The 72089-nt window shown below is 44.8% G+C and overlaps 2 long non-coding RNA genes across 2 annotated transcripts; one reads left to right on the plus strand and one right to left on the minus strand.

The window, feature by feature from the left end:
* Positions 1-15252: 15252 nt before the first annotated feature.
* On the plus strand, positions 15253-18395 carry LOC144770861 (uncharacterized). Its single transcript, XR_013599057.1, has 2 exons — positions 15253-15442; positions 15917-18395. It is a non-coding gene; the product is annotated as an uncharacterized LOC144770861 (long non-coding RNA).
* LOC144770860 (uncharacterized) lies at positions 16268-40498 on the minus strand. The gene is made up of 2 exons (XR_013599056.1): positions 40350-40498; positions 16268-18393 (listed from the first exon to the last, which is right to left on the minus strand). It is a non-coding gene; the product is annotated as an uncharacterized LOC144770860 (long non-coding RNA).
* Positions 40499-72089: the final 31591 nt, after the last annotated feature.

The raw sequence follows: 72089 nt of genomic DNA on the forward strand, positions 1-72089 counted from the left end.
CTCCGCAAAAATTACGTTACGACCCTTACGTACCTTAGAAACGTACATAATGATACTGATAGGCTAAAAAAACAATTGTCCAAACTGCAGAACAAAGCAAAAGATCGATGTTTATAACAAACAAATACAACAGATTACCTTACATTTTAACTTTCTTTTAATTTACAATGCGCTTAATTTTTATTTTTTTAAGTATAAACATTGGATTCTTATCTCACCGCTCCACGGCTTTCACCAGCAGCCCTTCACGGAAACGAGCGTCAAAACACGTCTTGAAAAATAGAGAAAGGACTTCTATAATGACGTACACGCCACGTCGTTGGGGAGGCTCTTTCCTTGATCGACAGAGGCACTGAATATCGTTTTTTTCTAAGTTTTCTTCTTTATTTTGTACAATCCGCTTGTTTCTTTTGGGGGGGGAGACCCCCCCAGGCCCCCCAAGCCCCCTTTTTTCATTTTTTCATTTTTCTTAATGATGAACACGCAGGATGAATGAACGAAGACTTGAAGGAATGAAACTTGCGTTGCGTGGTAAAGACGGTTGTGGAATACACCCGCGTTGAAAAGATGTTTGTGTGGTAAGTGAACCGTAGTAAATGTTACGTGTGGTAATGCCTTCGTAGTAAATGATGTTTCCCCTTTGCGACATGCCCTCAGTTTGTCTACTAGGGATTAGCCTTCCTTTGGCAAGGATGTGTCGTACTGTTGCTTTTACAAGCATTCGGATTTGCCGCTTACTTACTGTTTTAAAGTTCATTTGCCTTGACAGCTGGGCGCAGTTATAAGAAGCATGGGAGATTTATACTTCGATGTGTGTTTTACGTATAATAACAAGCTTGTTTTCTACAGTTCAAATGTTTATTTTATCTTGCTAAAAGGAAATGTACTACTATTTTAGGGGAGGTGAGATTTGTTTCTACCAATTTGTTTCAGTAGGGGAATTTTCATTAAATGAGGTATGAGTTCGATAGCCTGTGACCTTCCACTTATGCATGGATACGTCACCTACAATATTACTGTATGTTACTTTACTAAATGCTAATGTTGTTCACACTGCTTTGTTTATGAGTTTCAGTAAGGGAACTTTCATTAATCTGCGTTGTAGTAGCCTCCCGGCTATGTTAGTTCTGCCTTTATTCAAATTTTTGACCGTGGATTCGGCACCTACATTTTTAGTGCATGATTTTTTATTTTAATTAACAGTGCTATGTGATAGCATTTGACTATGTGACCTTCCACCACTTTTCAAATTAATGCCCGTGGACTTCTCACCTACATGGTTGCTACATGTTATTTAATCTACAGTACTTTGTTCACAAGTTTCTGTATGGGAATTGTTATTTATTTAGGTATGTGTTGTCACTTTTTCACATGGTACCTGTGAGTAATTTTACACCTACTTAATGTCATGTTGGAGTTAGGTTAATCCAACCTACACTCCTTGAGTGCAGGTGCCTCCCTTCTTTTTCTTCTGTGGGAGTACGAATATCCTTCTTGGTGTCACTTGTTGGGAGCACATTGTTGTTCTTTTAGTTCTTGTGCTATTCTTTTTAAATGGTTGACGTTTTCTGCTTATCATCCCCATGCTAGTCTGGCCAACTGGTGTGTTCAGTTGGGAGTAATGGGCTGAACAGCAAGGGAGCTGCTCCTGGTGGGGCTCTGTGATTCTGTGCTTCATTAATACACCTTCTTAATTATTATACACCTCTGCTACATGGACTTATTACAGAATGTTTTGATTTGTTCTGCATTCCGTCCATCAATTGTGTGTCTTTAGCTTTCTCGCCCTAAGTACACCGGGTATGCCCAGACGTGGGTCCTAGCTCACTGTGCCACTGAATTCAAGCTATCCTGGCTGATGAGGGGTGAAACCCCGAAACCGGTATTAGGATGCTTGTTTCCAGTACAGGGAGGACCTGACTTCGCAGTTCGGGCTGGACTGTTCCCTTGATGCACAGAGTGAAGACTGATTTGCATATGGCCAGGTCTAAACTGGGGTGGCATGGTGAGCAAAAACATGATGGATTTAACACAGATCTTTTAATTGGGGGTTAAGGTTTTGATTTGTACTGCATTCTGTCCATCAATTGTGTGTCTTTTGCATCAATATGTACATGAGTGCTCAGTGGAATGCATGCATTTTGGACATGCCAGACGACCACACCTGATTTCAATAACCACCACTGGAGCACCAGAGACACTGAAGCTTTGCCTTGCAGGCCGTGGACATAGGCCTATCGTTAGAGAGCCAGAGGTGGTCATCTTTAGTCAGAATATTGGGAACCCCCATGCACTGCCGAAGCTGGCAATCACTGTATACTGTGCGAAGCCTTTACTACTGCCAATATTGATTGCATCAAGATTAACTCAGACCATTACCACACAGTCATTTGATTTATAAAGGAGATAGCATGCCTCAGCTCAGTGGAACTGGAATGGGAACTATTTTAACTGAAGATGCAACAACATTATTGAATAAGGGCAACATGAATTCCTCCTTCTCCACAGAATATGGCAACCATAGATTGGAGCAAGAGGTTTCTACTACCCCTTTAACTGAAAGATTGCTGGATTGTTACAGAACTATTGCTGGGCGTTTCTCTCTTTTTGGGGAGAAACCCACTGAACTACCTTGTATGTCATAGGAAATATAGCAAGAGACGGGTCCCTGACTCTTTGCTGCTTTGGCATCAGACTCTGAACACCTGCTAGGCATCCTGGGGGCATCATCCATAGCAAGGGCCCTCCTTTTAGGACTTCTCATACCCCTTTCTCTAGTCGGTGGAGTGGGATGCAAGTGAGAGGTACCCTCCAAGATTGCTTGTCTGATTGATCTAAGTGGGGCTATCTTCGACCTCCCCAGCCAATCCAGCTTCTTCCAAAATACCAGGAGAGTACTCATGTTCAAGTGAAAGACCATGTATTAACTGTTTGTTTCAGGGGATGTGTCCAACACAAAGACATCTACAAGAGACCCAACAACCAACCTGCACAGGGCTCATCGTCCATGATTCCAACCGGCGATGGACGTGTTACTTCAAGATATTTCAGACATCAAGACTTCCATATGCTCAATCAATGACGTGGTCTCTAAAACGGCTACAGAAGTCAAATAGCGCCAAATGGATATTGACTCCTTTCATCATCTGTTAGAGGCTGTATGCACACAAGTAAAGGTGGTGTAGGCATGTATCAATGGCATCATAATATCCCTGGAGGTCTGGGCACTGAAAAGGAAAGTGACTGACTTGGAAGACAGGAGCAGATGAGATAATATTTGCACGATGGAACTACCGGAAAAAATGGAACTTGCTTCGTTCCTCTGCAGTTTTCTGCCAAACTTCTTGAACTGCCATTTGTACCACAGTTGGAGATACAGTGGGTCCACAAAGTCAGACTTTGCAACTCCTCTTCCACACAGAGAACCCAAACTATTCTGTAATGCGTTCTGAATCATCAACAACCACAGCAGACCATTTCAGCTGTGAGGAAACATGCCCATTATCAATGTGAGAATGTAGTAATTGAGGCGGAGGCGAGACATATTCACATGAAGTTTATAGAATTAGACGGTTGTGGAGCAGAGGAGAACAGCTCCAGCAGGTTCAGCAGTTAGGACCAACAGTGTAAGTACATTCCATGTGGCTAGGCAATAGCACCTACCTAGCAATGAGCTAAAAAACGGTGTTGGATCTAGCCCTGATCTTTTGACTGGGTGAGAGTACTCTGCTTAATTCAGAGACTCTGTCCATCACCACCCCTTGTTGTAAATAATTTTGTCCACCCTAAGCGTGGAAGGGTGTACTCAGATGTGAGTCCCTTGCTCATTGCACCATCAGGATTCAAGCAAGCCGGGCCGAAGACGGCTGAAATGCCAGAAACCGGTCCCCGGAAGCTTGTTTCCTTCCCAGTGTAAGAATTGGCTTTTGTAGTCTGGTCTGCCCTGTTCCCATGATGCACTGGGCCAGGGACAGACTAATTTGCATACAGCCAGGTTCTGAAACTGGGATGGTGCAATGAGCAAAAAAACGGTGTTGGATCTAGCCCTGATCTTTTGACTGGGTGAGAGTACTCTGCTTAATTCAGAGACTCTGTCCATCACCACCCCTTGTTGTAAATAATTTTGTCCACCCTAAGCGTGGAAGGGTATACTCAGATGTGAGTCCCTTGCTCATTGCACCATCAGGATTCAAGCAAGCCGGGCCGAAGACGGCTGAAATGCCAGAAACCGGTCCCCGGAAGCTTGTTTCCTTCCCAGTGTAAGAATTGGCTTTTGTAGTCTGGTCTGCCCTGTTCCCATGATGCACTGGGCCAGGGACAGACTAATTTTCATACAGCCAGGTTCTGAAACTGGGATGGTGCAATGAGCTAAAAAACGGTGTTGGATCTAGCCCTGATCTTTTGACTGGGTGAGAGTACTCTGCTTAATTCAGAGACTCTGTCCATCACCACCCCTTGTTGTAAATAATTTTGTCCACCCTAAGCGTGGAAGAGTATACTCAGATGTGAGTCCCTTGCTCATTGCACCATCAGGATTCAAGCAAACCGGGCCGAAGACGGCTGAAATGCCAGAAACCGGTCCCCGGAAGCTTGTTTCCTTCCCAGTGTAAGAATTGGCTTTTGTAGTCTGGTCTGCCCTGTTCCCATGATGCACTGGGCCAGGGACAGACTAATTTGCATACAGCCAGGTTCTGAAACTGGGATGGTGCAATGAGCTAAAAAACGGTGTTGGATCTAGCCCTGATCTTTTGACTGGGTGAGAGTACTCTGCTTAATTCAGAGACTCTTTCCATCACCACCCCTTGTTGTAAATAATTTTGTCCACCCTAAGCGTGGAAGGGTATACTCAGATGTGAGTCCCTTGCTCATTGCACCATCAGGATTCAAGCAAGCCGGGCCGAAGACGGCTGAAATGCCAGAAACCGGTCCCCGGAAGCTTGTTTCCTTCCCAGTGTAAGAATTGGCTTTTGTAGTCTGGTCTGCCCTGTTCCCATGATGCACTGGGCCAGGGACAGACTAATTTGCATACAGCCAGGTTCTGAAACTGGGATGGTGCAATGAGCTAAAAAACGGTGTTGGATCTAGCCCTGATCTTTTGACTGGGTGAGAGTACTCTGCTTAATTCAGAGACTCTGTCTATCACCACCCCTTGTTGTAAATAATTTTGTCCACCCTAAGCGTGGAAGGGTATACTCAGATGTGAGTCCCTTGCTCATTGCACCATCAGGATTCAAGCAAGCCGGGCCGAAGACGGCTGAAATGCCAGAAACCGGTCCCCGGAAGCTTGTTTCCTTCCCAGTGTAAGAATTGGCTTTTGTAGTCTGGTCTGCCCTGTTCCCATGATGCACTGGGCAAGGGACAGACTAATTTGCATACAGCCAGGTTCTGAAACTGGGATGGTGCAATGAGCTAAAAAACGGTGTTGGATCTAGCCCTGATCTTTTGACTGGGTGAGAGTACTCTGCTTAATTCAGAGACTCTGTCCATCACCACCCCTTGTTGTAAATAATTTTGTCCACCCTAAGCGTGGAAGGGTATACTCAGATGTGAGTCCCTTGCTCATTGCACCATCAGGATTCAAGCAAGCCGGGCCGAAGACGGCTGAAATGCCAGAAACCGGTCCCCGGAAGCTTGTTTCCTTCCCAGTGTAAGAATTGGCTTTTGTAGTCTGGTCTGCCCTGTTCCCATGATGCACTGGGCCAGGGACAGACTAATTTGCATACAGCCAGGTTCTGAAACTGGGATGGTGCAATGAGCAAAAAACGGTGTTGGATCTAGCCCTGATCTTTTGACTGGGTGAGAGTACTCTGCTTAATTCAGAGACTCTGTCCATCACCACCCCTTGTTGTAAATAATTTTGTCCACCCTAAGCGTGGAAGGGTATACTCAGATGTGAGTCCCTTGCTCATTGCACCATCAGGATTCAAGCAAGCCGGGCCGAAGACGGCTGAAATGCCAGAAACCGGTCCCCGGAAGCTTGTTTCCTTCCCAGTGTAAGAATTGGCTTTTGTAGTCTGGTCTGCCCTGTTCCCATGATGCACTGGGCCAGGGACAGACTAATTTGCATACAGCCAGGTTCTGAAACTGGGATGGTGCAATGAGCTAAAAAACGGTGTTGGATCTAGCCTTGATCTTTTGACTGGGTGAGAGTACTCTGCTTAATTCAGAGACTCTGTCCATCACCACCCCTTGTTGTAAATAATTTTGTCCACCCTAAGCGTGGAAGGGTATACTCAGATGTGAGTCCCTTGCTCATTGCACCATCAGGATTCAAGCAAGCCGGGCCGAAGACGGCTGAAATGGCAGAAACCGGTCCCCGGAAGCTTGTTTCCTTCCCAGTGTAAGAATTGGCTTTTGTAGTCTGGTCTGCCCTGTTCCCATGATGCACTGGGCCAGGGACAGACTAATTTGCATACAGCCAGGTTCTGAAACTGGGATGGTGCAATGAGCTAAAAAACGGTGTTGGATCTAGCCCTGATCTTTTGACTGGGTGAGAGTACTCTGCTTAATTCAGAGACTCTGTCCATCACCACCCCTTGTTGTAAATAATTTTGTCCACCCTAAGCGTGGAAGGGTATACTCAGATGTGAGTCCCTTGCTCATTGCACCATCAGGATTCAAGCAAGCCGGGTCGAAGACGGCTGAAATGCCAGAAACCGGTCCCCGGAAGCTTGTTTCTTTCCCAGTGTAAGAATTGGCTTTTGTAGTCTGGTCTGCCCTGTTCCCATGATGCACTGGGCCAGGGACAGACTAATTTGCATACAGCCAGGTTCTGAAACTGGGATGGTGCAATAAGCTAAAAAACGGTGTTGGATCTAGCCCTGATCTTTTGACTGGGTGAGAGTACTCTGCTTAATTCAGAGACTCTGTCCATCACCACCCCTTGTTGTAAATAATTTTGTCCACCCTAAGCGTGGAAGGGTATACTCAGATGTGAGTCCCTTGCTCATTGCACCATCGGGATTCAAGCAAGCCGGGCCGAAGACGGCTGAAATGCCAGAAACCGGTCCCCGGAAGCTTGTTTCCTTCCCAGTGTAACAATTGGCTTTTGTAGTCTGGTCTGCCCTGTTCCCATGATGCACTGGGCCAGGGACAGACTAATTTGCATACAGCCAGGTTCTGAAACTGGGATGGTGCAATGAGCTAAAAAACGGTGTTGGATCTAGCCCTGATCTTTTGACTGAGTGAGAGTACTCTGCTTAATTCAGAGACTCTGTCCATCACCACCCCTTGTTGTAAATAACCTAGCAACCCCAGCATTCTGAGGCAGGCAGAAACCATGTAAACAATACTACATACCTACCCTTGTTCCTGAATAAACAAAAAAAAACTAATAAAGAAATATAAAAGCAATTTATCTGAAGCGAATACAAAGAATACAAAATAACTCATCTGAAGGGAACAGGCAAAGAACATTTCCTCAAGTTCTTCCTAACACCCTCATTATTTAGAGGATCATGACCGACCCGAGCTTCTGACAAATTAGATGTTGCCTTAGGCACACCATTATTCCCACAAGAATTGCTCAGGTCAGAGGTATGCATAACCTTAGAGACTTTTTTAAGATTCCACAATTACCCTCCTTCAATTTGCTTAGCATTATCATAAACCTTTACAACACGCTGCGGTTTACCAAATTTATACAGAGGAGACTTGATTTTAACAAAATCCCTAACATTGACAAAAGACATCTTGACACCCCTTTTTGCATGAAACAAAGTTTTTTGCTTAGTTTGTGAAATGGTTACATTCTCTTTGACTAGATCCATGAGATCATCAATGTTTGTGGCAGACAGCAGCAATTTAGACATCCACCCAGGCTTGAAGGATGTCTTGGCATTTCTTCCCCTCATGAGGACAAACGGAGCAACCTTGATGATAGAGTGTAGTGTAGTTCTGTAAACTGACATCATATCATCAAGGGCCTATCTAACATAATAATGGCCCATCTTGGCCCACTTCACACAGTCCCCAACTACTCGGTTAATCCTCTCCACAAGGCCATTCATCTGGGGATGGTATAATGAGCTCTAAAGATGTTTGACACAGACAGAATGGAGAAATTATTCGAACTCGCTGCTGACAAATTGTTTGACATTATCAGAGAATATAACCTCTGGAAAACACTCTCTCAAAAACACTTCGGTGAGAAAGTCAACAATAGTTTGGGTATTAGCCTCTCTCACTAACTTTATCTCAGGCCATTTGGATGCATAATCAACTAAAACCAGGATATTCTTGTAGGATCCACAAAGAACATCATAGGGTCCTCGTACATCAATCCATACCTTTGTCCAGGGTCTGTCCGGACACTCAGTGGGATTTAAAGGAGGTGTGGACACTTTAAGGGACTTATTGGAGGAACTGCAAACGCAACACTCTTTAACCATGTTTTCAACGTCAACATCCATGGATGGCCATCAGAAAGCATCGCGATGGTGGTGCTTTGTGAGTGTGGCTCCAATGTATCCTTCATGCACACGTCTCAAAATTCCTGACCTGAGGGAAGAAGGGGGAACACGTTTTTCACCCTTTCGTAATAGACCATCCTCCAGAGACAACTCTTGACCAATTTTACAAAAGGGTTGAAGCAAAGGAGAAAAGACCTTTTCTCATGGTCAGCCTTTCATAACTGAAGCACTGACATCCTGAAGGATGGATTCAGAAAGGAAGGCTGATCTTCACTCCTCCTCAGAGCCCACTTTGTGTTCAGGAATATCTAAGGCAGTAACAAAACAATCCTCGCAATCCTCATCAACAAGATCATCAAATTTCATGTTCTCCTGTTTGTTTTCGCTAACTGGAAACCTTGAAAGGAAATCGGCTCTGACGTTTTTCCCACCATAGATATGTTTGACCTCAAAATGGAACTACAACAATCTGGTGACCATCTTGAGTATCCTAGGAGTAGAGCACTTACTCATACCATCCCCTAAAATGCTTACCAGGGGCTTGTGATCAGTGAGAAGAGTGAAATGTTTACCCCACATATACAGGAAAAACTTTTCTATATCCTAACAACATGCCAGTAACTTCATTTCCATGACTGAATATTGGTGTTCTGCACCTTTCAGTACAACGAGAGGCAAATCCAATGGTATGTTCAATGCCGTCAACTTTCGGAGTTAACATGCCCCCTAATCCCACTTGACTGGCATCCACTGTGATAAAGCATTCGTGAGATGGGTGAAAAGGCTTGAGTGCCATGCAACAGCTCAAAGAGGACTTTACATGATCCAAAGTATTCACACACTCCTTGTCCCAGTCCAACACAACACCTTTCTTTAACAGTGCACTTATGGGGCGAACAATTGGTGCAAAATTGGGAGCAAACTTAGAATAATATTCACATAGCCCCAGTAAGGATTTAACACTGGACTTATCAGTAGGGGCAGGAGCATTAGTGATGCCTTCCAATAGCCCTGGCTTGGGACTTACACCTCCTTGAGACACCACGTGACCCAGGTATTCAAGCTTATTGCAGTAAAACTCACATTTTTCAGGTTTGAGCACGATGCCGTGTTCCTTGAACAAGAACAAAACTTTATCTAAGGTGACGTAGTTAGTGGCACTGTCCTTACCAAATACAAGAACATCGTCTTGGAACACCAAGACTGAGCTCAAATCCCAAAGAATGTTGTTCATAATTCTTTGGAAAACAGATGCTGCTGAGGCTAAACCAAAGGGCATCCTGCAATATTGGAAGGTGCCTAGAGGGGAAACAATAGCTGTGAGATGCGTGGATTCCGGAGGGAGTTCAATCTGATGGTAAGCACTTGCTAAATCGAGCTTGGAGAAACATTTGGTTCCCTTGGTGGCTGCAACAGATGGGAATCTACCCAAATCTCTTTATTAAGGGACTTTAAGTTAACACAGACCCTTAGTTGCCCATTTTTTTTTGCGGGCAACCACCAAGGGAGAAAGCCACAAGGATGACTTGGCAGGCTCAAAGACTCCCTTGGCGCACAATTCTTTTAGTTCTTTCTCCAAATCCGTCACTCCCCACCTCAGTTGCTTCAGGCCTAGGTCGCAGGGCCTGCCTGACCACGTACATCTAACTCAGGGTTGAGGGGAATGTTACATTAGGTAAATTCAATAATGGTGATGCAAGTTAATTTTTATACGTACATATATCATAGTGTAAATTGACATCGTATTTTCCCATATTAACACCACCAAACCATCATCTCTGCTGATTTCTCCCATGAAGCAATATCATGTGAGGATTCGGTTCCTGGCTCTTCGACCCCCTATCTAAAAATTTGAAATATGTTAGGCCGTTTGGAACCGGCCTTGATGTTGATTAGTACAGATGGTGGAACCCGAGAGCATTAGTGATATGGATACTTGAGAACACCCTGAGGGTAACTTGATACATAAATTTATGGCGGCCAGCACAATTCAGATGTGGCAGACCTTTGGGGAGATACATTTTTGCAACATTAAAGATGAGACACTGATAATTGGCTCCATATTTGCTCTTGAAGAAGACACACAGATCACTTCACAATGTTGACCAAGCTTCTCCATTCCTTTGCATAGATCAAACTACTGATGGGGGGTGACTGAAACTTGCTTCTAGACCCGTACATCTAAGAATCTGGGAACCACACAGTTAGACAACCCTGGGGCAGGTTTATCCTATCTGATATTATTAGCGTCCCTCTTTACTAGAATGAGAGATAGGGACTACACTTTCACCTCCTGCCTCCATGGTATCAGGTCGCACATAGTTTTCTTTTGTACTGATGGGAACTGTGGCCCACACTCTGGTGACGCCCACCATTTTCCCAAACAGTACCTCTGACCATTAACTACTTACGCTTGACTTACATTCCAACTTTTGCAACTTCCTCAGGCCAGATGGTGCATGAACACCACATGCTATAAGGACCCTGACAACAAATACCGACTGTCGGTATTTGAACCAATGCTTGAAAGACAAACACTGACACAGTGACCTCCGCTCAAATGTTATTAGTGGCCGAAAAGGCCATAAAGGCCTGCCTCAGGGGACCCATGAAGGAAGACTCCACTGGCTTTAAGAGATGTTGTGAGCCTGACCAATGCAGGCTTACTGCTCTCACACACCAGCTGTATACCAGCATATAATTTGGCACCGACACTCACTCTCTGTGAAGAATTGCTTAAGGTCAAATATGGCTTGAATACTCAATACACAAAAGAATCAGAATCAGCATTCTTTATACTGTTACAGAGGCACTATGAGAGAGGGGGAAAAGCTAGCCTGCTGCTGATGGCACAACTGAAACGTGCAATCTTGCAGCATGATACTGGGAATCAGGACAGCTCCTACTATATTACTGACTGACCCACATGAAATCGTCTGGGAATTCACCATATTCTATGAATACTTATACTGCTTGGAAACGTAGTACACCATACACAAAGAGTAGGAGTTCATGGGAAGACTCACTCTCCCGATACTCATACACAACCAGACAACATTACTGGGGGACAACATACATGACAAAGTAACTGCTCAGGCAATATATGATATTGCAATGTTGAAGGCGCCGGGAGACAATGGATGTCCAAGAGAATTCTATAAAATAAGCAACCATCTGATGGTGCTTCTGCTGGTCAGAGTGTTCAGAGAAATCTCAAATGCTAATGTTTCCCTACCAGAATTCAACAGTGTGTCGGATAATTCTGATACCCAAGACAGGCAAGGGCCTACTTCAGTGCTTCAATTACCGACCAATATCCCTTATCAATGCTGATACGAAGTTCTTAGTAAAGACTTTGGCCACTTAAGACTAACTTTCCACTCTTAATCCATCCATCTCAAGTTGGGTTCCTACCAGGTCGTTCTTCGCTGAACCTCTTGAGAATGCTTTACCATCTACTGTGGAAAGTAGGACAAGATGATGATGAGTAAAAGATTTTTATCTCACTCAAAGCTGAGAAGGTATTTGGTCATTTAGAGTTGCTGTATCTTTATAGAGAATATCGAACTGGGGAAAGCATTAATAGACAAAGTCCCCTGGAGTATTGTCTCTCCCACTGCCTCAGTGTCAATCAGGGATTTTTCCTTAAACTTTTTTGCTATCAGATGTGAAACGAGACAGGGGTGCTCACTCTCCCCTCTGTTATTCTTGATGGCACTTGAAACGTTGACAGCTACTATCCGCAATTTACATATCCACCAGATATCCACAACAGTTGAAGAACAGAGGGTGTTTTATTACAAAGATGACATACTGGTGGTCTTCATGACGGCAATTGAGAAATTCTCAAGTTTCTTGGAGTACAGAATAAACTGGTTGAAGTGCAAGGTTATGCATATCACTCTGGCAACCTCAGCTGCATCATTAGGGATTGTGCCATTCCGCTGGTGGCGCACCTGTCTAAAATAGTTAGGAGTGTACTTGAGTAGTGATCTGACCACATTGATAAAGTGAAGAACGTGTTTGCAAATTGGTCAACATTTCAACTATCCCTCTGGGAGAGGGTGAAGATTATTAAAATGAATGTGATGTTGATATTTACCTACATATTTTGAATGCTCCCCTTGAAAATTGCACAGACTATGGTGCGTGAGATCGATCACTTATTCTGAAATTTTGTTTGGTGGTGCCGTAAGCTCCTCCTAAAAGCCATTAAGGTGGATGCCAAGACCACCACAGGGGAGCTGCACAACCCACATGAGGAGACCTACTGGTTATCCTATACCTTAGGCAGTGCTGGTTGGCATGGCACACATGCAGTTTGCCATGACAACTTTGTCATTTTGTCTGCACTAGACCATGCATAATGCAGTGGCAGTCTACATGGCCTAGGTGAGGGGTGCCTGGGGACCCTCTTTAGTCCCAATACCTTAGGTACCCAGGTACCATTTACTGGGGACTTACAGTTGCCTGAAGAGCCAATTGTGGAACAGTTTTATGGAAGCAGCACTGGCACTGGGGACCTGGTAGGCAGCGACCCTACACACTACAATCAAAACCACATCATTTTCCAGGCATAAAATGGGAGCTTACCATGTAAAAAGAGGAACTTTCTCACAGCGAGATAATGGAGGGCTGGACAACGGGAAACCATATCCGGTCCTGTACACACACAGGGCCTCATTTATGAAAAGTGACACATCACTGTGTGAAAACAGCGATGCATCACTTTTCACTGCGCTCTCCCTGACACTAAGGATGCGTCATATTTAAAGTATGGTGCATCATGTCGCAAGGAGTTACAGATACGTCAGTATTTCTGACGTATCTATAGGCGCAAAAGTGGCGCATTTCTGGAGTGTGTCACAAAAGTGACGCAACTCCAGCAATGTGTCCTTTCACATGTGCAAGTCCCATGTTGTTAGGGAGACGTAAGATTTTGACGCATTAGCGTCCAAGAAATGGCTCAGTGAAATCTTATAGATTTCACTGCATCACTTCTATGACTCTTTCTTGCGTCAAAACGCCCCCCTTGCATACACTATACCTGGCGCAGGTATAATATGGCGCAGGGGTTTAAAAAGTGACGCATCTACCTAGATGCAACACTTTGTAAATATGGTGCAACAAGGCACATTTTTTACTCTGCTGGTGCGTCACAAAAAGAAACGCACCAGCGATGTAAAAGTGACGCAAGGGCTCATAAATAAGCTCCATAAACCATATACGGTCCTGTACACGCATAGTGAGGGTTCTAAATATAGGGAGTGGTGATTGTGGAATGAGGTGCCTTTCTACCTTCCTACTAACACAATGGAGCTTCCACATTCCGACGTAGCTAATATTTCAGGACTTCAGATCCGCATGGTGTTGAGACCATTTCACAGCGGGAGGTGGGTAGGTCGATGATCAGTCACTTTCCTTCCCCTACCCCCTTTTTCTTTCTCCTTCGTTTATACCCCTCTACCCACCCTGGTGCTTCTTACCGTGCTCCCCTATGTTCGGTTGAGAATTCTTTACTTTCTTTCAGTTGTACTGTCATATACGATTACGCAATGACATTATCACTCAAGAATTTTTTTTGTATATGAAACTTATTTAGTACTGTGAAAAAACAATAAAGAATTGAAATATGAAAAAAAAGACTATACCATTATATAGACTCTTTAGAAGCGGATGACATATATATTAATCTCTGGGACACTTCAGCTGACCTAGAGCAGGTCATAGAGGAGATGGACCAGTTTGGTGACCTGCCCAGCCTGCGAGTGAACGAAAACAAGTCGTGCCCTTACCCACAAACTCAGATAGTCATGAATTGCCAGCAGTGCCATATTATTGGGAGCACACAACCTGCAGGTACCAAGGGGTACAAGCCAATCACAGCGCACAGGATTGCATAGAAGGAAACACCACCAGGGCACTAATAGCAATAAGCCTATTGGTATTTTTCTGGAAGAGTCCCCCTTTTCAGTGATGGGGAATTTGCATTGTCCTCCCACGGTTAATATATAGTATCATGAACATCCCTATGAAATTACTGAGGCAAGACCCGGAATTATATACCTCTGAGTCTAATATGGGAAGGAAAGGGAACTAGAGTGACACTAATGAAACAACCGCTAATGACAAAAGAGGGTGGGATACAATTCCTTAAGCCATGTGCTGCAGAACATTGAGGCACAGCTGCAATGAGTAAGAGGTTAGCTAGAACAACAGACTGATGAAAAAACACAGTGAACCTAATTCACTATGGTAAACTTACACTTTTGTATAATTTTACTATTTTTTTGGTATTCACAAACTAGATGTTCAGGGCTAAATGCATCAAACTGCTGTGTTGCACTTGCATCATGCAAGATAACACAAGGGCTGAATAACACTAAAGTCAGGATTGTCAAGCAACACAAGGCCAGCTTGCTTGGCACTGTGGTGCTCGGTAAATCTGAAGTAACGCAAGGAGTTGCTGCTTTGTTTTACTCTGCCCCAGGAAGGCGTTCCATGGGTGGAGCGTGGGTGATTGAAACCGGTCCCATAATGCCTGTTTCCGGTCCAGGGAAGACATAACTTGGCAGTTCGGTCTGGACTGTTCCCATGAGGCACATGGTCAAGGCTGATGTGCATATAGCTGGGCCTGACCTAGGGTGGCGAAGTGAGCTAAAGAATGATGATGGATTCAACCCAGATCTGTGTGGTTATATATATAAGAGCATGTGTTCCTTCCTTTCAGATAAGTAGTTGATCAGCAATGATGAATCCTTATTATCTGAATATTTAGCTGGCAGAGACTGTTATTCCATATTATGTCCATTTACCACTTAAATAATCCATTTCACTCTTGTTTTGATTGTACGTTTTTATTGAAAAGAGAAAAGACAGCCGACACGTGTTTCGCCCTATGTGGCGGATGATACCAGGGCCTTCGCAAGGCTAAACAATTTCATCAATCTTTTTGCTCAGGTTGCGGCGATAGACATTTCAATATATAAGTTGAACATCCAATTCTTTTTTTTTTTAAGAAAGAGTCCTCAGTGATTTCTTTTAAATCATGGTGGTTTAATGTGTGTCATAATCATAGACTTGATACTGCTTTTGTTTTCCCTACCCAGTTGGCAGCCAAACGTATAGATCTCTGGCTTCCTGTTACAATGTATTTAGATAATTGTAAGATTCGTTCATTTCGTCCATTACCTGCTCAGCAGGAAGTTTCCAAGCCTCCCTGATACCCTTGTCATTTCCCTTCTTCTTCAACATTATCTCCTGCAGATTCTATTTTGCATTTGCTTTATTGTTTAATCATTTTGTTTCTAATTGTTATGCTTGTATGCCCATGATAAGTTTGTTACTGTTGCCTTCATTATGAAGTTTATACTGCCCTTCTTCCTTTGTTTCCCCCTCCCTCCCCGTTTTCCCATTTGATTCTTTATGCTGTATTATGTTTGTTAAATTATTTATTATGTTTAATAAACTTCTTCTGAACAAAAAAAAAAAGAAAGAGTCCACAGTGGTCCTCGGTTTAATCAGTATTGGCAAGGGTCCCGCAATTGTAGCGGAGAGTCTGACATAAAAAGGTAGGTCTACTGTATGGAAATGCGTGAAAGGGTTGGTTTTGACTTTATTTCCATAATGTGCTGTTGTTAACTTTATTTCTATAATAAGCTGCTGTTGACAGCAGTTAATGTGAGATATAATCGATTAATGTAATGCTATGGCGATTTTGCTGAGAAGTCAATACAGAAAAATCAATACAAATATATCGAAAGAAACCTTACTCATACCATATTGTAAGATGCTTGGCTTAGTAAAATCAAGAATGTATGGAAAACGCTGGGGCAGTGAAATAATTTGTCTGCAACTGTTTTGAATACCTTTATTCATGAAAACGAATTTATCAGCAGGTTAAACATTCTTTGAAAAATTACAAGAAAAGCATATATATTTTAATAGATATAGACAGTTTTCAGATATAGCACACACCATAAGAGCTTCTGGTCTCCAAGATCCTACAAGTGATTAAATCAAATCCCAAAATATTGGTGGAAATTGCCCCGCACAGTAATTCGTTTGTCTGTAATGTTGAACATTATGATGTGGGCTGCCTGGAAAGGGACATGCTCCTTCATAGACATAATAGAAAGACAGTTTCAGATATGCAAATGCCTTGAATTCATAGGGGCAGATTTACAATAACTGGCGCATCCCTGCATATCAGCAGGGATGCGCCAGTTATTGTGCGTTACGGTGCCGCCACCATGGATGCGCCGCATTTACAATGCCGCGCACCATGGGGCAAAAATGGACAGATGCATGATGCATCTGTGCCGTAAAGGCGGCGCATTGCTGGAATTGCGTCCCAATCGCGACATAGCTCCAGCAATCCTTACGCCTGCTTCAAGCAGGTACAGGGTTTTAACGCCGCATGAGCTTAAAAGTGACTGAGTGTAGATTTCCCTCAGCCACTTTTAGGAGGCGTTCCTGCACCGGAACACCCCGCCCCCCCGCGCCGGAATGCCTACTTCTGGCGCAGGGCTTTACAACGTGATGCATCTCCCAGATGCGTCACTTTGTAAATAACCCGCAGCATGGCGCCTCTTTTGCGCCATCGCTGTGTCGCAAAAGTGACACAACGGTGGCATGAAAGAGGCGCAAGGGGCTTGTAAATCTGCCCCTTAGTTTCAATTGTTGGTGGGAGATTGGTTGAGTGTGTGAACTGTTTACAGTGAAACTTATACCGAGTGTTTGGAATGTTTTGCTTTGACCGGGTTCATAAACTGAGAATGTTGCGCATTTGAACTGTGCAGAGTAATTGCAATAATCTCAAACCGATAAACCGATCTGATATTATGTTTTTCTCAATCTTACTTTTGATGTAAGGGGCTTCTTGGCCATGTAAAGAGCGTCTCATTATATGCATTGTTTGGCAGTACATGTCTTGTATTTTACTTGAAGACAAGAGTTATCATGTTTTTAATATGCTGCTGTTAGATTATGTTTGTAAAATATATGTCTATGGTTAATTGTGCTGTTATCAGAGTTATTCTATGTTTCTATTTCAGGGAGCAGTCTGAGGCATTTCTGAGGAAAGTGGCACCTTTATTGTGCATGGAAGTTTAAACTGTGCTGTGGCCAGATGCTGCTGTTTTCACCTAAACATCAAAGGAACTGGACCCGAAGGAACAGATGTGGGTCTCAAACAGAGAGCTCTCTAAATTCTCAGAGCCATGAAACCAGTTCTTTATATCTGGTGTGTGCTGTCAAGCCTTTTATTAGTCGGAAAGAGAAGTATAAAGTTACATCCGTGAACAGCATCTAAAGGGAATCCACAACAGCGTACACCGGACTTTTTGTGTTGTTACACTTCACCATTGCATCTTTGAATTTCATTTTTGTACAGCTTTTTACCAAAAAATTACAACACTTTTTGAGAGTAGGAATTCCCCCACCAACCATCATAATTGTTAGGGAGTAAAGAGAAGCCGGCAGGATGGGAATGCGGTTTAGTTTGGCACAACTATTCCGTCTGCAAAGTGTGCGGGGTTCCCGCCCCTGCAGTCGATGACAATGCGTCGGGTGGTTTCTCTGCCCCTGTATTCGCAGGGGTGCACATCTGGATCGCCGTGGCAAGTGCAGGTCGTGACGTGGAAAGGCAGATTGCTCACTCTCATATTATTTCCATAAGGGCTCCCTGCCTTGCCGCAGACGGCTTGGATTTGGTTCGAGGTGGCATGGATGAAGGAGTTGGTTACTTTGCATTTTGGGTTTGGACGATCCTGGTTGGTCATACACCTCAGGTGCATCATTTTGTCACAATAGTCTCTGCCAGAAGTCTTTGGATTGTCATGATGTTGTCTGAGGAACTGTTGGTAAGCACTCTCTCCGGCACGTGGTCTGCAGTGTTGGTAGGCGCAAGTGACAGAAGCCACCGCCAGCAGCAGGACCGGGAAGTGTAGTGGTAGCAGAAACATGTCACCTGCAACTAACACTAAAAGGAGGAGAGAAGCAACATTAGACATGTGACGTATACCACTCATCAACCATTTCATAATTTCAAAACCTCAAAAGTATTGTAACAGCCAGGCGGCTATCATGGTCAAATATAATTGCTTTAGCCAGTCTAAAATAATGTTTGTATATTTAATTGAGGCACATCAAAGCAACGGATCTTTCTTTAAAATAGTGAGAACCGTTCTTCACCTACTGTATTTGATGATATTTCTTTTCATTGTCTCAGTTATATTGTCAATTACATCTTTATGCTCTATGCCATCAAGTGCAGACCTCAAGATGTTGGCCACATGCTTAACTTGCAAACTGGTGAGTGTCTTTCAGAAGGCATGAGAAAATATTTGAACTTAACTTTTGGAACTTAGCAGCTTATTCACAAGCCCCTTGCACTGCCAGTACATCACTTTTCATGACGCTCTGATAGAGCAGAGTGCAGAAGTATATCTACGAACCCAGGCAAAGCCACCCTGCGTCGCTTTTCATGGCCTCGTAGATATGGTGTGTGGCAACGCAGCACAAGTTGCTGCGTTGCTTTACACTGTGTCAGGAAGGCGTTCCCTGAGCATTGTGGTGGGTGTTCCCCTGCCACACCCATGGGTTATAACGCATCCCCAGATTTACAAGGATCTGTAAAGTTGGTAATGCATCAAAACTGTACGCCTCCCACAAAGCAGGTGAAACAAAGAGAAATATTTGTATTTCTCTTCGTTTTTTTCTTCCTTCTATATGTGCTGCATTCTATAGCACACGTAGAAAGAAGAACGCGCCTCTATGGATTGTTTTCATGCATGAAGTTGTCCCTGTATTTTCTGAGCATAAGTGAGCATGAGAGACTGAGCGAAAAGTACTGTACTGTTTTCCACGAATCCCTGAGGAATCTTGGTTGTCATGTCCAGTGGCTGCCAGAAACTACCTACACCACTGTATGATACAGGGGGTGGTAGTGGCACTGTAGAGCTAGCTGGTCTAATGGCTGACATATGCCGTCTGGACACAAAGCCCGCAGTTTAGGTCATCCAAAACAATCAGGTCCTGGGGATTCCTAGGAACTACACAGCAAGATGGACATTGGCTAATGCCTGCCTTTACAAAAGTTAAAGACAACTATGTTGTTTTTAGGTACACTTTGGTTGTGTTCTACATTACGCCTTGAGATATAAGTAAGTATTAGGTTCGATATTTTTTCTCTGCCTATTACTACTTTATTAAGGTAGTAATAGATAGGGAAACATGTTTTTAAGTTCCTATAATTTTTTTAAATGTACAGAGTACTGTGGTTAAAAAATGGGAAGAAAACATGGTAATACACTATATTTAAAAAAATATTATGCTACAGTGTATTTTAAATATATATTTAAATATGCACAAAAAAGTCTACGGAGTACCATGGTTATGTGAGCAAATTACAGCACTACTTAAAAACATTTTCACAAAACGTGCAGTTTTATGAAAAGTGCCATCAAAATATAAACAAAACTATGAAAACATTTCTCTACCAATTACCACTCTAATAACGTGGTAATAAGTAATAAAAGTAATGATCCTAATACTTACCTATATCAAAGACCATAGCCCAGAATTCAGTGAAACACAGAACGCAGCCCAACTGTGCTAAAAACTACATGACTGCCATTTACCTTTGGTAAACACAGCCATAAACCCTTTGTATACTGACTTCTCATCCTCATGTACCTCAGTATACCACAAACTTACAGCTGAATACCACTGCACACTATATAACAGATTGTATTAAAAACCTATGACTTTAACACTACTTACACTATTCACAAATACTACCAGAAATTACCATTTATACCTCATAATGTATATTCCGACAAATCTTTAATACACAAATGGGTATCCACTCACTGAATTTAGAAAACAGAGAGAGAAAGGGAAACAGCATGTATATGAGTTGCCACCGCCTTCAGATATTGGAAGAGGAGAAAACCTATTTTTTTTATGTATAACCCTCACTCACTCTAATAGTTGCATGCTTCATCATCGGGTTCACCTTGACTCCTATAAATCAGAGTGGGCTTAACTGTGTTCTAGGGAGCACTTTGTAAACAAATTGTCATACTGGTTAGGGTTTTTTAACATTAAGACGAATATCCCTAGTTCACGCCTAGGATCCCTTTATTGGTGGGGTGAACGGGCATAATGAAAATGAAAAGGGAGAAGGGCAATCAGGAGGCTGTGATCCCAAAACCTCCATATGTCAACATGTTTATGCCCTACGCTATTGGCCTGTGTGGGTCCAGGGCGTTTGTCAGGGTGTTACTAGAGAAACAATCCCCCACTAGCGTCACATTGTGATATTAACAAAAAAGAACATACAAGGTCGGAGGCTAACTCCTGTGTGTAGCAATCTAACAATGCAAATAGTTATAATTAAAAGATCTTACTTGCTGTTCCTTAGGAAATTATTCTGTATACAGAGTTTCAAGGAAAGCAGATTTTTTGTTGTTTATACTTTTCGCTTTTCATTTACTCAATTTGTAATCTCTTGTGGTAGCAGGTTTATGCATATTAGTACTGGCATATGCGAGTCTACTCAAGCCTGCTTGCCTCCTAAATATTTCAAAGTTTACATACCCATGATGGCCACATGGATGTGAAGAATAAATCAAGAATCCAACCCCCCCAATCCTCCATACCACCGGTGGTACTAGTGTTTGGGGAAGCAGTCACAAGAGAGTTGTAAGAATTACAACTAAATAGAAGAACTTTCCGGAATCTTACCAACCAGGAAAGAACAGCCCTCCCCTTGCTTTAGAAGAGCTCTCATATGTTAATAAAACCAGCGGACAAAGGCAGTGCTGTAGTATTCCAGAACTGAGATGACTAAAGGCCTGTGTTATCCTCATTTATGTCCGAAGGAACTACCAGATTTTCAAAATTGACCCTACACCATATTTAAACAACTTAATTAAGCGACTTATTGATGAAGTGCTGGGTAACTAATGGATTACTACAGAAGGGCGGGATTTTCTCATCAGCAGGGAATCAAGTACCCCTCTGTTCTATACACTCACAAAAATTCATACAAATGAAAAACCTCCTCCCAGCAGACCCATAGTGTCTGGTTTATATTCAATTTTCGAACCCTTATCACAATTCACGGATTGTTTCATCCGCCCACTAGTGAAGGAGATAAAATCCTGAGTACAGGACACAAAACACCTTCCGAATAACCTGCAAGACATAGATTACAACCCCTGTAAAATACACCATGCTATGTCTAGATTGAGAGGCACACAAGCGTACTTCAATAGGAAACCCTTCAAGTAATCAATGACCTCCTACTGGCACAAGACTGGAAATGGACAGCCCCAGTACACTGGATGATGCAGAAATTGCCCTCAAGGAGAACTTATTCAGATTTGTAGAACTGACATACTTACAATGCCATGGCACATCAAAGGGCAATATGTTTGCCTTGAGCCTGGCATGTTTGTATGTCAGTTAGTTTGATTATAACAACATTTGGACAAACAACACATACAAAAACGTAATCCGCCTGTGGAAAATATATATTAATGATAGTTGTGTGATCTGGCAAAGCACAGGCACAAACATTGCTGGTTTCTGAAGTGGCTAATTGGAAGGAACCCATTCCCCACTTTTACTCTAATTATAGACAGAAATAAAATATGCTTCCCGGACATCACCATCATGGCCAAAAATGTGAAACTGACAACTACTCTGTACCAAAAACCAACCGATCGCAATAGTCTCCTGCACTTCAACAGCGCACACCCCAGAGCACTACGGGATAACCTCCCAGTAAGTCAATTCCTGATAATTCTTAGGAACTGTACTGACCTTCAAAACTACAAAAAGGAAGCAGAATCTCTCTCTAATAGACAGAGGGAAAAGCCTTACTCCAAAAGTATCATCAAAAAAGCCCAAAATATTCTAAGAGAATTGGTGCTTGAAAATAACCCTAAAGAGGCAGCACTTTCAACTCAATGTCCAACTAGGTCAACAAGATTTTAAACACAAAGTGGCGTATTTTATCCTCTAGCAGTATTCAGCTTTTCAAACCTATGTTTTCTTTTAAAAAAAACAGAAACTCGCATAGTCTATGCCGTACTACTCCACCACAATCTCGTATGCTATTCCAGTGTATGCCACTTCACTCTACGCCACTGCACTCCACTCTACACCACTCCCCTCCACGCTATTCCACTCTACACCACTGCACTGTAACACACTCAACTCTTTGCCAGTCCTGGCTAAAAAATTCCTCTCAACACCAGGCCAATCTCTGCTACTCAACTCTAGTCCACTCCACTTTAAATTATTCCACTATACTCAACTCCACAGTGCATTACTCCACTCTAAGCCACTCTACGCTATGTCATTGGACAAGACTTCACTCTATGCCACTTCACTGTATGCTATTTCACTATATGCACTTCACTGTATGCACTCCACTCTTTGCTGGTCCACTATACGCTATTCCACCGTATGCCACTCCATTCTAAACCACACCACTGCATGCCACAATACACTATGCCATGGCACTTTACAATACGATGGTCTACGATACAACTCTTTATAAGATAACACTGTACAACACAACACTCTACTCCACTCCAGTCTACGCCACTCCAGTCATCTCTGCTCTACCACCCTTTACTTCACTCTACATCACTTTATGCCCCTCTTTTCTATCAAACTCTACTCCACTGCCCATGCACTTGTTATACCCTTACATATTATATATCCTATAGAATGTGCAATATTAGCAGTTATGAGACTAATGACATCTAAAAATAATATAATTTCTCAGAACATAATAAGTGGTGAAATGGTGAGTTAAAGGTAATGATTTGTAGTGATTGATGCAAGAAGAATGTGTATGGAGGTGCCAATGTACAGTAACTTGAAGATGATGCATACATTATAAATGTAAGAACTAATTAATGGCACATAATTTAGATATTTAAGTTATAACTATAACTTAATATTTCTCTAGTTTGTTTAGTCTAACTCCTTAAGTGTGGCCATCTGGCACTGGCTAATGGCCGCACTCCCTCCCCAGTGTGACTGGTGGAGATTTGACAACAATGGGGAGTGTTAGAAACAGGCTTCTGGTGCTTTGCACTACAGGCTTTCCTTTTGTTCTCCTGAGGCTGCTTTGCAAGAGCATCCTGGGCAGCCTGAGCTTTTGTTTTTGTTTTCAATAACTGTCAGCATGCAGGGAGCGGTGATGTCATTATATCATGAAAGCGAAAGTAATATGAGTTGAAGTAGAAACAATATTCCTACCACCCAGTGTTATCTAACTTGTGCCAATGAAAACATTGCATCACTTGTGTGGCTGGGACGAGTGCCCGTAATAGGAATGGATCTAACCAAGGTCAATAGAAGTGCCCTTGCAAGAGCTCTCATTGAGCTTGGTTGATACATTCCTGTCGCGGGTACTTGGCCCAGCCACATAAGTGGCACAACGTTTTATCGGCACAAATGGGGCAACACAAGGTGGTACCATTCTGGTGGATTTCTGTTGATTCCAGAAGTTTCGATTACAGAAATGTTAGGAAAATGAATGATCTGTGGCACATTTTAAGGTCTGAGGTTATTGTGGGAAGAAAACCCTCATGGGATTCATGCAAGGCACATCACCCTGGAATCCCCTGGATGTCTATTGTTTTAAAACATATCTATGGTTCATAGGTTTGTGTTGGTGGCACCACAGCATGGCCCTAAATACTGTGGCTACCATTAGTAGAGTACCATTCTTATCAGGGGAAATGTTGCAACTCAGAGTGGTAGGAAATGTGTTGCTAACCGTAGATTCAAGATTTATTTTAATACAAACATTTGAGAAAATAGTTCTTTTACTCAAAATTAGAGGTTTGCAATTCATTCTGGGTAAAAGAGAAAAATCAGAGAGGGAGCACAATTCACCCCACCTTGCTTTCTTCCATGAGCCAATTGTTTTAAAATATAACAGTTTGCGAGGTTGTCTCGGTACCAGCTGAGCTAAAATCCATAGCTACCAACTTTGTGAAAAAAGGTCAGTTTTGAATGGAAATGTTTGAAGTTGCATTTTGGACGGTTTCCTGTTGACAACCACTAGGCCTATCCACTGAAGAGAGAAACCAAATTCATTGGGAGACTTGCGGCAATGCTGGGTAGAATAAGGTGTGTTGCTCCCCACAGATTCCAGAATCTTCCATCACAGAAATGTGAAGAAAATACATTTTTTAGTCGAAGTCTGAGGTTTGCAAGAGATTTAGGTTACAAAGAAACTTGGTAAGAGCCATGCAAGTCACACCACCCTCGATTTGCCCTAGGTGTCTATATTTATAAATTGTGCATGCTTGCTGGGTTTCCCTAGCTGCAGGCTGAGCTAGGATACAGAATTCAATGCTACCCCCTTTACAGAAAATGGTTAGTTTTGAGTGGAAAAATGTGATGTACCCATGTTGAATTTTGGGCTATTTCCTGTTGTAGGCTCTAGATCTAGCCACACAAGTGAGGTACCATTTTCATCAGGAGGCTTGAGGGAATGCTGGGTAAGAGGAAGGTTGTGGTCACACAGATTCCAGAAATTTCCATCGCAGAAATATTAGACGTTTTTGTATTTTAGTCAAAGTTTGAGGTTTGCAAGGTATTCTGGGTAAATGAGTCTGTTAAGATCCATGTAAATCAATTTATTCTCGATTTCCCCCAGGTGTATATTTTTAAAAAATGTGCAAGATTAATAGATTTCCCTAGGTTTTGGCTGAGCAAGGCCTCATAATTCACACCTACTCACTTTTCAACAAAAGAGTCAGTTGTAAGTGGAAAATTGTTATGTACTCATATTTAAGTCAATTCATGTCGTGGGCACTAGTCCTTCCCACACAAAGGAGGTAACATTTTGCACCGGGAGACTTTGGGGGATACTGGGTAGAAGGAAGTTTGTGGATCCTATAGGGTCCAGAGATTTCCATCAAAGAAATTAAAGGAAATTTAATATAGTGGAATAGTGAGGCATGGTGTTTCATATAGTGAAAAGGTGTATTACAGAGTGTAGCGCCATGCTGTACAGTGGAGTAGCATGTCATACAGTACGGTAGAGTGTTGTGCAGTGGGGTATCATTGATTGTAATGTTGTGGAGTACAGTGGAGTCCACTGCCATAGCGTTGAGTAAAGTGTCGTAAAATGGCATAGATTGAAGTAGAGTGTTGTACAGTGCAGTTTAGGGCCAAACAGTGTTGTACAGTGGCACAGAGTGTAATAGAGTAGCAAAGTGCTGTTTTATACAGTACTGTAGAGAGTTGTAGAGTGGAGCAGCGTACATTGTAGTGTTGCACAGTGGCATACAGTGAGCTAAACTGACTTACAGTGTAGTAGAGGTAAAGTGAAGTGAGATAAACTGGAGTGGCACCCACTAGCATGGGGTAGATTGGAATAGCATAGAGTGGAGTGACATAACCTGTAGTAGTGTACAATGGAGTGACATAGAGTGGAGCTACGTACAGTGGAGTGGGGTAGAGGTAAATGGCATAGAGTGCAATAGCAAAAAGTTAAGTGGCCCAGAGTGTAGATGCATACAGTGGAATAGTGTATAGTGGAGTGGTGTGGAGTAGAGAAGGGTACAGTGATGTGGCATAGAGTAGAGTAGCATAGAGTGGAATGCTGCAGAGTGTCATATGGTACAGTGGAGTGTTATAGAGTGTAGTGGCACACAGTGTAGTGACATACAGTAGAATACCATACAATGAAGTGGTGTCAGAACACTAAGGAACAGAGGACCCTTACCGTACACTTGCACAGGAACAGAGATGCTAGTTCCCAACTCCCTCTCTCAGATTCCTCAGAGACCAATTAAAAATCACGTCTCTACACTACAGGGGTTTGGGTAGTGGATAAAATAACAAAAAACAGAAGAGACTGGCTCTTCTGGACCTCCGGATTTCCTTCACAGTACCTTTTCTTGTTTGTTCGTCCTATAGACTGTCTCTCGAAAGATACCTGAGGAAACTAACAGAGCACAATTACTTAGTACCTCGGTCTACTCTGTATCTATCTCTGTATCTTACTTTGTACCCTTGGAAATGACGTACCCCTAAATCCTTTTGAACTAGCCCCTCTTCATTGCTGTTGGCGACTGGCTGCCTGGTGTTCTGTTTTTCTTACTTTTTCTGTACAGGTTAACCTATGAATTATATGAGCATTCAGTAAATTAATAAAGTTAAGGCTAACCTAATAATTATTATTAATATTCTATTCATTAGCTCACCTACCAGTATATTTTAATGAAGTGTCTTCTATTCTTCTCTATATTAATGCGACAACTTGTTGTAAGATTTAGTCTTCTTATTTTCTTTTTTTGAATTGATTTTTCTAGCGATATTTGTTTCAACAATGTTCTTGTCTTCAAATAGTTAGTTTTATTTAATTACAAAGCCTTTTATTTTATTTTTCAGCTTGGTTTTTTAATAGAGTCTCTCATTGTTGAGGTAAGTTTTTCCTTATTTCTATGACTATGTTTTATTTCTCTAGTAACCTTCTTCTTCTGTTATTTTCTACAATAAACAAAATAATGTAACTTAGCTTTCAATGTGCTGGCTCCGTTTTTCTCTTTTCTCGCCCGCTAGGGGTTAACTCCTGTCATGAGTCACTGAAGCGGAGGAGTTACGTCATGGAGAATTCCTCGGACAAAGTCTTGCAGTCTTCAGACCAGGGAATAGAATATCGGGCAAGAAGTGAGGGAAAACAACGCTATCTACAATTCTACACTCAAGGTAACACGACTATAGCCTGGGAATTGCTGTTAGGGAATCTCTAAGACTTTACAGGAACAAGTGAAGTTCAGGTCCGAATTCGGGCAACACTTCGGTGAAGTGCGCACTTGTTAGGGAGAGCGCACTCCACCAAAACTCCACACAGGTGTGAGAATAAAAACTAGACTGCTACTGCGTTAGTTCCGTGGCAGCCATCTCAGAACTCCTCTTTTGCAGCAGAGCACTCCAAGTGTGATCTGTTGTGGGTTTTCCACTTCTCCTCTTCCAGCTTGGTTTCAAATAGGTGTACATCGAATTAACTACACGTGTCAAAGGTCTAGTGGTTCTGACAAGTGGCGAAGATTTGAGTGGTGTAGAATGGAGTGTGGTAGAGTGTAATAGCATACAGTGGAGTAGCGTAGAGTGCAGTGGAGTAGAGTGGCATTGAGTGCAGTGAGGTACAGTGTAGTGGCATAAAGTAGAATAACTCTTAGCGGAGGACATACAGTAGAATAGCGTACAGTGGAGTAGCAAAAACTGAAATAGGGTACAATGGAGTAGTGTGGCATACAGGGGAGTGGTAGACACTGGAGGGGCATAAATTGGAATGGGTGAGGTGAAGTGATATAGAGTGCAGTAGTGTTCAGTGGAGTGGTGTACAGTGGAGTAATATGTCGTGGAGTACCGTTCTGACTTTCACTGCGTTCTGGGTTAGGGTCTTCTATATAGCTGTGTGTACGGTTTCATTGTTGTTCCCCACCCACTACCATTAAAATAAAATATTTACTGTTGGACTTGGCCCTTTTTGGTATGTTCACCCCTGAACATTTTGCCTTTTTCTGTAACCTGGTGTTACTGGTTTTAAGCCTCTGGGTAGAGTACAGTACAGTGGCATACATGGGAATGACACAGACTGGAGTGGCTTACAGAGAAGTGCGGTAGAGAGAAATAGCATACAATGGAGCTGCATAGAGTGTAGTGGCATCCAATGGAAGAGGATAGTGGAGTTTCTCACAGTGGACTGCCAAACAGTGGAATAGCGTACAATGGAGTGGTGTAGAGTTGAGTGGTATATAGTGGAATAGCATATAATGCTGTAGTATTCTGTGGAATGGCGTACTGTTGAGTGGCATAGACTGGAGTGGTGTATAGTGGAGTTGGGTAGAGTGGAATACCAAACAGTGGAGTGACATAGGATGAAGTTGCACACAGTGTAATAGCATACTGAGGAGTAGCTGTATTTAACATTTGTAAAGGCAGTCGTCAGCCAATCGCCTAATGCTTTGTCATCGCTATGCACCACAGAAGAGTGAAATAGGGTAGACTGGAGAAGCATACAGTTGAATAGCGTGGAGTGGAGTACAATGGGATGGGGTGGAGTGGAATATCGTGGAGTGGAGTAGCGTAGAGTGGAGTAGCGTAGAGTGGAGTGGTGTAGACTGGAATAGTGTACTTTGGAGCGGTGAAGAGTGGAATAGCTTAGACATATTTAGAAAAACATATTTTCCCTTACAAACAAAACATACACTACATTAACATTAGAAATTCTAAAGTTGCTGTCATAATTTTCATGTATAGTATATGCACTACCTTCAAATTATTAGAAGTAACAAACCTCCATATGCACTCTTTCAAGTTTGCTAACTGTTGGAGTGGTGTGGGGTGGGGTTGGGTTGATTGGAACAACATACAGTGCACTAGCATACACTGGAGTATAGTGGAGTGACACAGAGTGAAATAGTGTTCAGCAGATTAGCATACAATGGAGAGGCATAAACTGAAGTGTTGATTTTGGAACGGTGTACATTGGAGCAGGGTAGAGAGGAACAGCATACAGTCGAGTGGCATAGAGTAGATGGAGGGGCGTCCAATAAAATAGCACAGAATGGAGACTCATAGAGTGAAATGAGTGGAGTGGAGGGGAGTATATTAGTGTACAGTGGAGTGGCATACCGTAGAATACCATACAGTCGAGTGTCATAGAGTGGAGTGGCATACATTCGAGTGGCGTTGAGTGGAGTTGCATAGAGTTGAATAGTGCTCAGAAGAGTGATGTATAGTGGAGTGGGGAATGGTGTAGTGGCGTATAGTGGAGTGGTGTGAAGTGAAGTTGCAAACCGTGGAATAGAGTTTAGTGAAGTGGCATAGACTGGAGTGGCATACAGTGGAGTGGGGTAGATTAAAGTGGAGTGGCGTACAGTGCAGTAGCGTACACTGGAGTAACGTAGAGTGGAGTGCCTTACAGTTGAGTGGCATGCAGTAAAATATTGTACAGTGGACTGTCCTACAGTAGATTAGTACACAGTGGAATAGAGTAGAGTGTTGGGTTGTAAAATGTAGTGGCGTACAGTGGGGTAGCATAGACTGGAGTGGTGTACAGTTAAATGATGTAGATTACTATACAGTCTAGTGCTGTAGGGTAGAGTTGCGTACAGTGTAATAGACTAGAGTGGAGTATCGGAGAGTGGAGTGACATACAGTGAAGTGGCATAGATTGAAATGGCATACAATGAAGTGGCATAGAGTGCAGTGGCATAGAGAGCAATAGCTTAAAGTGAAGTGGCATATAGTTGAGTGGTTTAGAGTGGAGTGGTTTACAGTGTAATACTGTCCTATGGAGTGTTGTAGAATGGTGTGGCAAACAGTCAAATAATATGGAGTGGGGAGCCATACAGTAGAATGGTGCAGAGTAGAACTGCAAAAGTGGATTAGAATGCAGTACAATGGCATACAGTGGAATGACGTACACTAGAGAGGCATAGAGAGGAGTGGAGTAGAGTCAAATAGCATACCAGGGAGTGGCATAGGGTGGAGTTGAATACAGTGAAATAGAGTAGAGTGTCATACAGTGGACTACCTTACAGAGGAATAGCATACGGTGGGGTGGGTTAGAGAGGATAGCATAAAGTGGTGTATCATAGACTGGAGTAGCATACAGTGGAATGGTATACAGTGCAATAATGTAGAGTGGAGTGGAATACAGTGGAGTGGCATAGAGTGGAACAGCGTAGAATGGAGTAGTGTACAGTGCAGTTTTGTATAGTGGAGCGGTGTACAGTGGAGTGGGGTAGAGTGAAATAGTATAGAGTAGGGTAGTGCAAAGTAGAGTTGGGTTCAGTAGAATAGCATACACTAAAAACAGCATAGAGTAGTGTCCAGCAGATTAGAGTAGAGTAGAGCGGCATACAGTGGAGTGGCAGTGAGAAGAGTAATGTGGAGGTGAATTATATGTAGTGCAATATAGCATAGAGTGGAGTGGTGTTGAGTGGAGTGGCATACACTAAAGTGGCATGGAGTGCAATAACATAGATTGGAGTAGTGAAGAGTGTAGTGGCATACAATGGAATGGCATAGACCAGAGTATAGTACTATAAAGTATTGTAGACTGGAATTAACATACAGTAGAGGGGTACAGAGTGGAGTTGAATACAGTGAACTAGCATTGAGTGCAGTGGCAAAGAGTACTGTGGGGTCAATTGGAGTGGTATTGAATAGAGTGCAGTGCCTTACAGTGGAATAGCATATAGTGGAGTGGTGTAGAGTGGTGTGGTATAGACTGTAGTGACATTGAGTTGAATAGCATATAGTGGAGAGGTGTACAGTGAAGTGGCACACTGTAGAGTAGCATAGAGTGAAATAGTGCTGAGTTGAGGTGTGTGGACTGGAGTTACGTACAGTAGGATAGTGTAGAGTTGAGTAATGGTGAATGGAATAGCATAGGGTGGAGTGTTGTACAGTGATGTTCCATAAAATTGAATAGTGTAGCCTGGATTGGCATACAGTGTGGTGGCATACAGTAATGTTACATATTCTAGAGAGTTGTAAAGTAAAGGTACATACAGTGGTATAGCATACAGTAGAGTGTTGTCCAGGGTAATGGTGTAACAAGTAGTGAGTTAAAGTGGACTGCTCTACAGTGAATGCATTGATTGGAGTAGACTGGAGTGGCATAGAGTGCAGTTGTGTAGAGTGGAGTGAATGGACTGGCGTAGACTTGAGTGAGGTACAGTGAACTGGACTGAAGTACTGTGGAATAGGTACACTGGAGTAGTATGTAGTGGAATGATATAGAGTAGAATAGCACAGAGTGGAACTGGAAAGGGGTAGAGGGGAGTGGCGTAGAGTTGAGAGGCGCTGGGCCTGATTCACAGAACTAACTTAAGACAAAATACTAAACTAACTACTTTTGGCATTCACAGAAGTTAGGACTGTGTCTTAAGTTTGTCTTAAGACAGACTTAAGACAGACTTAAGACAAAATCCTAACTTAAGTCTGTCTTAAGACGAACTTAAGACAAAATCCTAACTTCTGTGAATACCAAAAGTAGTAAGTTTAGGATTTTGTCTTAAGTTAGTTCTGTGAATCGGGCCCATACAGTGGAGTAGCATTGAGTGGAGTGGCATGCAGTTGAGTAGCATACACTGGAAAGGGGTAGAGTCGAGTGGCGTAGAGTGGAAAGGTGTGCATTGAAGTATCATAGAGTGGAGTGGGGTACAGTGGAGTATCAAATACTGAAGTGGCACACAGTGGATTGAGGTAAATTGAGGTGGTGTACAGTGGAAAAGGCAGACTGGTGTTATGTAGAGAGGAAGGCAATAAAGTGGAACAGGATAGAATGGAGTGTTGTAGAGTGAAACTCCTTAGAGCAGAGTGTTGTAGAGTGAAGTGAGGTATACTGTAGTGTGGAGATTGTAGAGTCATACAGTGTAAAAGCGTACTGTGGAGAGGCGTGGAGTGGTGTGTTGTAAAGAGGAGAGGTGTACAGTGGAATAACATAGAGTGGAGTGGCGTAGAGTGGAGTAGCATAGAATGAAGTGGCTTACAGTTGAGTAGCATAGGCTGTAGTCGAATAATGTTCAGTGTACTGTTATACAGTTTAGTCAGGTAGAGTGGAGTAGCATATAGTGGAAATGTACACATTAAAATGGCATATAGAGTAGTGTTGTGCAATGGAATAGTGTGGAGTGTAGTAGCATAGGGTGGAGTGGAGTGGAGTTCAGTGGCACAGAGTTGAGTGGCATATGATGGAGTTGTGTACAGTGCAATAGTGTACAGTGGATTGTCGTACAGTGGGTTGATGCATAGTGGAGTAGCAAAAAGTAAAGTGGCATACAGTGGAGTTGCTCACAGTAGAATAGGCTTAAGGGGAGTAGCATTAAGTGGAGAAGCATAGGGTAGAGTGGTGTGGACTGTAGAGTATAATGGGGAGAGGAGTTAGCCTAACGGCTAAGGCGGTCGACCTTGAATCCGAGGTAACCGCGTTCGAGTTTCGGCAATGACCCTGAACAGCCTGTGATTCTGTGCAAATCACTTGCAGGCACATGTATCAATGTTGGTTTTTGTGATTCCTTAATTGCGATTTTTAAGTAATCGCAATTAAGGAAGCGCAAAAGCCTATGAATGTAGAAATCCCTTTAAAAAATATCGATTTCGAAGCATTCCATAATTGCGAGTCACAATTAAGGAATACCTCCCCATTCATTCCTATAGGCCTATGAATTGGACGACATTCTAAATTTGCGATTCTCAATCAGAGAATTGCAAATTGAGAATGCAATTTGAAGGGTGCCAGGGTGTCAAAAGGACACCCTGTTGCACCCCTGAAATTGATCTGTGCACATATGTTGCGCACACACATGCCCTAAGAGCATGTGTGTGTGCAACATGAAACTTTGAAAAATGCACAAATGTGCATTTTTCAAAGTTTTTGCAAATTACCATGAAGTTCACCTTCATGGTAATTTGCTCCCCCTAATTGCAAAATCGCAGATTTTTTTACTTTAATGCATTGCATTTAAGGTATCGCAAAATGCGATTCCTTAAATGCAATCGCAATTTGAGAACTCGCAATTAATTGCAGATTCTCAAATTGCGACGGCCTTGACCCTTGATGCATCGCAAAAGCTATTTTTGCGATCGCAAATGGCCGATTTTTGCGAATCGCACTGCTTGCGATCGCAAAAGGCTTTGATGCATGTGCCTGTTAATCTACCGGTGCCCAACAAAAAGGAAATATGTCCTCATGTATCGTAACTGGTGCCATGTAAAGCGCTTCGATACCCGATGCCTTCGGGTCAAGTTCGCGCTATATAAATCTCTGTAAAATAAATAAAGAATACAGCAGAGAGGTTTAGACTTGAGTAGTGAAACCCAGAGTGGGGGAGAGAGGAGTAGCCTACAGTGGATTGGCATATAATGGATTGGCATAGAGTAGAATGTCGTAGAGTGGAGTTGTGCAGAGTGCAATAGTGTAGACTGGAGTGGCTTAGTGTGAAGTGTGGTGATTGAAACATATGTGGTGTGAAACTGCATGTACATACACAGATGTAATTTGGCTGGAATTTACATTGTGATATGTAAATAGTATTTATTGGTAGTATGTATGAAAAGTGTAGGCAGTGGTAAACTTATAAGTTCTAAAAAACTTAATTATATAATGTGCCACAATATTCCACAGTAATTTAACTTTACCCCACATGCAGATGAGAAGGCCATATGAAATTGGTTGATGGCTGTGTTTACTGAACATAAAAGGCAACCATGTAATTTTAACTATATTTTGGCTGTGATCTCAATTCTATGTTTCACACCATTCTGGCATGGGTCTTCAACTAAAGTAATTACTAGGTGTTATTGTTGTTTCTTACCTATCAACACATTATTAATTTGGTAATAGGTAGAGAAATGTATTTATACTTTTCTAAAGATTTTTTCAGCATTTTAGGTAGAACTGTTTATTTTAGTTTTTTAAGTAGTGCCATAATACATCAATATTATAGCATTAATCTGTCGACTTTTTAAAAATATTTTAATATGTTAAAAATCGGAAGAACACTGAAGTACACTATATTTGTAAAATATAGTTTAGTTCAGTGTATTTTAAATTATTTAACATATTTGTTTTGTAATTAAGTTCAAGTACCGGAATACTCCCAATGAAGTATCGTGGTGTGCTGTACATTTAAAAAATATATATAGAAACTTGTAAATCATATTCCCTACCAATTACCACTTTTAAAAAGAAGTTATAGGTGGGGAAAATAAAAAATCTAATACTTATCTATATCTAAGGTCGTAGTGCAGAAATCCTCCAAAGCGGACCCAAAAAAAATATCGTTACCTCTAACTTTTGTAAAGGCAGTCATTAGCCAATCACCTAATGCCTTGCCATCACTGTGTACTAGAGATGGAAAGTACTCCATCCCTAAAACACATACAAAACAAGCCCCTTGGTACAATAACGACTTCTTTGCAATAAAAAACATTGCAAGAAATTAGAAAGAAACTGGAGAAAGGAATTTGACCGGGCACCAAAATTTAAATATAAAGCTTCAATCAGATGCTATCACAATGAAAGAAAGAAAGCGCAGGCCAAATTCTGTGCAGAAGAAATCACTGATGCTTTGAACTCCCCAAAATAACTATTTAGAGTGGTTAAAACGCTATCCACTCCACTTGATAGTAACACCATTCCCCAAGCTACAAAAGAAAGATGTAACGATATAGCATCCTTCTTCCACAAAAAAAGTGACCAATATATTAATGATCAGTTCTGAAATCAGTCCCACACCGGTGCTAGGGGAGGTATCTAAGGGCAGGGATCTGCCACTGCCTCCAATTCTAGCAAAATTCCATACGCTTAATAAAGAGACAATCCATAATCTTATAAAGGCAACCAAATCCAGCTCTCCATTAAATCCCTCTCCCCCACATCCCTCATCCAAAGTAGCAGAGGTCATATTATCGTCACTTATGGAGCTTCTTAATTTCTCACTAGAGGTGAGCTTGGTCCCTAAGCAATGGAAGCATGCAGTAATTAGGCCACAATTGAAAAAACCTCAGCTAAATCCAGAAATCCTTGCCAATCTATGACCCATCGCATTACTCCTTTTTCTAGGAAAAGTACTAGAGAAACATGTCAATCGGACATTAGCAAACTTTCTGGAAAATGACAACATTCTTCATTCAACCCAGATGGGCATCCAAACCCACCATAGTATGGAAGCAGCACTTCTAGTAGTCAAACAGGAGCTCAAAGCTATACTGGATAACTGAGGCTCAGCCACAATCCTACTACTGGATTTAAGTGTGGCATTCGACACAGTGGATCACAAGATCCTAAGAGATAGACTTTGCAAGGTGGGAATTCAGGTCAAAGCATTAGATTGGCTCACCTCGTATCTGGTTGGGCAATTTGCTAGCAATGGACCACCAAGCAAATAAACTGTCTGACATCTGCTTCTCTTCACCCCAAATGGTCAGCAAGATACTGGTATTGGTCCCAGAGCATCTAAGGAAAACGGTAATTGAATCCCTCATAGTTTCCCAGCTGGATTATGGAAACTCACGGTATGTGGGCGCACCATCATATGTAATAAAGAGACTTCAGACTGTGCAAAATGCACCAGCAAGGCTCCTTCTAATGGTTCCTGGTTATTTTGCTGCAAGAGAACCCCATAAATAGCTACATTGGCTCCCAATAGAGGAAAGGATTAAGTTTAAATCCCTCTCTATTGCTCACAGGTACACAACAAGGGCACAGTAAAGCTCAGAGATTTGGTAACCACTTATGTTCTAACTAGGCACCTGAGATCTTCACATCTTCCTTTTCTCAGTATAACCATGGTAAAAATGATGCGATAGGAAGGAAAATTGTTTGCACACGTAGTTCAGAAATTGTGGAACAATCTTCCAACCAGTCTCACAGCACTGGAAAATGAACTTTCCTTCAGGAAGAAACTTAAGATATGGCTGTATCCCCGTTAATGTACCTGATGCCCTACTCTCAGGGCAGTACTCACTAGCGTGGGGAAACCTTAGGGTAGGCATACGCTTTACAAAACATAAACACATTCTACAGTACTTCAACAAACAACTGAAAAATTTCAAAAAATGTCCCTGCCTACAGCTATCACTAAGTTTAAATGCCTTATAATGTAAAAAATATTTATCTGTAACACCAAAAAGGATTATCGGCACACTATGATCTACAATCCTGGCAAATGTCTTGGAAATCTGACCTTGCTTTCAAACACTATGTGTGAGTACAAAGTCTATGGAAAAATGCAATGGTGCCCAAATGTGTTTTGAGACCGCCCTTTTATCTTTGCTCCTCCTTGAACAATCAATGTAAAATATTCGATTGTCTGCCTATGTAGAAAAAGGAATAGGTCTTGGAAGCATCATAGAGCTTTTTCAAATGGGTGTAAAGTTATTAATGGTGGAAAATTGGAGGAAGACCCTTTGCTTTTAATGAAATTAATGGCTCAGGAGATGGGGTCTCTGTGGACTTTTTAATGCTCGGGGAGGGGGTCCCGTGGCTCCTTCCCATTCTGTTTACTTTTTCATAGCAGGAGATGGAGTCCCTGGGGTCTAAGTTGGCCTCTGGAAGGATTGGGTCTTTCGGCCCAAAATTGGCTCAGGGAGGGGACTGCACACACCTTTCCCTTCATTAATATACATTGCCCTGTGAGATAGCGTCACCAGGGCCCATAATTTGCTGGGCCAGGAACCTCTAATCATGCCCTATTACCTATATATATTAAAAATGATGGCAGCTGCCATTGTTTCTGTATTTTTGTCCTTATACTTTGGGATCCCACGTTATCATGGCAAAAAATGCTGTTCTTCCCCCAGAGGGTCTAGGGGGGCATGGTATCTCTATCCTGCCCCCTTAAAATGCTTTTTAAATATGAAGTCCCGGAGTCCTGTAAAGGCTGCAAGCAACATTGTTCTCATTTTGATTGCATCCTGTCAGAGCACTCTTGGGAGAGAGATGGCCCAATGGAAAAGAGCCAGATATACAAATATAAATATTTTGTACCCAAATTACTGAATGAATTTAGACCAATTCATTAGCAAGCACAATCTGCCCACCAACATCTAGCTTCCTGCCAACTTTGGTATAATTCCTTTCAGCAGTTCTTGCAGTAGCGCTGCTTAAAGAAGTCTATGGGAAATTCATGAGGAACTTTGCTTTTGGGTCTCCCCTTTCACTTGGCATTGCTTGACGGCTCACACCAAAACTTTCCAGAAAGGAACTGAAGTGAATTTAAGGTAGTTTTAGTTAGGGCCAAAGTTTCAATAGGAAAAGTGTTTTATGTTTTGCAGAAACATTAGTGCCACTTCACGAATCTCGACAAATGGTTCACAAAACTTCCCCTTTTTTGGTTCAGCTGCTGTATTGAACGTCTTGGGGTGATCCGTCGAGCCGAGGCTAAGAAAAACGGGGGTCCCAAAATGTGTTTTCTCCAGGTTAAGTCTATAGGGATTTTTAATGTTTGAACACAACTACAGCTAGAACTGCTGAACAGAATTAGGCCAAATTTGGCAAAAAACTAAATGTTGGTCCAGAAAGTGTGCATTTGGTGATTTGCTGTAAATTAATTCAGTATTTTTTCATATACCCATCTAAAAAAATATAGATGTCTGGGGATGCGAGTCCTTGCAGTGGACTCGCGAATCCCACTATAATTTGATTGACTGCCAACACTTCACCAGGAAATGTTGGCAGCCATCTTGGGACTCGGCTTAAAACTGAGTCCCAGAAATGTTGTTTAAAAAAAGGAAAGGACACAGGGTAAGAATACCCTGACCACCCAGATGTAGAGGGCAGGTTGCTGAGGGAACCTGTGGGATACAGACTGTGGGGTAAAGGTAACATCTCAGATAAACTCTCATAGGCCTCATTTGCGCCTTAAAAATGTGTTATGTTCATATATTAAAAAACATCTGCCAGGTCTCAAGTATATTTTGTGTGGTCATTGTTAACCTTTCGTTTGTACAGTGTGCTCCTTTAGAGAAAATAGTTGTTCAATTGTTCAAAATGTATCAGTCACAAATAATGCTACTCAATCTCAATGTACACATTTGTCAGCCACTGCATCTGTTTCATAAAATTTGCTTTTTTAGAATTCAGTAAACGTTAATAGCATGGCTAATGAGGATGAATCCATTACTCTCAGCGTTAAATTGAGACCCTAACTGGTATGAGATAAAATTATAACATTTTGCGACAGATAAGGACTGGCCACCCTGTCAATGTACCCGGTCCACAATAGCATTGTCTATTTTTACATTCAGGCACATCTCTGCTGCTCTGTTGCACCTGCCAGCGTCTACTGTTTTTGTGCCTGTCTAATTGTGTTGCTTTGCTGTGCCCATCATGTGTTTTTTAAATTTTCAGTATTCCTGATGGGCAGTTACGCAGGACCAGATGCAACTGCAGCAAGAATTTCATACATACAGAATCCTCAAACACATCAAGAAGGAAAGTAAACAAACTGACTATCACCAGATTCATACCACTTTCAATTAACCCTTTAAGTGCTGCCGTCGGCCAACGGTCGTCACGGGCACTACCTCCCCAGTGCTGCGTGCGACCGTTGGACGTCCATTCAGCACTGGATAATGGACAGCGCAGCACTGGGGAGGTATATTTACGAAGCTCCTAAGGTGTTAAGGATGAATCAACATCAAGAATTCTTTTTCCAAACGTTGTGAAATTGGATAACATCATAATGAGGAAAAGTTTCCCCACGTTAACCAGCCACATATCATACAGACAAAGCCGTAATGAACCTGGGGCCAGATGTATGACCCGTTTTGGCATGTGCAAACGGGGTTGTGAACCCGTTTATGCATGCAAAAACATATTGGGTCATGTACATAGCCTATTTTGCGAGTCGCAGGTTTTTTGTGACTCGCTAAATAGGTTTTGCGACTCGCTATTTGGTAGGAGCGTTCCCTTCCAAATAGCGAGTCTGAAAAAAATGTACTAATGTTTTGCGACCGCAACTGCGGTCGCAAAACACTCGCAATTACCACCCACTCTAAGTAGGTGTTGATGCATTTGCAAATGAGAAGGGGTCCCTAGGATACCCCTTCCCATTTGCATATGCAAGCAAAATAATGTTTAGAGGGCAGGCAGTGGTCCCAGGGACCACTGCCTGCCCTTAAAAAATGAAACGGAAACGTTTCATTTGTTTTGTTTTTAAATGCATCCCATTTTACCTAAAGGAAAACAGGCTGCATTTAGAAAAAATTGAAAAACTGCGTTATTAAAAAGCAGTCCCAGACACGGTGGGCTGCTGAGCCCAGCAGGCCACCATTCCTGGGAGGGCCTGTCATTCCCGGTGGGCTCGCAAATCGCAAGAGGGTCAGTAATATTCATGAGCCTCGCAATTTGCGACCCCATTGGGAATCGCAAAACAGTGTGAACACACTGTTGTACATTTCATTTAGCGCCTCGCAATTTGCGCCTCGGAATGTGTCGCAAATTGCACAGCGCTAAATGAAAAGGTCGTACATCTGTCCCCTGGCCATCTCAATACACGAGACACCAGCACCAGGCTTCACCCATCAGTAGGCTTTTATAAGTGTGGGAATTGTACATGGTTGCAAGAATAGAGGTACGGTAGAGAGTACAGGCTACCCAGAGCAAAGAAGAAACATATAAATGGCTCTTCAACGTCCAGTGCCCATCTGATTTGTCTTGTAATGGTGGCACTATTTTGTTCCATGTGGGAATGTGATCTTGAACACATGAGCAACATAGGAAATCAGACCCACCTTATCCAGTTACTGAGAATTCAACTCTGAATGTGCACATGTCTTATGCACTGGCAGGGTCCTGAGGAGTCAGAGATGGCACTCAGGAGAAGCCCCTCATGTGATACCAATCAGGAGGCTAGAGCCCACCAATGCCATCACCCTGAACACCAAACATCTGCAGGTCACATGGTTGACGTCACTGGACTTCCCTTTGCACCTCCATCTGTGTTCTGTATTTTGTGGGTACAGTATTTACTTGCCTTGTAGCATTTATTCAAATAATTTTTATTGAGAAAGAAAAAAGAAAATGCAAAGTAATAGACACAAAATCAACAAGTACATGAAATGAGCTACATGCGATTAATGCTTGTAGCATTAACTGCATTATGCGGAAAACTTCAACATGACGTAAATTGATGCTCCATGGAGCACTTTGATAGTTATCATGTCCTAACTTCCTAGTTGTTGGCAAAGGAATCAGTCAACACATGTGTCCTGCTCCCCTGCAGTCTGCTCTCTTCATCTACACATAGATTCCTTAATCCCACTGAGCCAACCTTGGGTTGGTTTGCAGCACTAGCATTGGACAAAAAATGAAGATAGAGAAAATGTGCAAAAATACCAACAATAAACTCAATTTTTTCAACTTACCGACGGTTCACTCAACACCAGCGCGGGTCTCTGTGGTGCGTTAAAGACGGGTCTCTGGTGCCTCGAAGCCCCTCCACAGCTGGAAGCTTTTTATCCCCCTTATCCTGTCACGCCTCCAGGAAGAGGTTGCACAATTTATCGGACATCCCAACTTTACTGGGCTGCTGCCAAACTGTTGCTCGGAAAAACTCCTGTCCAGATTATTATGCAATGGCTCAGATTCCAGGGAACCGAAAATGAAGTGCAGAGCAGAGCACAGCTGTGCACAGCCATCAGTAACAGTGGACATGGAGTGCCTATTTGTTTTCGCATTTTTTCTTTTATTTTTTGGAATAATCCCTATTACTGCTTTTTTGACGTGAAAGTATAATTGTGGAGTTTCAGTGCTCGCTCTGTAGCCTTGAGTGACGCTTGGCTCCATGTTACTGAATGTGTAATAACTCAGAGGTCATAACCTTTCATGTCAGTTTCTACAGACTCTGTTTATTCTTCCGACAAGACCCAATCGGTAAACATCTTCCCTAACCGTTAAACAGTAATGCTTCGTGCCTTTGCTATGCGGACATAGGTGGGGGCAGCCTGGCCTGGTACCTCTGGTTCGAGGCCACAACACATGCAGTCTTAGTTGAGCACAAGACCCAGCATCCCAGCCTTCTATTGTAACAGGCTCTCTTATTTATTTAGTTATTTATTTATTTATTTAGGTTAAGATCAGAATCTGGGCTTCTATGGGAATTTACAAGAGCATATTATCAAGCCCATTATCGCCACTTTAGCGGCAGTTTCCTGCCGATAAAAGCGGCGATAATGTATCACCCTTTCTTGATAATATGGCCCATGCAATCTTAGTTGTGCACAAGACCCAGCATCCCAGCCTTCCATTGTAACAATCTCTTTCAGAGGGCCTTTCCATGGTCCTATGAAAACACACCATCCTCAAACGGAAGTATGCAGCAGACAGAGCAGATATGGCCACAGGGACCCCTGGGTCACCCATCAAGGGTGATGTATGTTGCTGCTGTAGGACTGAAATCCTTCCAGTGTTGTTGCATCATCAGGGGGATCAGGGTTTCTAAGAGCTGCACTGAGATGTGGCTCTCGGTGCTGCAGCAAAACATGGGCTATCACTGATTCAGTGGGATTGTAGATAAGTTCTGCTATATCACAATAGGCAGTGTAACTGCAACACAGGAATGTGTCTCTCTGCTGAAGGGGAGAGGGGGCTCTGCTGCAGAAGACCTGGATGACCCACTGATGCAGTGGCTTTGGGGTGTCACTGATGATGCAGTTATTTTTAGTCTCAATGCTGCAGCAAACTTGGAGATGCTTTGTTAGGGGTCTTACTCTTTGAGAGAATTTTGCTGCAAAAAATACAATATGTTGTAAATGTGCACCCAGTGTAAATATTATTTTTGCGAAGGTGCTAAAAACTGAGGGAACTTAACAACCTTTCAAATCTGATTAGCCTGCTAGGAACTGACCCAGGAATTGATATCATTATGACTGACATTTTTTGTCTCCATAATGGACAGCGCACTAATCAGGATCTAACTGAGCAGATAAAAAACAAACATCTTCGTGCTATTGACAAAAGATGAAATCCTTGCTACGCATTTATAGTTACAAACCTGAAATATGATTGCATTCCAGAAGGTACTATTTGTAGCGTCCTGCCAGCCGAGGTCCTCGCCAATGACCACGCCACACATGGAGAGCAGTTTTACACACCTTTATTCTACTGCGTGTAAGTCAGAACTTAACATTCTACGCTGCCTTCAACTCATCTCCCTAACGCTTTTGTCACAGGCCAACTACGGTGTACAGTGGGAACCAAATGAGTTCCAGCGTTCCTTTATTTATTTACAAGAAACGACTTATCCGGCTTTGTTAAATACAAAGTTACAAATGTTTGTCAAAATCAATAAAGACATGAATAATAAATAAATACACAAAATAAATACATAAATAACAATACAATTCTTCAATTAAACGTCATGGCACCTGAATCACAAGTCCTCATCGTGTCACTGGAGAGTGGAATCTGGCAGTCAACGTGTCAGTGTTCTGCACAGGTGAGGTGGAATCATCAGCAGATCCAAGTCACCGACAGCCTGTCTGCACCCAGTCTCTACATGGACATTGATGTTGGTGTGTGATGGGCCACATGGCGAACGGGAGAGGTATCTCTTGTAAGCGACTTCCCAGGATGCTGAGCAGTCACCATGTGTCCTTTGGTATTAGTGATAGTAAAGGATTCAGGCCCAAAAGGAGCATCAAACTGTCTTTTCCTGGATTGTCTGACAAGCACTCGATCTCCTTTTGTGAAGGTGACATATTTTGTATGACTTTGTCTGTCAGCATATATTTTCATCTTCTGTTTGTGACCAGAGTCCCTAGTGTGAATGTCTTCCTCAATCTTGGATCTGGGATTGGTCCATTGGGGCAGCTTGCTCGTCGTGGCTCTTCCAAACATGAAAGTTGCAGGGCTTTCCCTGTTCAGACTTCAAGACAGGAGGTACATCCACGTCATAAATATGCCATCAATTTTCTGAATTACCTTTTCATGTGTGGTGGATAAAAGGTCATCTACCAGTGTAATATGATAAAATTCATCAACAATGATTAGAAGATGATGTCCATTCTAAAGAAGACCAAAGAAATCAAAAGCAATTCTCTCCTAAGCATGGTGTGGCAATTCTGACATGTTCACTTGGTGCTGGATGAATTCAGATAAAAGACAGTGGCAAATATGAGAAGTCTTTAACTCATTTAAACACTTTTGTTGAGATATTAAAACCAGACTCGGCCACAGAGAGCTCTCTTGGTGGAAACTATTCTTTGATGTCCCTCATGGGTGATGTTGATTACTTGTTGTCGTAGGCTCTCAGGACTAACCATCCATGTAACTCACAGACTGAGGCGTTCTTGTGTCACTGAAAGTTCATCTCTCACATTTAAGAGCTTTAAATGCTCTTTTGTGTGCTTAATTTCACAGTAAAATTGGTGTAGGCCTCCCCTGTCGTGGAAGGGGTACCAGGCCATTGAAATGGTACTCTTGAAATATAGTTAGTATGATTCTGATCTTTTAGTGGATAATGAAAGATTGTATGAATATATTCCTGTAACGGCAAATCCCAACGTTCAATTTGAAGAGGAATTTTGGCTTTGGATTTGCAGAATATCGTCCAGAGAGCTTGATTATCAGTCACCACTGTGAAAGGCTTTCTGTACAAAAAAACATAGAAATATTCGCAAGCCAGCCACGACCACTGCCAAACGTTATTTTTCTGGCTGCAAGTAAGCATGTTTGATGTGTGACATGCTTTTAGTGGTGGAAGCCACTATATCTCTCCAGGCATTTGTCTGTCTGCTGTGCTGTGTAACGATTGAGCATAACTCAACAGGGCTAGCCTCATATACAACATCTGTCTGAAGTCTGGCATCAAAGTAGGCCATTTCAGTGGCACTCTGGTACTTTCAACCTATGGCTTCATTTTTTGGAAGCTCTTCTTGTCAGGAGCTCCCTGTCCTGTCTGGAATGTTGGCACCCTCAGGGGTCCCTGCTTGATCATGTTTCTGTCCGATAATGTCTTTGTTCGTTTCTCTTTTCTTGCCACTGACAATGTTTGTTTCTTTTTATTGCATTTGTTAGTGCCAGTGCTTGTTTTACCAGTGCTTGTTGCTATTGGGTGCTACTATCAGGGTACACAATATTGGACATGTGCTGTTGCTAAGCACCTGGCATGCTTATGGGTGTTGCTGAGGCACCTGCCATCATGTTAACTGCCACTGAATTGGCTATAAAAGCCCAAGCCTTGCAGCTGTCAGTGCTTGGATGAATCTCCTGGTTCCCGTTTCAGTTGGCAACTGATTCTGTCACCATTTCAGGATTTCCTCCTTCACCATCGGACAGAAGCATGCGCCGGTCCGGACTGCAGTAAGCATTGGACAGCTAAGTGCAGCGTACTTTAAGCCTGCATGTGAAGTGAAAGGCTGTGAGACTTTGACAATTTCTGTTGTTAGCAGAAGGCTTATCCTTGCATACTTGCCATGTGAATTGGAATTCTGGTATTTGGCACAAGTGACTTTTGATTCAAGACTATGGCATTTCATATTTGTATTACACTTAGTGCTTGGGGTCATTTAAGGTTTGAACTCATTTGATATTTGTATTACGCTTAGTACCTGGATTCATTTTATATTTGAACCCATTTTATATTTGTATTCAGCTTAGAACTTTGAATTATGTTATGTTTGAAATCATTAACACATTTAGGGAGTTTTTGTTTCTACACTGTTTGCATAAAACTTTGATAGTAAGACGAATGTTGCAAACTTGATACAGCGCCTTGCACATGGGAGCGTCCTGTTACACCGCTGATCGTCATGTTGTATGGACACTGTCTTATGTAGCCCTTTGTGCAAACAAAACAACGTGTCTAGGTGCCATTTGTTTACCTGGCTGTAAATGACACATATTCATAGCCAGTGACTCCTTCTTATCATCATTGTTCTTAGAGAACTATTATTTGGATTGTATTCTCCTGCAACCTAAAGACAAAGGCTGAGAGAGTATCTCAGTTCTGCTTGAGAACCAGGTGATTAAACATAACTCACTTAATATGAATGTTCTGTGTTGAGTGCACCTGTGTGGCTCAGAAATGTTTCTGTAGTCAGCTGATGCATTTCTTATTTTATAGAGAAACCCAAGTCCTCCAAAAAGCGAACCTACTCTACAAACCGATCCCCTCAAGGGAGGTGGCTGGACCAGACTATTTGGAGTAGCAGTGTCTCTTTTTCTCATCTCATTAACCCTCCCTTTTGGGACAGCTGCCGGGACTCCTGTAGTGACTTCAGTAGTGCAAAGACATGCTCTAGGAGGAGAGAGCAAAATTAATCACTCTTGCAGACAACCTGAAATTCAGGTGAGTGGCTGCCTCACAGTCTTTTACTTCTCATTCTCATGACTAATGAAAGACCCCATCTTCTTCATTAATTCGCATACCTGTGCACTGACCATAGCAAGGTCTTTTATTTATCTAGTACAGTAACTGGCAATTCCAAGAAATTATCGTAACATAGAAATGTCTTGTGGGGGATTTGCAGTAGACAGCACTTGCATTTTTTTTAATTTTATGCTTTACTCGTGTAATTCACATTTTCAGCATTCAGGGATAAGCCTGAATCATTCAGCAAACAACATACCTGCAAGAGAGCTTCGGCATATTATTTCTGTGTTGCTCTGAAAACCAATATATCATCACTATAGTAAAATGCATTTACCGCACGCTGTGTGATACGTCGAATGATGTCTAGGATAAGTTTTACATCAAAGGATACACCAAATTCGATTGATTGTGGCAAAAAAAAAAACAATATGCGTAGAAAATGGTTATTATGTACCTGGATTATTCTTCAAGTTCTAGTTTGTGGTATCTTTTATTTAAGTTGAGAAACAACCATTGCAAAATTCAATTAAGTTATCATATCAGCAATGTGCGGACCTGAATGTCACTCTCGCTCAATCGCCTTTTTTGGCCTGAAACATGTCAACTCATATTTGTACAGCTCCTTCACTGTCTCTATGAGACACAAGTACAATGGGAGAAAACAATGGTGTTGGACCAGTGGAGCGTTCAATAATTTCATGTTCAAGCAATGAATTAAGTTCCTTCTCAATAGTTTTGTGCAACAAGATGAACATCCTCATTTATATGTAACTTTATTTTCATTGTTTTGAGTTTTCTGAACCATTAAATAATGAGGGAATTTGACTTCCAATTTCATGATGAACATTCATTTTGTAATTGTGAGAAAGTCATCCTTTTTACCCTGATTACTCCCATAGTTTGATTGATACTGGTGGTAGCTGACTCTGTTTGTGCCCTGGGTTCTGCTAACCAGACCCAGGGCTAGTGCTCTGTGCAAAAGGTATACGGTAATTAGGTGCAATTACAATTGGGATATAAACCTAAATGTAAGCCCCTAGTATATGGTAGGGCATGTATGTGTAAAGGCCCTGCAGATTTAATGCACTTCGGTGTGCACTGCCCTGTTGTCTACTGTAATTTTATTTCTAATTTTTTTTTAATTGTTCATCAGCATCAAATATACATTTTCATTACATATCTCATAAGAAAAAGAAAAGAAACAAAAATTCATTTCAGCAAATTAACCCCTGTAATAAGCTCACCATGCAAATGCTAACTATATTGATTCTTGCTAACTCAAAGTCGTTCAGGCCATTAAATATCTTGCTACTTCCTTAAGCCTCCCCCAATCTTAACTTCCATTCTATTATTGGAGCCCAGATCCGTCTCGCAGCCTCTCTTCTTGCCCTTCCCTTTTTTTCAAATAGGGCCTGTTCCAGCGTGTATATGACCAAAACCCTGGAGACCCATTATTGTATTGTCGGCGGGCTGGGGTCCTTCCATAACGATGCTATGCATAATCTGCTTAGTGCCATGGCCATATACAAAAACTCGTAATGAGGTACTTCCAGGCCATCCTTTGTTACCCCTAAGATCATCACTTCATCTAGTAATGCTATATTCATTCCCAGCGAGTTCTTAAAAACTGCTCCAATTCTTGTTTATACATATCTAAAGCAGGGCATGAAGCAAACATGTGGATAGTATCGGCTTGGGTAGACTGACATCTTGGACAGGTTACACCACTCGTTCCACCCCACTGTGCCACCCTGTGGGGGGTATGGTATAATTCAAACAACGTTTTATATTGCTTGGTTTGCACGTTTGCTGCTCTCAGCACAGTATTTGACAGTTTTAGCGACTTCTCGGCCTCATTCCCTGTCAGCCCTAATTTGGTTCTCCATTTCTCATACATTTTTTCAGAGTCATCCTCTTTGTATTTACATATTTCACCATATAGTTGTGATATGGAGCATCCTGTCTCATTTCTTATATCTTCAATTAAATCTATTTTCTGCATATCAGCACCCCCACCATGCTTCTTTAATAAGACGGACCTGACTTGTAGATATTTATAAAAATCTCTATGCCTTAGATTATATAACCGTTGAGCATTCTCGTAAGTGATTATCCCTGCCGCCCCTATAAGATCTCCTATAGTTCTTACCCCTGCCTATCCCATCCTTTCATTATTGAGTCATGAAATACTCCTGGGAGCGATGGGTTCCCATACAGCGGTGTATAGTAATTCATTCTCCCCAATTTTATCTTCTTCTTAATGATGGACCATACTGTTATTGCGGCCCCCAGGGTCTTAAAACGTACCTTCTTATTGTAGCTTTTCTCATCATATTTAAGAAGCCATCTGTCCGAGTCTTTAACCAAGAGTTCAGACACGTCTGGAATCCCATCCCTCCCTCTCCATTTATCCGTTATATCCCCCCCCCCAACATCCCTCTTATATACTGCAAAACTGTAGCCCAATAATAGGCTTTGAAGTCGGGAAGCATCAGCCCGCCACGTTCTCGGGGTAGCGACAAACATTTTTGACTACGGCGTGTTTTTCCTCCAGCCCAAATGAATCTATTTGTTACCCCTTCCAGCTCCCTAAACCACTTATTATCAAATAAAAGGGGGATAGTCCTAAAAAGATAAAGCACCTTAGGTAAGAATGACATTTTTATCAAATTACACCGGCCGATTGTAGTCAAATGTATATTGTTCATTCTATTAAAATCAAGCTTGTCCTTTCTTATTATCGGGTCTATGTTTTTTGCCACAACTGTCAAAACGTCTGAGGTAATTAAAACCCCTAAATATACCGCTGTTCCAGTAATTCTTTGATCTACCATAGTTATTTTTTGATTTATTACAATCTGCGTTTTGTCTGCATTTAACTATCCTGATAACTTTCCGTATATCGCTGCCTCTTCTTCTATCTCCCGTAATGCCGATTCAGGATCGCTTGATGTGACCGCCAAATCATCCGCGTATCCCAGAATTTTTGTTTCGCATCCATTCAAAACTATTGGCCAGATATCTCTATTCTGCTCTATTCTTCGTATGAATGCATCTATATACAAGGCAAAGAGGAGCGGGGAGCAAGGACACCCCTGTCAGGTTCCCCGCCCAATCGTTATTATATCACTCATTTCTCCCATGATTCTGAGTCTAATTCTTGGGTTAAGATATAATGCTCTTACAGCCTTTATGAACATGTTCCCAAGGTTTACCTTCTCTAACACTGCCCAGAGGAATCCCCACGAGACCCTATTGAATGCTTTTTCTGCATCTAGTAGTATTAGTGACATAGGATCTTGTGAGGCTGCTGTTCCATCAAACAGGGTTAATACTCTCCTGACATGCTCTGCGGTGCCTCTCCCAGAGATGAACCCATGTTGTCTGGGGGATACGATCTTTCCTATTCTACTCCCTAGTATATTTGCCAGGATTTTCGAGTATATTTTTACATCACTGTTCATTAAGCTAATAGGTCTGTATGACCCAGGATTAGTTGGAGTTTTTTTTTTTTAATAAACACAATCATAACTGCCTCACACCAAGACTCTGGGGGGGGTGTGCCATTTTGAATATTAGTTATTAAACTAAAAAAATGCTCCTCTATTTCAGACATAAAGGTTTTATAGAATTCTAATGGGATAGAATCCCGGCTTACCGCTTTCCCTGCTGGAAGATCCATGATTGCTCTATGCATTTCCCCCCGATTGAGCGTTGTTTCCAGAGCCCCCTTATCCTCCGCATCCAATTTTTCCAGATTTGCTCCTTCAAGAAACTCCTCAATATCCCTTATCTCAACCCCTTGATCAGGGCTGTATAGTAGTTGATAAAACTCCTGAAACCTTGCGCATATGTCCCTAGGTGCTGTGACTATGCCACCATCATGAAGCATGATCTCCGCAATATCCCCCCTTTGCGGCCGCCTGCCGTGTTCGAATAGCTAGTATGCGGCCAATGTGCTCACTGTATTCATATTGTTCTTTCCTCCATGCCAGGTATTTCCCTGCTGCCTTAGATGCAAATATCTCCCCCACTGCTGCTTTTGCGAGTGTTAGTCTCTGCAATATTACAGTAATATCTTGCTTGGACCTAATAGCGACACCAATTTCTTCTTCAATATTAGCCACCATCCCTATTCTCCCTGCCACCTCCTCCCTTTCGGACTTGTTTCGTCTAGCTGAGAAGCTAATTGTCTCTCCCCTTATGCCTGCTTTCATTGTATCCCAGACTATGGCGGGGGAAGCTGTACCTTTATTTATCTCAATAAACCCTTTCATCCATTCTTTCATATGATCAATGTACTTAGCATCTTGTAGCAGGGCTCTCTCAAAAGTCCAGTTCGAGGTCTGTTTGTGTTGCGCAGGAATTGTAATATCTAAGATCAGCGGGTTATGATCCGACATGACCCGTGGGAGCCGGCTCACTTTGCCTATAGCTGCTATTGAAGGGGAAACCAAAAAATAATCTAGCCTTGCTAAAGCTTTGTGGGGTGCAGAAAAATACGTGCTGCCCCCACCAACATTATGTTGCTGCTCCCATATATCTACTAAGCCATTGTCTTCCATTAGCCTTATCAAAGCCATATGGCTTCTCTTTTTTCTCCCCACAAATTTTTTAGGGTCATTCTTCCATAACCCATTCAAGCCATTAATATTCAGATCCCCACATACCACCAAGGGCTGGGGCCAATTAGTTAGTTGTACATTCATAGCATTAATAACTTCAGGGTCATCAACTGTCGGGGCTTATAATGAGCATAGAGTAAAGCTAAATCCCTGCGCCTGGCATTCCATCAGCACCCAACGCCCATGTGCATCTGCTTTTTGTCTTTTAACAACCACCCAGCCCTGCCGCGCTAATACAGCCACCCCTCGCATCCTCGTCCCTTGTGTCGTACAAACAAGTAATTGATAGCCTAGCTGCCCCAATAATCCCTTTTGAGCAACCTCTATATGGGTTTCCTGCAAACATAGCAAGTCAACATGAATTGTCTTTAAATACTCCCTCACCACCCTTCGTTTCCTCCCATCATTCAATCCACAAATATTCAATGTACCTATCCGCATTGATATTCTTGTTTTATCCTCAAATCCTCATTCTGCCTTTCTTCAACTCTCTCATCTCTCACATTTTGGTGTTTCTGATCTTCCCCTTGTCTTGTCTTATCTTGATGTGATGATTTTCTTATTTTTTTCCCTCCTTCCCCCTCCCCCCTCCCCCCCATGTGTTAGAGCAAGCAGGCCGCTGGCCTCTGTGATGGAGTCTGGCTATCGACTCCCCTCTGCCGACCTTTATACTTACATTAAATTGCCTGATTAAGTTACTTTCACTTTGATATCCCCTTCACCCAATTCACCCGTGTCCTTTCCATTGCCCTCGTCGTTATATTACATTGTTCTCTTTTTATCGCTAATCAACATGTGCAGTCCACTTTGCCCCTGACCCTCCATCATCCATATGCTATCTCTTTGTATATTATACATTATACATTAGACAAGGCTAAGCCCATCTAGAACCAACATATCTTTGAATCTCTCCACGAAACAAAACAAAAGGGGCTAAATAGAGATAAAGTCCTCAAGAGACCTCAAGAGTCCTCAAGGATTGTCTCTAGCTTCATTGCTGGCTTCACCACTGGCGCAGATCGTGTCAGATACGCTCCACAGGATCCGGATCACGATCATAAGGCCCACCTCCAAACGTCACAAAAACTCCGAATTATCAACAGAGTATTTGAGCCATTAGGCGAGGGGTAAATGTAAAATAATAAACAGGGAAGGGAAGGAAGGGGTCTGCTGGGAAGGGATGTACCTGGAACGACAAAACATACAGGGGTCAGAACACCATCCATCCAGCAATCAACACACCCAATGTATTTCCCTAACAAGCCAATATACCTGGGAGTTCGTGGTAGGCTACTGTAATAGGTTTCTCAACTCCACCTCTTGGAAGTAATACTTGTCACCTATAAGAAGTGTAAACATTGTGAGAACATAATCACAGTTATCAATGACACAAAAGAACCTGATATGCTTCCCCCTATCCTACCATTGTTTTATGTGATAACTCTTGGTATAAGGGGTTCCAGAGGTGTTCCTCCTAACACTTAAGTAGTAGCGAACTGTGCTGAGAAAAGTATATGAACGAGGAAGAATAACCACAGAACACGGTAATGCGTGGGAATGCAAGAACCACAGCACTCCGCTCTGTTTCATCCACAGACTCAGAGAAGTCAGCAAGTATCACCCAGGTACTGGAAACATTCAAAGAAAAAGAAACACAGGATAATTGTTGAATAGAACCATGTCCAAAAGTTTCCATAAAGGCACAACAATCCCAGATAAATAGATTACTCAAACGGCAACGTGTAGCTGCGACCGCCACCACGCTCCGCCTGAATATGAAGTGCACACACAACAGTACATGAAGAAACGGCAGCGAGTGGTGCTCCCTACCACTTCGCTCCGCTCTCCGTCTTTGTCGTTGCCAAGAAACGTGAACAAGAATAATTCTTCCGAAACCACAATTAAAACGGCAGCGTGTGGCAAGGCTACCACTGCGCTCAACCCAAATTCACCGTAGGGACAAAGGCGCTGCAGTTCCTTCACTGCACGCCCCTTGAATCCGGCCAAGCGCGGTAAACAACCACTGCGCTCCAAAGCTGAGAGTACAAATAAATAGCGGGGACCCGCTCCTACCGTTTCGCCGACGAACCTGTCACAACAGTGCCCCAGACGTCCACAACAGTATAGCGGGAAGAGCAGCGAAGAATCCGCTCAGAGTCCAAACACAGAATTACACGCAACAGGAAGCGTGTCTCACTTCCACATATAGCCTCAGCCGAGGCTTCTGGGAATTGTAGTCTTTTCCAGACCTAACCTGATTGCATACCGTACGGCCCTCCTAACAACGTCATGCAGGCGCTTAGACGGATCCTGACAGATCGTGTCCATGTATCCTTTTGCTTGAATTTCAGAGAAAAAAACCCTGGTAGAGTTTTTATAAATTATTTTAAGTTTTGCCGGGTTCATTAGGTAGGCCTGCAGGCCCATCTTATGACATGGATCCAATAGTTCTCTGAGTCTCCACCTTCTTTCAACGGTGCTATGGCAGTAGTCTGGGGTTGAGAAGAAAGACTGACTCTCAAACGAGCGCCTAGCATTAGGCCGAGCTTTTGCGTACACTTCTTCTCTCAATAGAAAATTGCCAAAGTACACCAATATGGCTCTCGATCTTGGTGCCCCCTCTGTGGCAGAAGGTCCTTTCTTTTTTATGGTCATTGGGAATCTATGCACTCTTTGTATTTCCCTGTCCCAATTCCAATGGCTCAGTTCCGGGAAAGCTCCTTTAAACATTTTCAGAGCATACGCCCTAATATCCCTACCTTCTGCCCCTTCCTCTGTGCCCGGATTCTAAGGTTGTTTCATCTCTGGCGGTTCTCTAAGTCCTCTAGCTTGCACTGGGCATCCACCATCTGCTTTTCATATCCTATCAGCCTAGCCGAGTCTTTAGCTTGTTGGTCTTCCATCATGCCCGTTCGATCTTCCAGGTCAGTCATCCTCGTGTTTGTGGCTGTGCAAATCTTAGCCACCTTCTTTATAGCGCCTTGTAGATGCTTGGTTGCTAGGCGTTTTTTTTTCCCCTCAGCTTTTGTCGCATCCTGCAATTGCTTAATTGAGTTTAGAATTAGCTGAAGCATGGGTTCTGTTGATGGTGTCGATCCCTGTGCCCCCCCAGTCATCGAATCCTCGTTCTCGGTATAGGTAAGCTGTGTAGCTGAGTAATCCCAGTTTAAGCCAGCTTCTGTTTCGGTGCCTGCTACGCTGATTCGCCTGCGGCTGCTGCCAGCTTTCTCTTGTGACTGCGTACTTCTCTGTTGCCTGGACAATCTTTTTTTCCTTGGCTCTGGACCTTTTCCCTTTGATGTAGATCCGCTTTCGCCTTCAGAGTTTATGGCCAGACTTGAATCTGTGTGTGTCCCACCATTCTCCTCCACGTCAGAATGTGTGTCCTTGGATGCATCTGACCCGTCTGTTACTGAGTAGAAATTATCTAATGGATCTGCATTATCCTCCAGCCCACTCGGGCCACTATTTGCTACTATTTTCTGCACCAGTAGTCCAGTTTGTTGCAGTGTAGTGATTGCTATCTCAGGGGTTCCGCCTGCGATTATATCCATATTTGACGCCGTTACTATAAATTCAGTGGGGCGTATATCTTCCTCTGCGGTATCCACTATGTTGTTGATGTCCATAATATCACTCCACTGAGTCTTTGTTGAGGGAGTACTGGGCGGCTCAGATGTACTAGCAGCGGCATCTATTTTAGCCGTTTTGGCTATGTTGGAGGGGGCAAAATATCCAGTGATGTTTTTGATTGCCCAGTTAGCTGTGCAGTGTTCATTGCAGCCTGCTTTCTAGCTCTTGTTTTGCTCCAAGCCGCTGTGCCTTCTTCGTTCAAAGCATTCGGGGCATACAGTTCCTTATCAAGTCCGGTCAAGTCAGGTCGGAATTTATATAGCGCACTACATACCCAGAGGGTCTCAAGGCGCTTGAGGAAGGGGGTAGGTTTATTTATCGAATATCCAGGTTTGAAGCTGTTTTCTGAAGGCTAGGTGGTTTTGAGTAAGGCGTAGGTGGGTGGGAAGGGAGTTCCAGGTCTTGGCCGCTAAGTAGGAGAAGGATCTTCCCCCCATGGTGGCTTTGTGGATGCGCGGCACAGCGGCGAGGGCTTGGTTGACGAACGCAGCTGGCGGGTGGGGGTGTAAAAGGAAAGGCGCGTGTTGAGGCAATCAGTTCCAAGTTCGTATAGGGCTTTGTGTGCATGGGTAAGTAGACGGAACGTTATCCTCTTGTTGATGGGGAGCCAGTGGAGGTCTTTCAGGTGAGCGGAAATGTGGTCTGTGCGGGGGATGTCTAGTATGAGTCTGGCTGAAGCATTTTGGATGCGTTGGAGTTTTTTCTGCAGTTTTGCGGTGGTACCGGCGTAAAGGGTGTTTCCGTAGTCCAGACGGCTTGTAACCAGTGCGTGGGTGACCGTTTTTCTTGTTTCGGTGGGGATCCAGCGAAATGTTTTTTTGAGCATGCGTAGGATGTTGAAGCATGATGATGAGACGGCGTTGACTTGTTTGGTCATCGAGAGTGAGGAGTCCAGGATGATGCCTAGGTTCCGTGCGTGATCCGTTGGTATGGGGGCTTTTCCTAGTGCCGTTGGCCACCAAGAGTCGTCCCAGGCGGAAGGGGGTGCGCCTAAGATAAGGACTTCAGTTTTGTCCGAGTTTAGTTTCAGACGGCTGTGCTTCATCCACTCGGCTACTTCTTTCATCCCTTCATGTAGGTTGGTTTTGGCGGAGATTGGGTCTTTGGTGAGTGAAAGGATCAGCTGAGTGTCATCAGCGTAGGAGATGATGTTGAGGTTGTGTTGACGTGCGATGGTTGCGAGGGGGCTCATGTAGACGTTGAAGAGGGTGGGGCTGAGTGATGATCCTTGCAGGACGCCGCAGGTGACTTCGGTGGCCTCTGACTTAAAAGGGGGGAGGCGGACTCTCTGAGTTCCTCCAGCGAGGAACGAGATGATCCAGTCTAATGCTTTTCCTTGAATTCCGATGTCTCTGAGGCGTTGAATCAGGGTGCTATGGCAGACTGTGTCGAAGGCTGCAGAGAGGTCAAGGAGGATGAGGGCGACTGTTTCTCCGTTGTCCAGTAGTGTTCGAATGTCGTCTGTTGCTGCGATGAGGGCGGTCTGGGTGCTGTGTTTGGCTCGGAATCCAGACTGAGAGGAGTCGAGTGATTTGTTGGTTTCGAGGAAGGCGGCGAGCTGATTGTTGATGGCTTTCTCAATGACTTTGGCAGGGAATGGGAGGAGCGAGATGGGGCGGTAATTTTTGAGTTCGGTGGGGTCAGCTGTGGGCTTTTTCAGAAGGGCGCTGAGTTCGGCGTGTTTCCAGCTTTCTGGGAATGTGGCGGAGTTCAGGGAGCAGTTGATGACGTCTCGGAGATGGGGTGCGATAATGGAGTTTGCTTTGTTGAAGATGTGATGGGGGCATGGGTCTGTAGGGGATCCTGAGTGGATGGAGTTCATTAGGCGGATGGTGTCTTCTGTGGTGATTGGGTTCCAGTCGAAAAGGTTATTCGGAGGAGTTACAGCTTCGGAGGTAAGTGAGGTTGACTGGTTTACGGGTTGGTTGTCAAAGCTGTTATGAATGTCGGCGATTTTGTCATGGAAGAATGAGGCTAGGGAGTCGCAGAGGACTTGAGAGGGGGTGATGTCGTTTGAGCTGGCGGTGGGGTTGGAGAATTCTTTGATGATGTTGAAAAGTTCTTTGCTGTTGCGGGCGTTGTTGTCTAGTCGGTCTTTGAGTGATGATTTCTTGGCTGTCCGGATTAGTTGGTGATGTTTGCGGGTTGCGTTTTTGAAGGCGGCTTGGGTGATAGTGTTTGGGTCTTTTTTCCAAGTTTCCTCGAGGGAACGACAGAGCTTCTTGGATTATTTACGGCCATCGTTGAACCAGGGGGCGTTCTTGCTGCCTTGTTTGGTTTGATGTTTTTTCAAGGGAGCTAGTTTGTCGGCGGTTTGGGTTAACCATTGTGTGAAGTTGATGGCGGCTTGGTTAGGGTTCGTTGAGTAGGCCGGGGGTTTTTGAAGAAGCGATGTGGAGATCTGGTCGATGGTGATTTTGCTCCAATTTCTTCGCAGAGTTGGTTGAGGGAGGTTGTGGATCGTGGTCTTATTGTAAGTGAAGTGGATGCAACTGTGGTCCGTCCAGTGGAGGGGTGTGGTGTGCGTGAAGGAGATATGCTTGCTGGAAGTGAAGATAGGGTCGAGTGTGTGTCCTGCATAGTGTGTGGGGGTGTTAACAAGTTGTTTGAGTCCGAGATTGGCGAGGTTGTCCAGGAGGGTGGTAGTGTTACTGTCGTTGCTCTTTTCCAGGTGGAAATTGAGGTCTCCCAGTAGAATGTATTCTTCCGAGGGGAGGGCGTGTGGGGTGATGAAGTCAGTGATGTCTTCGCTGAATCTAATGCGGGGTCCTGGTGGCCTGTAGAGGAGGGTGCCTCTAAGTGTGGTCTTGGGGTCGGTGTGGATCTGGAAGTGAAGGTGTTCTGCGATAGTTAGTTTGTCTTCTGAGCTGGTTGAGACGCGGATGGTGTTCTTGTGGACGATGGCGATGCCTCCTCCTGTTTGGAGGGTGCGGTCCTTACGGATGATCTTGTAGCCGTCCGGGATGGCTATGGTGATGTCTGGAGCTGAAGAGGCATTCATCCAAGTTTCTGTTAGGAAGGCGATGTCCGGAGAAATGGTGTTGAGTAGATTCCAAAGGTCGATGGCGTGTTTGTGAACCGAGCGGGTGTTGAGAAGGATGCATTTGAGGTGGTTGGTATTGGATCTTTGTTTGATGTTTGAGGGTTTGGTGTGGGTCTTAATGCAGCTGAATTTGCAGGAGTGGCAGGTGAAGGGTCCGTGGGTGTGTCCTGGTGCTGCTTGGGCGCAGTTAGGGAATCGGCCGGGGTTAAGTGCTAAGAGGGTGGAGGCGTTGTATGTAATGCAGGTGGGGTGGGTGGTACGGGAGCCAGGGGGTCTGGCACTGGGCGCGGTCTTGGCGCGGACGGGCGTAGACGGGCTCACCTTTGGCGCACCTTCGGCGCGACTGCAGCGCGTGGACGCTGCGCGTTGGGACATCTGCCTTAAATGGATAGTGGAGGGGGCGGAGCTTGGGAGGGGCAGCTGGGAGGCGGTCGCGGGGAGGTAGAGGCGGGCCAGGAGAGATGACAACAACAACAAAATGGTGGCTAACAGAGTCAAAACGAAACCGGGGCACAGTCGAAGTAAAGGCAGAGCTATTTCCACACAATTACAGACCAATGGTGGGTCCGGCCAGAAGCGCTATGTAAACAAATGACAAGCAGCTCACAATTAATTGCAGAAACGAGTTGCGTGCAGAAGCGCAATGTTATTTCAATATGTGCAGAATGCGAAACCAGTATTCAGGCAGCAAATTACAAAGGTAACAGTTCTGTGCAAGAGCGCTGTATGAAATCAATGCAAGCAGCGCTGTATGGAATCAATGCAAGCAGCTAACGATACCAGTACTCGTTCCAGGGCCAAGGGAGCGTGGGGAGCGACCGTGCAGGAGCGAGTCCAGGCGGTCTGCACCTTTGTTTTTATTAATCTCCTTCTGCCCAGGAGGTTGTTTCCCAGAGTTCTCGCCCCCCTCGGGCGCTTTCACTCTCCCCCTCGAAATTTTGGTGCAATTTCGACCCTTCCGGTCGACTCTGCCACTTTTACCAAATTACGGTTTAGCTGGGAGTCTCTCAACCGTTCTAAGCTAGGCAGACCCCGACTCTGGTGTTGTATACAGTTACTTATGAAGCTTGCTACTTCCAAAGCCTTACCAGTCAAAATTGTCAATACCAGAATCTCCAGAATCCCCCTCACTGCCCCTCTGACCCAGCGCACTGCCTCTGCCTTACCCCTGATGCCATGGTTGATTTTGCAGTTCTTATGCGCTGTGGTCAGGGGTCCTCCCAGATCCTCTCCATAAAGATCGCACCGCAGCGACGTGCCCCACTGCTTCCACCACCACCGTTGTCCTTGCTTCGGCTGCCGTTGTGGCGTTCCCGGCGATAATCTGCCCCTCTGATCTCCGCCGTATCTCCTGCGCCATTGGGTGCTGCGGAATCCGTGAGCTCTGCACTCCGCCCAGCCCCCTTCGCAAACTTCGCCTGCTCTGCTGGATTGCCGACACCACTGCACCTCAGCTGCCACCACCGCCGTGGAGATCAGCCCTAAGATCCCTTCAATCCTCATTCAGGTACCGTTGGAGTATAGCCATATGCAGAGTAGAGCTTTTGGGATATCGGAGTGTATTTTTGTCACCAAATTTCCTCCGTATTCTTTATTCCCAATAGGTCGGCATCGGAGCGTTCTCCCCTAGCCGCCTAGCCAGACGCCATCTTGCTCTCTCTCGTAATTCACACTTCTGTCTACTGTAATTTTAAAGGCGGTCCTGCTTTGCAGGATACTTTTAAAAGTAAATTATATGCAAATTCGACTTTAGAATTTAAGGTACTTCTGTAGTCTAAAAATACCTTATTTTTGCATATATTTTACTCCTAAGGTCTCCCCAAGGTTTCCCAGAGGTAGGGTGCCTTGTTACAATATGCAGGGGCATTATAAACAAAGTTATAAGCCATGATGACAGTGCAATGGCTTTATAGGATAACATGTGAATACTTTATTAAAATATAACTATTGAAAGGAGTGATTAAAAAAATATAATTCAAAGACTTATAAATATAGTTAGAATACATCCACTGCCAAGGTTAGAAGTATTATAACTATCATAGAAAATAAGTTATAGAACTTTTCTGAAGAGCCGCAATCCAGCAGCCTCTCCTGATTAGCCAGCGTGTGGCAGGCTGAGCCAAACTGCTCTGATGAGGTGTCAAGAGGCCTGTATAGAGACAAAGGACATCTGGTGGGAGGAGATCTGTGGCTGCAGAGCAAAAGACAAGAAGAGAGCTGGGTAGCCAAACTGGTCTTCAAAGAGGGAATGACTGTCAGGACAGGACACAGGCTAACCCCCACTTCCTAAACTCCCAGACTGACAGGAGCCCATGTAATTTAATTAGCAGAGGGGCTGGAAGGGGAGTGTTGGGAAACTTAGCCATGCCAGCAGGTTAGAAAATGCCACACTTTCGAGGAGGGTGTCACCCTAATCGCCATTGGTCAGTGTTGTACCCCTGCTTATCACCCAGGAATACTGGATACATATGAGGGAACAGCCTAGCAACTTAGATCTTTGCCTGAAATCACAAGATGAAATGCCCTGCTAGAACCCTCGCCTGTATCAAGAAGACTATACTCTGAATGGCTGCACCTGCTACACCTTTGGGAACTGCAGCCCAAGAGACTTTGCCTTGCATCATAAAGAGAAGAAGTGTGAAAGCAGCAGGTTAAAAGAGCTCCACCTGTATTGTCTCAAGCAAGAAGACTCCAGCTGACCACCTTCAACTGGACGTTAAAGGATGTGGCATGGTGCATTGTGGGAGAGGAGTACCAAAGTCAAAGGAACTTATTGAGCACACAAATCACAGAAAAGGTCTCATGGAGCTTGCGGAGACTCCGTATGAGCTGGCGATCTGATGTAACAGTGTTATTGATGGTCAAATAACCAGGTTTTTATTTCCCTGGGAAAGTGCTTGTGATCACAGGTGGAGAGAAGCTGGGGCAGGAGCTCGTTCCAAAGGGCAGGTGTTAGATCGCCCACCATTTCTTGCAGTGCAAATTCGTCACGGGGTATGGAGATGTTTAGTGCTAGATCTTAGTGGTCTGCTTGGATGATATCAGTTAAATTTCTGAGCTAAGTAGCTTGGTCTGGTTCCATGTAGGCTCTTGCGGGTGAGACATAGAATTTTGAAGCAACCGCACTTTTTTACCGGGAGCCAGTGAAGAGTCCTCAGGCTAGGGGCTGATGAGGTTCTTGGAGGAAGATTTAAGAGAAGTCTAGCAGTGGTGTTCTGTAAGATCTGAAGTTTTGAGTGGAGATCTTCGTTTATGGAAGCTAATAAGGCATTACCGGAGTCCATGCAGCTTACAATGAGCCACTGTACCAACGGTTTTCTGGATTCGATAGGAATCCATTGAAAGATTTTGCGTAATTTCCGCAAAATCCCATAACAGATGCCTATTACAAGGTTTACATGATTTTTCATTGACTACTGATTGTCAATTGTTATTCCAAGGTGCCGCACTACTTGTTTGGGGGATGGACATGGGCCTAGGGTTTGGGGCCACCAATCATTGGACTAGTACTCATCGGCTTTCCCAAACAGAATGATCTACGTCTTGCTTCCATTAAGCTGTAAGTGAATGTTGCACATCCAGTTGTTGATATGGATCATATCATACAATTTTTGAAACGGTCATTGTATCTATGGGGTCAGGTCCAATCGTAATTAACAGCTGAGTGTTGTCAGCGTAAGACACCTCCTCAAAGCCATGGGTTCTGATTACCCTGGCCAGAGGTGTTACATAGAGGTTGAAGAGCATAGGACTCAGAATGGAACCCTTTGGAACTCCTATGCTTACAGACTGGCTACATGAGGCCAGGGTACCTATTTGTACTGTGGTGGTTCGGTTTGTTAGATAGTTCCTGAACCAGTCGAGGGCTCTTCCCCTGACTCTCATCTCCCAGAGCTGTTGTTCTAAAATGCTACGGGAGATGGTGTCAAAAGCGGCTGACAGATCCGAAAGGACTAGCATGGCTGATTGCCTGTTGTCCAAGGCCAGCCTGATGTTATTGACTACCTCTACCACTGATTTTTCGATACTATGTGTGTTGGAAATGGGATCCCCGGCTGGCCAGGGCTTTCGCCAAAGTCAGTCAGAGACCACCACACCCAAGTCAGGGCAAGGGAGTTACACGCCAAGATAACCCCTACTCACCCTCTAGGTAACGTGGCGCGAGCAGCAAGGCTAAACTTGGAGGCGATGTAAGTTAAGTATTTGCGCACGCACCCCAGCAACAACAACCAAAGGCCCACCACAAAGGAAACTCCACACAAGGTTATATAAAAATAGCCTTTGTATTACACCAAAACACATTAGATAAAACACACACTTTACAATGTGCCAGAGGCACGGGCAGAATTTACAAGGGATTATTTACAAGACAGGGCCACCTGGACCACTGTCAGGAATCAGAAGTAGTACTTTCAGAAATAGCACTTAGTACATAGAATATAGCACAAAATAGCACACAACCAGTAATCACTGGTAACCAGGATCTCACTAGCACCACCTGTACTAGGGAGAAAACAACCACCTATGTATCACAATACCTGTAGGGGTGTAAGAGGAAAGCACATGACGCATAAAAACACATTCAGAGGTGCAGAAAGTACAATTGCGCCAAACCCACGTAAGTCACCACCTGTGACTGTCCCTGTGTCCCAATGTCAGGGGCCTAAACGTAGCAGTTGCCCACAAAGTGCTGGGCAACTGGTGCAGGGAAAGTTAGGGCAAAGTTGGAGCCTCTCTGGGCTCAAGAACCACCACTGTGGCACTGCGGGGCCTCTCTGGGCTCCAGACAAGAAATGGCCCTCCTGAGCCTCTCTCAGGCTCTTCCACAGAATGGGCACTCGAGCCTCTCTGGGGCTCGCAATGCAGAAGGGCTGGAGCCTCTCTGGGCTCCACCACGAGGGAATGGCACCCTCAGAGCCTCTCTGGGCTCTTAAACAAATAAGGGTACTGCTGAGCCTCTCAGGGCTCCAGCAACAAAGGTGCAGCCTCGCTGGGCTGTGGGGTCCTTCTCTGGGGACCCAGGAACACTTCGGGCGCTCTGAGCCTCTCTGGCTCGCCAAACCACTGCGGTGCTTTGGAGCCTCTCGTTGCTCCAACACTAAGGTGCCCCCTGAGCCCTCAGGCTCAAAACAAAGAGATGCTCTCTTGAAGCCCTCGTGGCTTCACTCCGCACTGTAGCGCTATCTCGCGCTACGAGAAAAAAAGGGGGGGGGGTGGCGGACACCGACAATGTGTCCCGGCGCCCCTCCCTCCAGCACTGCCACACTCACCGGCTTCGCGCTGGGTTCCAGCGAAGGCGGGTCTCTCCCTCTGGTCCCGGGGCTCTCCTCCGGACGGGCGGGGCTCTCCTCACTCGCCGCTCCGCTCACCAGACGCTTAGGCGGGCTCTCCCCCTTCTCAGGAGAGCCCTGCTGGAACCAGCGCTGGCGTCTGGGCACTTCTCCCTTCTTGCACCGGAGCACGGGGTGGGCTCCCGTCAGCTTCCGGTTTGCCTCGATGTCCTGTCCCCGGCCCGCCTGACTTCCGGGTCGCGGGGGCGGGCTTTCCGTCCGGGCCGCGCTCAGATTGGCCGGCCGGCCAGCCACTTCCGGGTCGTCGCGGGCAGCGCGGCGGCCCGTTCCAGGCACTCGTAGGCGGGGGATGAGTTTACCGAGGAGTGGGCTCCCTCGAGGTAAACCTAAAATATAGCGGCAAGGTCCCTGGCAGGGTGGGCACCTGCCAGGGGGCAAATTAACCAAAATAAGCGAGGTGGGCACTCGCTAGGCAGGCAAAGCGCTCCTCAGCGCTAAAAGGCAATTTACAGCGCTTTCTGCGCTAAATGCCAAATACAGCGCTCTCAAGCGCTAGAGGACCAAAATAGAGCGCTCCCAGGCGCTATAAGTAAAATAAAGGTCCCAGGTGCCCTCAGCAAGCAGGGCAGAGTCCCAGCAGTCTTTGGGCAGGCAGGGGGGCAAGGCTGGGCCCAGAGCCAGCTCACTGGGTCTCCAGGCAGGGAGACACCCCAAGTGGCGGTCCTCTGGCCCAGCAGCAGCAACAGCCCCCTCAGGATCCTGGAAGAGAACAACTTCAGTGGGGACACAGCCCCATTTTTATACAGTGCATTCCTTTGTTCAAGGGTGCAGAGTGGGGGCGGAACCAGTCGCAGCTGGTTCTTGAGTACTCTGTTTACCTCAACCACCCTCTCTATTCACTGGCAGGGCTTGGGTCATTAGACACACCACAGGGGGGCGGAGCCAGCATTGTGTGGGGAAAACCCAGCCCATCCAGGACACAGGTAAACTCCTCCCACACATTACTCATGCTAATCTCCCACTCACCACCGGGCAGACCCATCCAGACTTCCTGGAGCCTGGCATGCCAGCCAGCTCCAGCCAATCACACGCCAGCACCCTCACAGCACACGTACAGCCATGTCTAGAAATGGCGCTTCGCTACTAGACACATACATGCTGCATACACCATCTCGCAGCATTCACTCTCACGAGTTCACACATACCAGACTCAAGCCTGTACACCCCACGCATCAGGAACTACCAGGGACACATACATTCCCCATGCATTCCTATGGGCGGGCAGGCCTAGCTCAGCACATGCACTCATCAGAGTGCGCACGCACTTTCCACTGGGACACAGTGAAAGTGCGCACAATCCAACAATCACCATCTCCAGGTCACCATTTCAAGCAAAAAGTCTAGGGGTGAACCTGCCCTAAGGGCCAAAGTCCAGCATAACCCCCTTCCAGCCAAAACGCAGGGGAGACCAATCACCACCGTGATGGACTTTCCTGCTTGGGGCGATAGAACACGGACGCAGGCCCGCAACTGCAGGGACACCCTCCTGTTCTACGCCACGGTGAACCCAGGGGATTCCCTCTAAACACCCTGTCTGGACCAACTGGGCTACCCCACTGGTACTCCCAAGTTGTCCGCGGCCAGGACCAGGCCCTGGGCCACCCAGGTGCCACTGGTCCATGCCAATTCGCAGAGCGGGGGGTAGTAACCCCTGGCAAATAGGAGCCATTTTCCACTCTTCCTGTCTGCAAGACAGGACTAGACTGCCACTGGTACTCCAGCCTAGGGCCTACAACCTCAGGCGGACCAGGAGTCTCGGGGAAGGCTCTCCTCCCCCTACCTCTTCTCCTAGGGTTCCTCCTCCCTCTGCGAGGGGTACCCCTAGAACGCCATTCCAACCCAGGACTTATCCACTCAGGTTGCACCGGGGTCAGAGGTGGGCTCTCCCACCCTCTGCACCCCCTTCCAGAGGTCTGCCCTCTCCCACCTGGAGAAGTTCCTCTGGAAGAATAACCGGTCAGGACACTGGTTACAGTCGTCCTACCCTTCAGGTCAGGCTGACCCTGAACCTGGCCTTCCAACCTCTGGTCTAAAACCTTCGGTGGAACAATTGCCTGGCACTCCAGGACTTCTGGGGACTTACACTCCATCCCCCTGAGGCTAACAAATGTCACATCTGTTGTGTGACTGTCTGTCTGGCGCAGATCTACCGCCCTCTGTCCACCTGACAGTGCGTGAAGATCCCCCAGACCAGAAGTGTTGTTACCATGGTCACTACACGGGAACCTAGCCCAACTGGGTAGTCCCTGACCCACTGGTCCTTCCACTGGGGAACTCCCCCAATCACTCCTCACTCTGGACTCCTGTACCCTCCCTACCGGAGCGGTACTGCCAGACTCTAGAACCACAGGAGCTCTGTTTACAGACACTCCAGGTCCTCTACTCACTAGGAGATCCTCCTCAACTGGGCTAACAGGACAGCCTAGGTCCCCAACCTGGTGTTCCCTCAAGAAACCACCCAGGTTCTGAGACAGGGCTTCGGGCCTCTGGGGGCTCTCAGCCACCCACTGACTCCTGCTCCACTGAGCCAGGCAGTCAGCCCCTACACCCTTCTCACTAACCAGGGACCTAGCTGGGCTACACTGAGCCTCTTCCACCACGCTGGGCTGGAAGATCCCTGACCCACTACTTTTGGAGTCACTCACCAATGACTCTACAGAACCTCTGGTCCCTTCCCAGCGGTCTGCTTCCTCTGCCAGCTCACATGGTTCAGACAATCCACACCCTAACAGGTGTTGGCGCAACCCTGGTGAACAACAACTGAGCAACTGCTCTCTGAGAAACATATCGAACAATAGGTCCCAATCACATTTCGTGGGCTCCCGTACCCAATCACACAGGGCTTCACAACAGTCATCCTCAAAGTCTTCCCAAGACTGATGAGACGGTTTCCTAAGGTTCCTAAACCTCAACCTATTCTCCTCCTCTGGGGAAACAGGAACCATACTCTGGGAACTGGGACTTTCTAGACTGAGATTTAAATAGCTGCCACCACTGGACCCAACCCTCCCTGGGGGATCCAGAAACTCAACACTGCGCGCAGGGGATAGTCTACCCTCCAAAGCTACTTCGCCTCTGGTGGCGGCCCTCTCAGCCTCCTCTATCCTTTCCTGCGCTAAGACCCTCTCGGTCTCTAGCTGTTGCTTCTTAACCTCCAGCTGTTGCTTTCTAATGCCCAGCTGTGCCATAGCCTGGGCATGCTCCAACCTGAGCTTTTCTAAAGCCAGCTGGTGCTCCCTTTCTCTCCTCCTATCTTCCAGCTCCTCTGGGGACAGGGAAAGGGATGAGGCGCTGCCTCCTAAACTGGACCCAGCAAGGGACTCCCTATCTATGGGGTCCTCACTATCTGCTGGCGTCCCTGTGCTATCATCTTCTTCCTCCTCAGACTCTTCAGGGCTCCCCTCTGACCCACCACCCTCATGGTGTGAGACCCGGGCCCTCTCCTCACTGTGCTCACGCTCCCAGTCATCCTTCTGCCATTGGATCAGGTTACCCCTGAGTTGGGACTGGGTGTCTGACTCATTCACTGCAATGTCTCTCTCTTCGCAAAACTCTCTCAGTTCATGCAAAAACAGACCCCAGACATTAAAAGCAGACTCCATCTTGGCAAAATGCTCACAGACACGTGCAACACAGGGACTGAACAATCTGAAGTAAGAGGACACAATTCCAAAACTTCAACAATCTCCTTATCAAAGAGAACTCATACTCATGCGTCCAGGAAAACACACCATTCATCCACACACACCCTCCCCTCGGATCGGTAAGGCAGTTTCTACCACCCCTGACTTCTCAACCTGACCAAAAGCGACACAGGTACCAAACTCTGGAAGCAGGGCGGGGGACAAATGTACTGAACACAATCAAATGACACTCTTCAGGAGAAGCAAATAATGAAACTTCCAAAACAATACAATCCCCAAGAATGTGGTCATCTAAATGCAGAGTTTTGTGGTATGGCCAGTTACTACTAAGGTACAACGCAAACACAAATCCTTATCCCACCGCTTGCCGCCAATGTTGGAAATGGGATCCCCGGCTGGCCAGGGCTTTCGCCAAAGTCAGTCAGAGACCACCACACCCAAGTCAGGGCAAGGGAGTTACACGCCAAGATAACCCCTACTCACCCTCTAGGTAACGTGGCGCGAGCAGCAAGGCTAAACTTGGAGGCGATGTAAGTTAAGTATTTGCGCACGCACCCCAGCAACAACAACCAAAGGCCCACCACAAAGGAAACTCCACACAAGGTTATATAAAAATAGCCTTTGTATTACACCAAAACACATTAGATAAAACACACACTTTACAATGTGCCAGAGGCACGGGCAGAATTTACAAGGGATTATTTACAAGACAGGGCCACCTGGACCACTGTCAGGAATCAGAAGTAGTACTTTCAGAAATAGCACTTAGTACACAGAATATAGCACAAAATAGCACACAACCAGTAATCACTGGTAACCAGGATCTCACTAGCACCACCTGTACTAGGGAGAAAACAACCACCTATGTATCACAATACCTGTAGGGGTGTAAGAGGAAAGCACATGACGCATAAAAACACATTCAGAGGTGCAGAAAGTACAATTGCGCCAAACCCACGTAAGTCACCACCTGTGACTGTCCCTGTGTCCCAATGTCAGGGGCCTAAACGTAGCAGTTGCCCACAAAGTGCTGGGCAACTGGTGCAGGGAAAGTTAGGGCAAAGTTGGAGCCTCTCTGGGCTCAAGAACCACCACTGTGGCACTGCGGGGCCTCTCTGGGCTCCAGACAAGAAATGGCCCTCCTGAGCCTCTCTCAGGCTCTTCCACAGAATGGGCACTCGAGCCTCTCTGGGGCTCGCAATGCAGAAGGGCTGGAGCCTCTCTGGGCTCCACCACGAGGGAATGGCACCCTCAGAGCCTCTCTGGGCTCTTAAACAAATAAGGGTACTGCTGAGCCTCTCAGGGCTCCAGCAACAAAGGTGCAGCCTCGCTGGGCTGTGGGGTCCTTCTCTGGGGACCCAGGAACACTTCGGGCGCTCTGAGCCTCTCTGGCTCGCCAAACCACTGCGGTGCTTTGGAGCCTCTCGTTGCTCCAACACTAAGGTGCCCCCTGAGCCCTCAGGCTCAAAACAAAGAGATGCTCTCTTGAAGCCCTCGTGGCTTCACTCCGCACTGTAGCGCTATCTCGCGCTACGAGAAAAAAAGGGGGGGGGGGGGTGGCGGACACCGACAATGTGTCCCGGCGCCCCTCCCTCCAGCACTGCCACACTCACCGGCTTCGCGCTGGGTTCCAGCGAAGGCGGGTCTCTCCCTCTGGTCCCGGGGCTCTCCTCCGGACGGGCGGGGCTCTCCTCACTCGCCGCTCCGCTCACCAGACGCTTAGGCGGGCTCTCCCCCTTCTCAGGAGAGCCCTGCTGGAACCAGCGCTGGCGTCTGGGCACTTCTCCCTTCTTGCACCGGAGCACGGGGTGGGCTCCCGTCAGCTTCCGGTTTGCCTCGATGTCCTGTCCCCGGCCCGCCTGACTTCCGGGTCGCGGGGGCGGGCTTTCCGTCCGGGCCGCGCTCGGATTGGCCGGCCGGCCAGCCACTTCCGGGTCGTCGCGGGCAGCGCGGCGGCCCGTTCCAGGCACTCGTAGGCGGGGGATGAGTTTACCGAGGAGTGGGCTCCCTCGAGGTAAACCTAAAATATAGCGGCAAGGTCCCTGGCAGGGTGGGCACCTGCCAGGGGGCAAATTAACCAAAATAAGCGAGGTGGGCACTCGCTAGGCAGGCAAAGCGCTCCTCAGCGCTAAAAGGCAATTTACAGCGCTTTCTGCGCTAAATGCCAAATACAGCGCTCTCAAGCGCTAGAGGACCAAAATAGAGCGCTCCCAGGCGCTATAAGTAAAATAAAGGTCCCAGGTGCCCTCAGCAAGCAGGGCAGAGTCCCAGCAGTCTTTGGGCAGGCAGGGGGGCAAGGCTGGGCCCAGAGCCAGCTCACTGGGTCTCCAGGCAGGGAGACACCCCAAGTGGCGGTCCTCTGGCCCAGCAGCAGCAACAGCCCCCTCAGGATCCTGGAAGAGAACAACTTCAGTGGGGACACAGCCCCATTTTTATACAGTGCATTCCTTTGTTCAAGGGTGCAGAGTGGGGGCGGAACCAGTCGCAGCTGGTTCTTGAGTACTCTGTTTACCTCAACCACCCTCTCTATTCACTGGCAGGGCTTGGGTCATTAGACACACCACAGGGGGGCGGAGCCAGCATTGTGTGGGGAAAACCCAGCCCATCCAGGACACAGGTAAACTCCTCCCACACATTACTCATGCTAATCTCCCACTCACCACCGGGCAGACCCATCCAGACTTCCTGGAGCCTGGCATGCCAGCCAGCTCCAGCCAATCACACGCCAGCACCCTCACAGCACACGTACAGCCATGTCTAGAAATGGTGCTTCGCTACTAGACACATACATGCTGCATACACCATCTCGCAGCATTCACTCTCACGAGTTCACACATACCAGACTCAAGCCTGTACACCCCACGCATCAGGAACTACCAGGGACACATACATTCCCCATGCATTCCTATGGGCGGGCAGGCCTAGCTCAGCACATGCACTCATCAGAGTGCGCACGCACTTTCCACTGGGACACAGTGAAAGTGCGCACAATCCAACAATCACCATCTCCAGGTCACCATTTCAAGCAAAAAGTCTAGGGGTGAACCTGCCCTAAGGGCCAAAGTCCAACAATGTGCCGCCCTAAGCCCTGACTGCGATGGATCGAGAAGTCCATGGCTATCCAAATGGGTGGGGGCCTGTTTATTGTCCAGGGACTCGAGTACTTTGCAAAAATATGGCAGCAGTGAGATTGGATGGTAGTTGCCAGGAACTATTGGATCAGAGGCAGGCTTTTTAGGATAGGCTTAACTTGAGCTGCTTTCCATCTGTTATTAACCGTAGCCTGAGCTAGAGACATGTTGAATATCTCTGTGAGTTTAACTATAAGAAGAAAAGCTATGTGTGTGCAGGAATGGGGTGGGAGAGGGTCTGATGGCGCACCTGATTTAATCTTAGCTAGAGCTATGGAGACGTCTTCGGGTGTAACTGCTTTAAATTTCAGTAATGAAGGCAGGGAAGAATCACTGTTAATAGCTAGGTGAGAATCTTCATTTTTAATATCGTGATGAAGAAAAGACCTGTGAATAGAATTGACCTTATCATCAAAGAAGGAGGACAGTGGGGCATATTACCAACAACTAGCGATAATTATCGCTATGTTGGCTTAGCGGCAATATTTTTATCGCCGAGCAGCGGCGATTTTTATCACTTAGGAACCTTGCTATTATCAAGTTTTATCTCCTAAGCCAGTGGTTCCCAAACTTTTTTGACCTGTGGCTCCCTTGACCTAATCAGCAGTTGGCCGTGGCTCCCCACCATTTTTTTACCAGTGGGCGGGTGGGGGGATGTAAGCCCGAACTCAGGAGTACGCCTGTTGTCTTCCTTAAAGTAATTGGGACGCAAGGATGGTTGGAATGATTGAATTATTAATCTCATCCACTGGCAATCACTTTGGCTGCATCCCAATCCATCGTTTTTTCCCCAATAGAGTGCCTGGTCTCAAACCCTTATTTATGCCAGCTGCTGATTTCACTATCTTTTGGTACTGAGACCCGCTCTGAGAAAATGGAACATTGAGTTTGGTCTGTCATAATCAGTATCACCGGCATTATTTTTACACTAAAAAGGGGGGCACCTTATGAGTGACTTCACCGACCCAGAGTGACGCATGCAGGTGCAGGACTATGCGGCTCCATACCTGCGCAAAGGCTTCGCGCAGGCCTATGTGGAGAAAGCTATGTGCCTGGCTTCAGAACTCATTCACCGCTAGCAAGAGAGGAGCTGGAGTGAACCAGGGCAGGCAGCTACATGGAAGTGCAAACATAATCTGTCAAACGTTGTGTGCATGTAGATGAGTGTGTGTTTGAAGGTGAGCGAGAGACAGGAGTGAGTGACTGCTATTGTGACTTAGAACGAGTGAGACTGAGAATAAGGGCAAGTGAGTGAAAGTGATAGTGCATTGCACTGAATCAGTGTGAGTATGGAAGTGAGAAAGAGTGCGAGTGAGTGAGTTTAAAATGAGCATGAGTGAGAGCGTGTTTGTAAGTGTGCTGTAGAGCTTGCGAGTCTGGTGCTGACCCTGGCATTAGTGGCGTCAACTTTAGTTGTGTTTCAAGCCGCTGCTTCTTTAATGTAATGGTGATGTGCAGTGACAGACCCCATGTGAAGGACGGGGTGGGGGAGGCCCAGGAACCGGCTTGAGGACTGATGGCAAGGGTTAGGAAAAATGTTTATCATGCTTAGGCCTTACTATACATGCTTTACAACAAAATACATTGTAAAAACAAGCATGGTAAAGGTTATACTTTGTAAAGGCATTCACATTGTAACGCAAGGCTGGTAAAGGCATGCGTCACAACAGAATGCGTTGTTCCATCAAACAACCCATGTTTTTTGTCTCTTTTATGATAGACCTTAAACTGATTTCATGAAACCTTTATTAATAAAATATGCGCTTAGACAATGTATTCTTTTTTGCAGCAAATACAGTCAGACGAGGTTTGTTTGAAAGTTTACACTTCCATATGTCATGCCTTAAATATCAGAAAGAACTTTGGGAAGTATGTTGTACTCTTTATGGTAAGGGTGGCTGGACAGACACCTGAAAATATTATGAGCTGTTTTATAGTTGTCTGGTGTTTGTCAATCTATGCTGAATTTGAAACAGAGTCCATATGTATATATTTGAATTAGATGTATATATTATTCTGTTTAATCACAAACAACGATTTTGAGATTTTGTCATAGCATGTACGTTTATGGATTTTAGTCAATAAAACTGAATAAAGTTGATGATGAAGACTCCTCTTTCAAAAACGTGTGCTTAGTCCACTGGCTCTTAAAAACTAGCCTAGAATTGGAGGAAGAGGGGAGCTTGGCCAATTTAAAACCGAGCTGGAGGATGAACATTTGGGAACTTATTTATATTTACTCACTTTGTTTGAATGTGGGAGAACGGATACGTTCTTACATTTTTCTCAGCTTTATTCTTGGCTTGTGGTTTGTTATGCAAAACACTTCCCGCATCATTTTCTCTGGGACTCCTTTTCTGCTGAGGCCAAGATGCCAAACAAAGGAAGATTCCCTGCAGCATCATTTTCGGGGCTGTTCGTCGGAGTTATTTTCGTTACAGTTTTGCTTGTAAGTCTTTTAAGAGTTGGGTCTTTTATGTGTTTTTGATTTTTTCTATGATTGCTGGATTCATTATCTTCATTTGCGCATTAAACTGCCTCCAAGCCGTGCCCACCGAATGACGGACGGCTGAGGGCCGTTGGTAGCAATTTCCACATTGTGCACGTGGCGCCCCTGGCACCTCATTACGGCGCACCGGGGTGCAGCGGCGCACAGTTTAAGAAACAGTGTCCTAAGCTTAAAAAAATCAGCCGAAATGCATGAATCTCGCTGAGAAGTCAGCGATATTCATGCATTACCGAGCTAATGCTCTTAGCCATGTTATCCACCTACCATTGGATAACATGGCTAAGAACTGCTCAGGGGCAGGTGTTAGCTTTTGGAGATATTCACGCTTAGCTCGTATAGCTCAAAAAGTTGGTAATAGGAGATAGCGATGTTAGCGACTGTTTCCAGTCGCTAACATTCTCGGCACGCCCACTTTGCATGTCATTAGTGATAAATTTCACTGACATGCAAAGCGGGGCCCAAGATGGTCGCTATCTCCTACTAGCTGTCGCTAACTGGTGTTAGCGACAGCTAGGTAATAGGGAGATAATTTTAATTCCGCTTTCTTGGCTTTTAAAGCCAAAAAAGCGGAGATAAACACCCTTGATAATATGCCCCAGTGTGTCTACCCATTTTTGCATAGGGGTATAGATGGGCTGATCAGAGTGAGAAGTGGTGAACTCCTTCAATACTTTATAAACTTCTTTGTTGGAATTTGCGTTTTTGTTAGTCCTGTTTGTCAAATACTAACAAAAAGAGAGTTCCTTCTCCAGGAAGTCAGTAATGCTTAAGATCCCAACTGGGGGATGATTTGCAATAAAGGAATGGGTTGCAGTGTTACGATGATTACCAAATTTACAACTAAATATGTATGGA

This window comes from Lissotriton helveticus, chromosome 7 (assembly GCF_964261635.1).
Source record: "Lissotriton helveticus chromosome 7, aLisHel1.1, whole genome shotgun sequence".
Classification (NCBI taxonomy): Eukaryota; Metazoa; Chordata; class Amphibia; order Caudata; family Salamandridae; genus Lissotriton; species Lissotriton helveticus.